Source organism: Gossypium arboreum, chromosome 9 (genome assembly GCF_025698485.1).
Source record: "Gossypium arboreum isolate Shixiya-1 chromosome 9, ASM2569848v2, whole genome shotgun sequence".
NCBI lineage: Eukaryota > Viridiplantae > Streptophyta > Magnoliopsida > Malvales > Malvaceae > Gossypium > Gossypium arboreum.
Window position 1 is genome coordinate 71,268,327 of NC_069078.1, and position 72,089 is coordinate 71,340,415.

The 72,089-nt window shown below is 31.6% G+C and overlaps 2 protein-coding genes across 3 annotated transcripts; one reads left to right on the forward strand and one right to left on the reverse strand.

Annotated features, from left to right (window-relative positions):
* The first annotated feature begins 30,932 nt into the window (after positions 1-30,932).
* LOC108454600 (putative axial regulator YABBY 2) lies at positions 30,933-37,029 on the forward strand. Of its 2 annotated transcripts, none has more exons than XM_053018762.1 (6): positions 30,933-31,301; positions 32,969-33,088; positions 33,574-33,709; positions 34,470-34,518; positions 34,614-34,689; positions 36,691-37,029. In XM_053018762.1, the coding sequence occupies exons 1-6, from the start codon at positions 31,233-31,235 to the stop codon at positions 36,802-36,804; spliced, it is 564 nt and encodes a 187-aa protein (XP_052874722.1). In that variant the 5' UTR covers positions 30,933-31,232; the 3' UTR covers positions 36,805-37,029. The 2 variants fall into 2 exon arrangements, with proteins under 2 accessions (XP_052874722.1, XP_017608603.1); XM_017753114.2 differs by having other exon boundaries at positions 30,934-31,301; positions 33,580-33,709.
* An 8,810-nt stretch (positions 37,030-45,839) lies between these two features.
* On the reverse strand, positions 45,840-56,816 carry LOC108457396 (ubiquitin carboxyl-terminal hydrolase 8). The gene is made up of 13 exons (XM_017756431.2): positions 56,314-56,816; positions 55,627-55,881; positions 54,391-54,532; positions 53,700-53,759; positions 53,521-53,616; positions 52,215-52,562; positions 51,949-52,089; positions 51,661-51,831; positions 50,881-51,138; positions 50,626-50,774; positions 48,491-49,051; positions 47,299-47,572; positions 45,840-46,480 (listed from the first exon to the last, which is right to left on the reverse strand). Exons 1-13 carry the CDS (start codon positions 56,436-56,438, stop codon positions 46,367-46,369), a joined length of 2,694 nt encoding a protein of 897 aa, XP_017611920.1. The 5' UTR covers positions 56,439-56,816; the 3' UTR covers positions 45,840-46,366.
* Positions 56,817-72,089: the final 15,273 nt, after the last annotated feature.

Genomic DNA, 72,089 nt, shown 5'->3' on the forward strand with positions numbered 1-72,089 from the left:
TATAAAGAGCCATAGCCCCTTGGTTGTTTGGAGAAACCCAAGTCGTACAAGGATACACTGATACAATCCAAATTCCAGAGCAAAGTTCCTTTGAACCTCATGAAGAAGATATAGAAACGAAACCGGAGGAAAGTGAAGAGGCCGAGATAATCAAAGTGGATCCAAAAGGGGACATTCATGTCCACTTGACGAAAAGTGAGAAGCTACAGGTTAGAAAGAGGTGGGAGCAGGCTTTGATAATCAAAGTGTTTGGAAGCACAGTGGGATCTCAATTCTTGATATTCAAGTCCACTTAGGCCAGGATTATTTCCTGGTTTGTTTACTTGCACGCAAAATTATGAAGTCATCAAACAAGGGTTGTGGTTCATTGGTGCAAGTGGAGACGACCTAATTTTCGAGCTTCACAAGCTTTCTCTTACCCATCGAATATTTCGATGTTGATGTACTCCAAAAATTTAGAAATGCCATAGGAAGCTTGTTAAGGATCGATAACTTCATGATGAATGAGGAAGGGGGCCGAGAAGTTTGTCCTCCGTGAATCCAAATAAATTTGGAGAAGCCTTTAAAGAAGTTCATCGACGTGGAAGGAAGCAAGCCATAGTCTATGAAGCTTTGTTTCGATCGGTTGAGGTATGGTCGGGCGCAAGGTAGATCTATGCTGGGAGAAAGGAAGTGGGGGTGCCGCCCACGGTGGAGATGGGAGAAACTAAGGAGCATTTTCTTGAGGAGTCAAAGAAACAAAAATCGTGCTGACACACAAACTGACAAGTCACTGGGGATAGAGGACACATGGATGCTCGTAAGGAGGAAAACGACTTGGATAACAATTGATCCAATGGATAAAAAAACAAACAAACAAGGGGAATGTAAAAAGAGGCAGTAGCAAGTGGAAAAAGGCCAAGTTTAATGGCAAGTTTAAACGTGGTGATGCCGTGATGGGCTCTGTGATTCTAGGATAAAGACAAATGGACTAACAAGCCCTTCAATCTCCAGCTAAGTGTCAGCGATACCAATGCTGTAAGTAGCAATCCTTTGGGGTCCTCCAAAAACAAAGAGTCAATTGTGGAAGGGGTATTTGGGGAAAATTTTGACACCGTAAAGGGACTAAAGACTTCGTGAAAAAGGAGGTTTGTGTAAGGCCAACGTGTTGTACTATTTGACATTCTATTATTATTATCACATTCCGTGTTTATTTATGTGTATTAATTTAATTAATAATTAAATGTCTAAAATAGTATAATAATTCTTAAATTATTTTTAGGTATTATTGTGGGTTGGAACAACAATAATATATGAAGACTAATATAAGTCTAATTGATGCAAGATGATGTTATATGTATAAGAAATCAAGTTAATGCATGAGTATTGAGCTGCATACTTTTCGTCACTTAAGGAGCTTATACTCAAGCATTTTTATGTTATTTATTATTGTTATAAGAATTACTTAGTATTTAGCTTAAATTGAATAAAATGAGCTTTTGATGTATTTCGTGACCAATTAGGTTGATTCAGGCTTGAGATAGCTTTGACAAGTTAATTAAGTGTGCAGGAAACAATTAATGCTAAGGAGTTAGTAGGTTGGATTGAATGTTGCAACATTCAGAAGTGAAAGTTGCGACATTGAAGCTGCTTTCATACTTAGATGAATTTTCAATCGACGTCTACAAGGCAAGCAATCCGGTACCAAAGTCACGACATTGAGGAAGCAAAGTCACAACATTGGGCTATAAAGTTGCAACATCCACGCCTGGAAGTAGCAACATTCGAGACAATAGCCTGAAGATGGAAGTTGATCCTAGGTGTAGCAAAGTCGTGACATTGAGAAGCAAAGTTGCGACATTCAACCCAATCCTTAAGGTTCAAGTAAACTGCCTGCAAAGTCGCAACACTGATCTGGAATGCCGCGACATTGAAGCTTGACAGACCTAAAATCTGCAAGGGTGTTTCCGTTCGTACAATCGAAATTAGCTTGTAACTAAGGGTTTAGTCAACCTAATTAGGTCAAAATACATTCAAACTATAAATATAACATGTTAACATCATATTAGGGAGCTTGATTTATGTTTAGTTTCATAGTTTTAGATAGATTTTAGGGATTCTCAACTTTGCTCTTTGTTTTTCTGTAGTTTTCTAAATAATCAATTTTTAGTTTATCTTTCAGGTATTTTACTTTATTTTATTTTCACTCGTGTTTTATTTTGGATTACCAATCACATGTTTTCATGGAATTACATTGCCACTCAATCGATCTCAGTTTTGGAGTCTTCTGATTTTCTGAGCATCTTTTACTCTTTTCTTATTGTTTGCATTATTTTAATGCTTCACAATTCGACTAGGATAATTGCGTTTAGAATGAGGCGTAACTAAACCCCTAGGAAGGTTGGTTAATCGAAGTTGATGTGATTAGTCTAAATTTAGTGTTAAAAATCAATTAATTGGATTAGATCGAATATGCTTAAACCTTAGAATTGATGACTCGAGGAAGTAATTTAGGTAGACGACATCGAAAGGTACTCTTCTTATTACCAATTTGATTTAGCCCGGTTTAGATCCATCAGGTCGAAAGATAAGTGGACTAAGTTGATTAGTTAATTTAATTATAGGTCGAAAGGTATTAATTAGGTTAATTGTTAATTAACTAATTGGTAAAACCTCTAATTTTAGATCAATCACAACTACGGATATTGATAAATCTTCTCCTTGTTATTTCTAATTGTTAATATGGTAATTTTGATATTTATGCAATTTAACATTATTGTAGTTAAATAAAAAATTGTAGTAATCAGTCGTAATATAATTAGCATATTAGTAGTTGTCTAGACTTAGATTAGCGTGTTAGTCTTTACTACTAATTTAATTTAGACATACCTCATTTAGTTACAATCCTCAGAATACTTCTGGTATTTCATTGTAAATTTACTATATTACGTTTGGACTTGTACACTTGTAGATTGCACTTTACGTATATTTAATTGCATCTTTCTAAGCCCTGGTGCAGGCACACCAAGGCACGATCAAGTTGTTGGTGTCGTTGCCAGGGAGGTTTAGGTGTTAATTTGATTTAGTAGTAAATTGTGCAGGCTAGTTAGGATAAGTCATGGTCAAGTTGTTGGCGTCGTTGCTAGGGAAGTTCAGGTGCTAATATGATTTAATAGTAAATTGTGCAGGCTAGTTAGGATAAGTAGTGAATTCGAAATGTAACACCCCGAATTTTAGAGTTAAAAGTTTTGAGTTTTGTGGCTAGGGTCAGAGAGAAAGGTGGGTTATTGTGTATAGTTTCTGTGTTATAATGTCAAAATGGGCCTGTTAGTCTGGTGATTGAGTGAGTATTAGTGTACCTCTGGGTTCTAAGTTCGAGTCCTTGTATGTATGTTTTAAGTGATATATTTTTTTTATATTGTTAAATAGTAGTTTCGTTTTAAGTTAAAAGATATAACAATTTATTTTTATTTTTATTCTTTTTTGTTTTTATTTTTTTCTTTCTGGACATTCTTTTCTTCCTCTTCTTAGGTTTCTTTTCTGTTTTTGAAAAAGATTTTTGCTGGCGAATTTCAGAGAGTTTCGCTCCTTATCATCGAGTCAGTGCCTAGACATCGTTAATCGCGAATCAGGTGTGGGTTTCGAGACTTTTCAATTATATTTGTGAATTGTAAGTTTGATTTTGGTGGAATACTGCAATCTATATACCTTTTGGAAATTGGTTGTCGATGTTCGGTAATACTGTTGAATGGCATGGAAATCTGTATATGTTGGTGTGTTTCTAAATCCCATCGATCAAGGGTCGATTTAGTGACCAGAAAATTTGATTTCCAAGCTGATTGAGGGTGGTTTCGTGACCACACTAACGTGTGCCCCTATACGGGTGGTTCACACGGCTATGTAGTTAGGAATTAGGGTTTCTAGGCAAGTTTTGGTGCCACACAGCCATGTGTCTGATTTGGGGAAATTAGTTGATTTTCACACGGCCGTGTCCCCCAGCACACGAGCGTGTGTGATTGGGAATTTAGGGATTTAGCAATTTGGTGCCACGCGGTCGTGTGGCTAATTTGGGGATTTAGGGATCCCACATGGGCGTAAGAGAGACCTTCACGCAACCGTGTCTGCCCTGTACTTTATTTTAGCACATTTGGACAGTGAGTTACACAGCCTATTCACACGGCCGTGTCCCTGGCTCAAACGGGTATGTGCCTCAGCAACACGGTCGTGTGCCTCCCTCTACACGGGCTTTTTGAACCCCACATGGCCTAGGTTTTTTCACATGGCGGCGTGGTCCTAAGTCACCAATTTTAGTTTGTGTATGTTTTTTTTATCTGAGAATGTGTCTGTATATTCCGACCCTTGGCTAGGCTTTAATGAAGGCAATTAAGTATCTGTATCTGTGGCTATATGCTCTGCTTATATGTTGGTTGTGACTGTGGTGTGAGATGACTGATTTTGAACCCGGTTAGCTGGTGTGTATGCATATGTTTGATTGTCTGTTGATGTGTTCACTATTTCTGTGGAATTGTATGCATACATACAGTTGCATAAAGTAAATAATGGGTTGGTTGTGAAGAGAAGGAAGACTGATTTTGATCTGATCTGGCAGTTTTACTGCAACTTATTCGTACAACTAATTATCGCACTGTACCGCATATACGTCTGCTTTGGTGCATACTAATCACTATACTGCGATACACCAACCTTGCTGCGTATTATTATATGAGTGGCTTAGACCACATACACAGTGTTTAGGGTTGGATTGGCCTTCGAGGTCCTAGTGGTGTGTTTGGCTGGATGAGCTTAAACAGCTTTTTTAGGGTGTGATCGGGGGACGGAGAGGTGTTTTGGCTGGACGGGTGGGTTTTTAATTCTTGACTACATTCATATACATCTGTTTGAGTATTTTATGTGTAAGTTGGTGTCCTTGGCTATTACGTGTGTTGGAACGTTGTTCCCGAGTTTGTTTTCTGATTCTGCACATCTCTGTAAGTATGTTTTGCCATTGAACTACCATATGGAGTTCTCTTCTGTAAATCTGTTGTTAATCATTTTGAACTCACACTGAGCTTGTGTAGCTCACCCCTTAGTGTTTCCCTTGCAGGTGCATTTCTAAATTCTGACACTGGACTCGGTATGCGGAGGTCACAGACAGTCATGGTGAAAAATAAATTAATAGTACTTCTTTTTAGTTTCCATTTTGTTATTCGGTTTTGAACTGTAAGGTTTTGTAAAATCTGTGGTACAAGTTCTGTTTTTGATTTTTCTCGTAAATCTTATTTTGTTCTTAAATTAAACTTAACTTTAATTTTTCTAATTGAAATCTAAAAGGTTAAATGTTCTTTGTTCGTAAAGAGATAAATATGTTTGTAATGGAATTTAAGATAACTTGTTCTGTAAAATTTTTCTACGATCACTTCGGTGATCAATGTAACCTCCGGAACTCGGTCTAAACTTCTAGGCCCGGTTTGAGGCATTACACGAAAGTTATAGATACGTCACTTTTTATTTATTTATTTTTAGTTTGATTTTATTTTATTTTCGATTAATTTAGCTATTTCGTTTTGTAGTGTATGACTCAAAATAGGAATGACCTGATCAACCCAGACGTTGAACCTAAGCAAATGTTACGTAGAGCAAGGAAAGCTTTAGTTCTGAGGGAAGAGCCACAAAATATTGATCCACATTGGGAAAATCTGCTATTCAATGAGCAACCAGAGCAAGTGCCATCACCTGAAGAGCCAGTTCAACCAATAGAGAAACTAATAGCTAAACACGATTGCATATTGCAGGATTACGCAATGCCCAACCTAGATGTTGTGCGGGGTAACATCAATAAGCTGACTATCAATGCGAACAACTTCGAAATCAAACCAGCCATAATCCATATGATCTATAGTAACATGCTGTTTCGGGGCTCAATGAATGAGGAATCAATTCAACATCTTAAGCATTTTCTTACATTATGTGATAATTTTAAATTTAACCGGGTGAATGGTGATGTTATTCGTCTTTAGTTGCTTTGACCAACCGTCAAATGTGGTAGTAATTTTAGTATATTTCCACACTTAAGGAACTTGTTTTCTAGTACTGATAATACTCTAGGATGACATATTTTTATGTATTAACTATATGTTTATTTTGAGTATGATCTTACTAATTTGAGCTATTTATGGTTTTTTATCTTATAAGGACTAAATTGAAGGCAAAATGAAATTTAGAGGCAAAAAGCGTGAATTTAAAGTTAAATTCGGCCAGCATGTGAAGTAGGAGAGAAGTGGTGCTGAAAATGCAAAGTGTGGAAGATTTTGGGAGCAAAAATGCAAAAGAAGAGATTTTATAGCACAAGACTTTATTTAATTTTTAATTATTAAATATTATTATTTAGATTTAACTTTAGCTTTTATCTTCATTTATCTTTAATTATCTTTATTTATTTGTATTTATCTTTTAGAATTTAATTAGGAATAGACTATGTTTCTTAGTACTATAAACAGGGGATGGAGTGACACAAATTTTCACTCATCTTTTCTGTAAACACTCTCTCTCCCATAAAATTTAGCCTTTTGTTCTTTCCATATTTTTTCAATAAAAATTCTATTTCCATTACACTTATTTCCTTTTCCCTAAAAATCATGAGCCACTAAACTTATCTAGCCAAAGGTTGTCGAAAGGGTTCATAAGGCTTAGAATCTGCACTTAGCTTTCTCAAACAAGTATTCATCGTTTCTCCGCATTACGCGGCTGACACTTCCATCCATGTCCCTTAAAAAGTGATCTTTTCAATGTGTGCAAGGAACGGTCGCTTTGTATCTTTTGGGAAGGTTGCACAGTCGATTCGTTAGCTTACTGTGTCAGAGGTTGGCGAGCCCAAGAGACAAAGTGGCGTGGTATTCGCCATTGAGAAGTGATGATCTAGCATAAGATGATCCCACAAAAGTGATTGTTGGCTAGAGTCAAGTTTCGCTAAATCGTAAGTTTAAAATCTTGGAGCTTGTGGTCATAGGCGTCCTCTTCCACTATAACTGGCTTATTCTATTTGAGAAAGATCACCTAAAAGCCGATGATTGAACTGAAGGCGGATCGAGGCAACCGGATGCTAGAATCTCTCCATAAGAACTCTTTTTCCTCAATCTTTATTTATTCCTATTATTTTCGAAATTTTAATCGAAACTTTTAATTCTGTTTTTATTTTATTTTTTCCAGATCAAAACTTTTAGTTCTGTTTTTTTTTCCAGGAATGCAGGTTTCTTGGGCACGATTTTGTCCAGGATTTTAAGGAACAAGCAATTGTGCAAATCCGGTCCCTAAGGATTTGACCCTACTTCCCTTATACTATTATTTTTATTATTTTCATTATTTTTTAGGGATAGGATATTTTTTGTACTCTCAACGACCGCATCAAGTACTTTTATATTTATTTATTGCATTTTCAATAGTTAGTAGTTAGGTAGTAAAAGTTAAAAAAAAAAGTATTTTTAACATATTTTGTGAGTGTTAGTGACCTATTAGGCCGACATGAGCCTTAGACAGTTCTAATCTGTTAATTTGAGTGTGTATGATGCTGAATTTAGGGCCCAATGGACGTAGAAACTTGGGACGAGTGATGAACAAGCTTCCCGAGCCACTAAAGTACAACATAAACTCAAGGGTTTATTATTTTAGTGTTGTGTTTGTTATAATATGCCCAAAGACTAATCATGAGATAATTGTAATTACATACTTATTTTACCTTGTTTATTAATATAAGGTTTTGTCATTATTATTTCAATTTTTTTTTGTATATAAATAAATTGAATTGTAATAAAGTCCTAAGAAAAATAAGATTATTCTTAAAAGGTCATTAGTCAAGTATTATTGTGAGCTTGGACAACAATAATGCATTGAAACTAAAGTGTAGTTAATTGATGACAAAGTGTTGTCATTGACATAAGGATGTCAAAACCAATACATGAGTATGTGCTAGAGAACAACATATCAAACTGACTTGAAATGAGTATGTTTCTTGGATTATTATGTAATAGTCATAACATTACTCATAGTGATAACTATTTATACGATTCTCAAACTTGAGAGCACCATTATCCTAATATTGTGAGTTGTATATTTTGATATAGTCAAACGTCTTTCGTAATAGGTTGTATTATAATTCTCGCACTTCTTCCCTAACACTTTCACACTCTTACGATTTAGTTTATAACTTGAATTAATTCCTCTCAACATACACAATCTTTTTAATTCCCTCCAATATCTAACTACCTTTTCTACTAACATTAAAAATTTCTACTTTATTTATTTCGAAAATTCTAACATATGTAATCTTGAAATAACACTACTCACATCTAAGGAGGTGTTAGGGATATTACACAAATACCTAGCTCTTTTGTGCCACTAACATATCTTATTATTCTCTTTATTATCTTTAGATGGAATTATTTTAGACTGGACTAGTACCTTGCAAAAACACCTACACTAAAATGAAAGGCAGGCCAACTAATAGTCAAATAGAGTAAACTTTCAATCATACTCCTATAGGTGGTTGAGACAATTGCAACCCCCCCATGAAACCGCGATTATCTTTTCAGTAGTTGACATAGAAGTTCTAGTAGTCTTTGCTCCTTCCAATTCAAACTTGTTCACATGATTTTTGGCATATTTTTACAAAATATCTCATCTTCCAACTGTTTGATCTGGAATCCAAGAAAAAAAATGAAAGTTCTCTTGGCATGCTCATTTCAAACTTAAGCTAAATCATCTTAACAGAACGATCCTTTGCTTGTAGAAAAGTAGAAACAAAAATGATATCATCTACATAAACTTGAGCAATAGTAGTGATACCTCTTTCCTTCTTGACAAACAAAGTTTTGTCAATTAAGCCCCTTTGATATCCTTGGTTAAAAAAAAACTTAGCCTCTCATACCATGCCCTAGGTGCCTTCTTCAACCTATATAAAGCTTTAGTGAATTTAAAGACGTAATTAGGATGCTTTGTGTCTTCAAATCCCTTGTTCTAAGCTACATACACTTTTTCGTCTAAAAATTATTTAGAAAAACACGTTTCACATACATTTGATACAATTTGAAATTTAGTTTTATTCTTTTTACAGATTTTTCAATTATAAATTAAACATTTTTTGTATTTTGAATAATTATGTATTTCAAAAATTTTAAGTCTACTTGTAAGGGTTTCATATTTTTTTGTTAGATTCTATTATTATTATTTAATAGAAGATAAATCAGCTCTTGATTAATCCCAATACCACAATTTGACATTATATAATGAATAAACAGATAAGAAAATTTCAAATCGATTCTTTTTCTATAATCATAAGCGTTTTCATTTATTTTTCAATATGAGACAAATTCTGTTAGTACCGAAGTGTTATTCAGATAAATCTCTCCTAAAAATAACGATTTCAATAAAAAAAATCTAATTTCACCTTTCAAATCACTTGATATAGATATTTTTGATTAACACATAAAACTTTAAGATGAGTGAAAAGACCCATGTGATAATATTTGTACAAGTATTGAAGAAAATGTAAAATTTTGTATAAAAGAAAAAGCATGTGACATATATATTTGATTTTCATGTAAAAAGTGGGGCACTTCCTCTTACTATTATAATCTTGAAAGTGGGTAGACTTGCATATAGATTGGCTTGAACGTGGTCCTAGCTAAAGAAAATTTTGAACTTAAGGTTTGAATTTATTGGACTTGTTTTATAATTCATATATCAATTTATAATTACACGTTTCCAAACATGGTTGTTGAGCCTGCTGATCACCCTTTTCTTCGTTAATCTCATCCTCTTTTTTCTATTTTTACTATAAACTTTGTTTTAGTTAAAATTTAAAGCTAATGTTAACTTGCACTTGAAGTTATATGGTATCTAAATCTTAAAGGAGAGATATAATTTATTTCTTAAGTAAAACTATTATCTAAAAATGAAGTATTTGCAACAAAAGAAAAAAAAAATTCCTTATTAAAGGACTAGCTTGGTACAAACAATTAATGATGTTTAGATCTTTGGACCATTCAATCTTAAGATTAAAGTTTTAGGTGTAGATCTTTGGACCACTAGGACCTCCATGAATTCACCAAATCTATCTCCAAATGTTTAAACAATTACATGATATGATAATATTTGACTTTTAAAATAAATAAATATAAATTGAAAATAATACATATTTGATCAATTAAAATTAAAATAAATTCAATATAAAATGTAACAAATAAATCTAAATAAAGACACATATTGTGAAACTTAAATTTTGATTGATCTAAAAAACCCCCAACGTTCTATGAATGGTAAAACTCAAATGAGAGTCTTGAAAATCACAAAACATTAACCTTAATGACATAACCAAGATGTCATTAGCTTAAGGGCAAAACTACCCTCAAAAAAAAAATGAAAGATTTTTTAATCCCGTCAATAATTTTAAAATTAGAAATTAATATACGATAAAAATACTTTTGACCGAAAAAAGAAAAATATTATGTTTAATTCTTTTAAAAATACTAAAATAATAAATTTATACATGATAAAATTATACTCTAATCTTTTAAAATTTTATAATTTAATTTTTACCCTTAAAAATTTCAAAATTCACCCCACATTATAGCCTATAATCGTATAAACTAATTGGTTAATATCAAAAACAACTCGATTCTTAAAAATATATAATTAAAGAAAAATCATGTTATGTGTCTTATCACTTTGTTTCGACAATACTTGTACTCTCATTTAGCAGATAACTATCCAACACTAAAAAAAATGTAAATTAAAATATAAATATAAATTTTATAAATATATATAGTTATTTCATAATCAATTCTGAAACTAATCAATTCTCATTTTTATACCTTAATTTTCTTTTGTCTCATTTTAGTTCCTAAACTATCATTCCATTATAGTTTTTTATTTAGAAAGTTAGTGATGTTAAAAAGTAAGTGACATGCCCATCCAATGAGAATGTACCATGTGACATTCTTTTACACATGGTAAATGATGGCTTGGTATCCGTTTAACACCATTAATGATGTGGCGTCAAACCAATATATAAATAACACATCACAATTTTTAACACATCATTAAATATCGGGCGAACTCAACAATTTGGTATTGGTGGGAAATTTTCTTTTCAAAGTTCTGGGGAGAAAATGCTAAAAAATTGTTTAAAAAGCTTAAATTAAATGCTTTATAACTATAAATGACTAAAAGTGATTATACACCACTTACATAAGGGGATTAAGATCATTAATCTCTTGTGTCATCTATAAAGACTAAACACTAATTTAACTTAAATTTATTATTACCAAAAATAAAAAGAAAAACCTTAGAAATTTGTCATCATCTATAACATCTGCGAAAATTTATCATCTTCTTCATAGAAATTGATAAATCATAATATATATATATATATATATATATTTTATCTCATGCTTGGCATATTTATGGATGATTTATCATTAGTTTTATTGAATTCGATGCTCCTAATCCTTTAATTTCATGTTTTATACTCAGGAGAGCATAGAAAAGCCAAAAGTGTAAGAAAAAGGCCAAAAACGGACAAAATAGGTTTATTTCAGTGCTACATACGGCCCAGACACTTTCACACGGGTAATCCACACGCCCGTGTGTCATGGCCGTATCGACTTAAAACCATATCAGAATTGCACACGGCCTGAGCACTATCACACGGGCATGGCACACGGCCGTGTCCCTGTCGAGCTCAAGTCTAATTCTATTCGGAAAAGGCTAATTTTGGACTATTTTGGGCATTCCAAAGTCTATATAAACACCCTAGAAGAGGATCAAGAGAGAGAGGAGGGGGACACAGAGTAAAAGGCAGAAAATACTCGAAAACAGCCATTGGAATCAGCTCGGAAGTAGGATTGACTTCAAGACTGAAGATCTCCATTCAAGTTCTACCGAAGTTTTTGGGTTTCTTTATGTTTTGTTGTTTTCCCAATTTTGAAATATTTTTCTCCATCATTATGAACTAAATTCCGTAAGTATCTAGCGAAGATGAAACCTAAGACGAATCTTATTATCTTTTGAATTATATGATAAATATTTGTTCTTATTCTTAATTATGAGTTTTAATCATTGCTTTAATATTTCAAGATATTAATTCAGATTTTGATGTGCTTATTCAGTGGAGCAAAAGTCCCTGTTTAAGAGTAGATCTTCCATAATTAAGCAGAGTTGATTGCAATCCTAGAGATAGGACGACATAAATCTGTCGGATTAGAGTCAAATCTAATAAGGGAATCCATAGATCGAGTTAATGCGACATTAGGGGTTTTAATTAGAAAGAGATTTCAATTAATCAACCTAGAGTCATTTGTTTTTAGTCTCGAGAGAGATATTAACATAAACTAGGGATTTCTACGGATTAAGTCAAGTGAATAAATCATCTAGTTCAGAAGTAATAAGTGAAGTCTAGGTGGATTCTTCCTTGGGAATTGTCTTCCCATCGGTTTTCCAAAAGTATTTTCCAACTTTTATTTTTGTCATGTTCTTAGTTAATTAAATAGTTAATTTTAGTTTAAAAACACCCCTTAATTCTTAGGCTAGATGATAAAAAGATAGTAAATACTAGTACTTTTAGTCCTTGTGGATACGATATTTCCGGTCTCACCATAACTATACTACTGTTCGATAGGTGCACTTGCCTTAGTCGAAATTTTTAGTTAGTTTAGCGACCATTAGAAACCTTAGCCATCTTTTCCTATTGTTGGTATCTTGCTCATCAATGTCTTATTTAGCTAAAAAGGGTGTAACACCCTACACCCAACCTAGAAGTCAATTAGATGCAAGAAGCCACATCTGTTGCTAAAGCAACTAAAACATTTGCAAAATTCTTGAATTCAAAAGAAAAATTGATTAACATATGTAATGAAGAAGTGTTAAACATGTTAAATGAACTTAAATGGGCCTGCATAGACTAAAATAAGGTCAAAGACAATCAAACATGGAGACAAGTAATGAATACTAGGTCAAATTAACAAAATGCCAGGTTATATCTTAAGATAGTGAAGCCATGTCTTGAGACATGCCTCCTCTATTTTTGAATTTTAGCTTAAAAGTTTCATGTCTTAAGACAATAGAACCATGTCTCGAAACTTGACCCTTTGTCACGAGACAATAACACCATGTGTCGAGACTTTGGCCTCCAAATTAATATCCTTAGCTTCGATTTTTTATGCCATGTTGCCATGTCTCAAAACCTTGGTGTCTATGTCTCGAGACATGCATCTGGAAATGCATATATCTTATGAAAATGATCTTTAGCTTAAGAGACATACTCTTAATGCCTTAAAACATATGCTTAGAATTGTAGAAAATTATTATTTCAACTCATACAATTGAGATTATAAATGTCCCTAAACAAGTGTATCATGCTACCCAACCAATGTGAACATATTTGACAAGTCAAAACAAGTTTAAAACATGAAAAATCATGGTCATTAACATTTTAGATAAAAAAAACTCAATAGGTAAATAAATTGTAAAACATAAAAGCATGCATAAATCAGGAAAATTGCTCCACAAAATCCAAATTAAAAGTGATCAATAGTCCTATAAGATACCAAAGCATACCATATAAGTCAAGTAAAACCAAAATACCATAATCCAACAACCATACCATCCAAAGACTCCCTAAAGACCTAGGTACATGCCTAAAGCACTAAGTTCAAAATAGGAATTACAAAATTTAAACGTGTTACAAATTCTTAGGATTGATTTTAGGGTGTTAATTTTTTTTTATTTTCCTTATTTAGACTATATAAACTTTTATATAAACACACAAACTCAAGAGAAGAAATACAATAAATTTTCTCTCTATTCTATTCTTGTATATTTTCTTTTCTCCATTTTTTATAACACGATAACATGGTATTAAAGCCACTTGGCTCGATTTAATAGTTTGTGTTTGTTGTTTTTTAACATGAACCATCAAGGTATTTTTTGAGTAAGTTTTTCAAAGCATTCATTTGGGTACACCGTCGGCACAGAAATGAGCACCACTAGATCTACGGTTGAACTACAGTTTTCTGTATTCAGCAAGGTTGAGTGTGAGCTTTACGTGCCTCTAGAGTGTTCAAATTCTTCTTTTAGGTGTTGGCATGTGGAGGCGCATGTGATGGCATTTGGTCATTATATTTTTACTCTATGTGCAGCGGTGTTTGGTCGGGTTATCGATTGGAAGTGGTTCGAGGGTGTTTTGGGTTTCTTGCCACTGTTTTGGCACTATTCACGGGGGTACTGTTCAGAACTATTTGGGTATTTTTCACAGGTACTATTTGGATACTTTTCACGATTATTGTTTGTGTATTACTCACGGATACTGTTCATGGGTACTATCCACAAGTATTGTTTTTGGGTTATTTGAAGTCTTTATTTTTTCGAATTTCGCTGCCTTTCGTTATGGCTTCCTTTCCTTCTTTTGTGGCTCAGTTAAATTTCATGCATATTTTATTTCCTTTTCATCCAAATGGTCATTGATTCAGGGGCTACAAATCGTATAACAGGTAATCCTAATCTGTTCTCTACCTTTTAGTTACAAAATTCACATTCTATTACTATTGATGATGGAATGAACTATAAAATTGTTGGTTTTGGAAGTATTAACCTAACTTCATCTATCACCTTATCATCGATATTAAATTTACCTAAACTCGTTTTTAATTTAATATCTATCAATATACTTACCCATGAGCTAAATTGCACCATCTCATTTTTTCCCAACCATTGTCTTTTATAAGATCTTGTTACGAAACACATTATTGGTAAAGGACATGTATTTGATGGTCTTTATATTTTCGACTCATGGGTTCCTTTATCCGTGGCTTTTCCTACTATTCTCTCTTTGACTGAAGCACATTGTCGATTAGCATATCCTTATATATTTTCCTCAATGTTTTTTGCACACGAAGCAAAATCGAAGCAAATATTGGTTCACTAGTTATCTAATGTTTAACTAATACGAAGAGGTATTACATGGTCAGATCATAATACAGAAAGATAACTTGTATTAGTAGATGAACTTAAACTTGCCCTTAGTCTAATCAGAAATGAGCAAACCAATTGAAAGACTAATATGTCGTCTATTAAGTCCAACTGGGAAGATGTTTTGTCTTGAGCATCGGAGTAGATAACTCCTAAAAGGTAGAGACGTAGATGTGATTGACTAGGCTAACAATACATCAGACAGGAATCAAGTAGAATAGATCCTGAATCTATTTTTGGATTTATTCACTTGTGGCATTCATAGTTGGCATATATTAATCCTGAGTGGATGATGGGCTATGTATGCGTAACTCGTATACCTTGACGTAAGTAAAAGCCTGAGTTCAAATAAATAAGGAGTCAAAAGCTGGTGCGTTGGGTATACGGCTTCTATAGTATATGTAGCATCATTCATAATAGTTAAATTCATAGTGCAAGAAATGGGTAACTGATATCCTCTCATTGGCATTACATTATAGATGAAAAGTAAACGTGGCTATGGGTCATTTGTCTTTGTGATAAATAACTTTATCACTATTTGATAGTAATTAACTTTTCATGAAGGAAGATGTTGTAACACCCTAAAAATTTCTACAATAAGATATTGTCCTTAATATAGTAAAATAAGGAAATAAAGTGACAAGAAGAGGAAAATTGAATTATGTCACTGGGAAGTATATTATGACATATTGATTCAAGAAAGGACTAAATTGTAAAAGTGGGAAAAGTTTTGTAGCCCAAGAGTAAATACTCAAAATTTGAGGGATTAAAGTGTAAATATGAAAAAAATAAAGGACTAATAGTGAAAATATTTTAAGGGTGGAATGATCTAGAAACCAAGGAAAATTGATGAATTATGACCAAATTGAATAGGTGAAGAATTATGAGGGACTAAATTATAATTTTACCAAATTAAGTGATGACTCAAGAATGGAATTTTAAAAGATCACAAAGGGAAAAATGGTCAATTGGAAGAGAGAGAAATCTAGAAAGTAATGATGATGTTAGTGATATTTTATAATTATTTAATTAGATAATTATTATTTATTTAATATTTTAATAATATATTTTATTATTTTATTTAGTCTATATATATGTGTGTGTGTGTGTATGTGTGTGGAAAAAAAAAACACACTCTCCATCATTGTCCATGCATCCCACGTTAGAAAGAAGAGAAGAGAAGAAAGAAACTTTTCATTCTTTATAATTTAGTCCTTCCACCAAAAATTCACCATTTTCACCTAGAAATCAAAAGAATTTTCGTGGTTACTAAGAGAGAAAAATAATAAGGAGACTATGGGAAGCTAGAATATCAAGTTAGATTCAAGAAATAGAAGCTGGAGGAGATAGAAAATCAAGTTAAAAGATTGGAAACAACAAGACAAGGTAAGAACATCAAGATTTCCATGTATTTTTAAGTTTGATATTATTGAAAAAGCATGGAAATGAAGCTAAAGTAGAGTTTTCTTATATATGGTTCTATTTTCTTGATATATTAGTGAAGAGAAATAAGAAAAAGTGGTAGGAAATATTGTAGAGGAAGGAAATAAGGGTGTTAAAAACTTAATAATTAACATTTTGCACTAAAACAGTTTTGGGCAGTAGCAGTAGTCTAACTTTCAAAAATATCAAAAATTGTAGAAATCGAATTATAGAATGAATAAAATATTAAATTAAATCTTATTAAGTCTAGTTTCTTATAGAGGAAACCATGTAAGCAATAGAATTGTGAATCATGAGATATAATAAATTTTGTGAGACAAGGTCAGAATGATTTTAGTTTCCCCTATTCAGACTTTGAAAAATCATAAAAAATTGGAGAAAAATAATTAGGTTCTTAAAGTTATATGTTTAAAATCCTGAATGAGTCTATTTTCAATAGAAACAAACAATAACATCATCTGAATCCTGTACAATGATATTATTAATTTTTAGTAAAGAATGGTCGGCACTGTTAGACAGCAGAATAAGGGTGACTTTAAAGAATAAACTGTACTTATTGGATTTATGGTAAGAAGATACGTAAGTATGGTTTCATGGAAAATTATCAGATCTTAATTTCGAGTTTTGTAGCTCAAGATATAAATAATTTGGTGACTATGACGCAAATGGACAGTTTTGAATATACATATAAGTAAATAGTGAAATTATTGATAATATTACTTGTAGCATGTTATATAAATTAAGGATGTGGAATGGTGAGGAGGGGGAGGAAAATATGTATGAATATTCAGCTAGCATGGCTAATTTGCATGAATTGGAATATTTTATTATTTAAAATTGCAAAATTGAATGAAATTATCAATTTAGTTCAATATCGAGGAAAAATATGTTTTAAGGATTAAATTGAAAAGTGTTGAAATTATGGAAAATTCTAATATTTTATAGAATTCATGGGTTGTTATCAATTTGTATGAGAATAAAAACTGGAAATAAGGATTAAATTGCAAGAATTTTATTTTTTTGAGCCTAAGGATGAAATCATCATTAATTAAAAGTTTAGGGGTAAAATGGTAATTTTGTTTAGAGCATTAATTGAATGTATTAGAACATGAAATAAATGAAAACGACGATCAAATTTATTTATAAAGATCTGGATGACTCGAATACGAGACTTGAACGTAGAAAAGAAAATATATCGGATTAATGAAATTATAAACATGAACAAGCAATGAGGTAAGTTAGTGTAACTTAAATTGTATTTTTAATTGCATGAAATATCGATATAATGAATTACCTGATTTATGTTTATGAAGAAATGGCAAGAGATTATCATGACATGTAGATATGAGATTATCTTTGATACATTATTATCTTTGATACATTAATACAAGGAAATTAAGTATAATTAGACGAGTAATAAATTCAAGTAAAACATGTTGAGAAAAATAAGTACGTTTAAGGGACAATATGTTTGATTTTAATTGGTTCCAAATATGAATGTTAGATGAAATAAAATATCTGATAAATAAATCGGTAACTCCGGTAATGTTCCGTAACTCTATTCCGGTGATGGATTCGGGTTAGGGGTGTTACATATGTAATGGTTACTAAGACAAAATAGGATCATATTGGGAGAATGGATTTATGACAGGGTAATTGGATAAGCACTGATCGAATAGCTTTCTTAATGGTATATAATTGGGGAGAGCTAAGTCACGATATTGTAGTTGAATGACTTTGTGACTGAATGAGTTTATAATTAATAGGTAAAAAGATGAAACTTAATTATAAATCATTTGAGCCTTAATTACATATTTCCAATCGTTCCATCCGCTAGCTCGTTGAAACCAGAAATGAATTGAATGTAAAATCAAATGGATAGAAGTGATAAAGCTAGAGAAATGGGTTACATTCAAAAATGAATGTGATTTCACACTAAGTATGGAAATGACCTAAAAATTAATTTAAGTTTTTCAAATTATTATTTAATTAAATAATTAAAGTTCAAAATAAAATTAAATTAATAGGTCATTGTGAATCCTTGAATATGGAAATTAAATTTATTTTCTCCCTAGATTCTTTTATAGTAAAGTTGCGATGACTTTAACAAAATTAGAATTTGGTTGAGAAAATATTTAATTGGATAATTAATTAATTTAAATTAATTTAATAAATGATTTTTATTTTAGGAAATAGAGAAACATGTACTGGGTTGGATTAGATTACAAAGTGCTAGGTTAAAACTTTAGGACGTACTGTTAAATATGACTTCTATTTTCAGTCAAATTTAAAAAATAATCTTTCAGTTAAACTCTGTTTACTTGTTTCAATCAAACACTGATTAGTTTAGATTATTTTATTATTATTTGATCTATGAATTTAGCCTATAAATAGGCTCTTTTACAACCTTAGAAAATACACCCATTAGAAATTAGAACTCATAACACATTTAGAGAATTTTGTGTTTATATTTTGTGGGTTCTTTGTTTTCGGGGTTTAGTTTTTATCTCCATCTTTTGTACTCTTCGTTCTTTTGCCATTATAGTAAAATTATCTTTGCGCGTGGTTTTTTATCCTCTTTGGAGGGGTTTTTCCACGTTAAATTTGTGTGTTCAATTTCTCAATTTATTCCGCTATTTTACTTATTCGCTGCTTAATCGGGTCGAAATCCTAACTAGTGGTACCAGAGCTAGTTCAATTTTCATAGATCAGCCCGTTCAGAGATGGCAACAACAAGGTTTGAAATTGAGAAGTTCGATGGTGAGACAAATTTCAATCTGTGGCAAGCTCGGATGATGGCAATTCTAGTTCAATCAGGCTTGAAAAAGGTTGTTATCGGGAAAAAGCCTGAGAATCTAAATAAAACAGAATGGGAAGAGCTTAATGAAAAGGCTTTATCTGCAATCCAGTTGTGCCTCACGAATACGGTATTGCAGGAGGTATTGATGGAGAATACCTCATCTGCCTTGTGGAAAAGGTTAGAAACTCTTTATGCGACTAAGTTTCTAGCTAACCGTTTAGTGTTGAAACAACGTCTATTTACGTTTCGCATGAACGAAGGTGAGCTTCTTAGAGATCACATCAGTCAATTTATTACTCTTTTAAATGATTTAAAGAATGTTGAGGTTCATATTGACGATGAAGATCAGGCTATGCTATTATTGCGCTCTTTACCCCCTTCATACAAATCTTTCAGGGAGACCCTGATTTATGGCAAAGACAAACTCTCGTTCGAAGATGTGAAGGGTCATTTGTTGAGTAGAGACAAACTTGAAAATGAGCTTCATTTGGATAGCAAGACAGATAGGTAAGCTTCCGTTTTGGTAGCATCAAAGAAACGAGATAAAAGGTGTCGCTATTGTAAAAATTTAGGTCACGTCAAAGCAGATTGTTATAAACTGCGAAATAAAAAAGCTGCTGAGAGTAACGAGGAAGATGTAGCTGGTGCTAATTTGGCCGATGAAAATAGGGATGATTTCGTGTTAGTGTCAACAAGTGATAACACCAAGCTCACGTCCGAGTGGATCCTAGATTCAGGATGTTCTTTCTACATGTGTCCCAATAGAGAATGGTTCTCCACATACAGTTCGATTGAAGGTGGAGTTGTGCGCATGGGAAACGATTCATCTAGTAAGGTAATTGGTATTGGTACTGTTAAAATTAAGATACACGATGGGACGATTAGGACACTCTCAGATGTCAAATATGTACCTGATTTACGAAAAAATCTCATTTCTTTAAGTATTTTAGACTTGAAAGGATGCAAAATCAACATCGAGTCGAGCGGCATTAAAGTATCTCGTGGAGCTCTCGTTTTGTTAAAAGGTAAAAGAACCGACAGTATTTATATTCTGGAAGGTTATCGATGACCGTGAAATCGGACGTCCTCGTTAATTCTGAGTTGAAGTCAACTTGTTTGGAGCGAAGGCAACTTAGTCATAGGAGGGAAAAATGTATGACTGTTTCATTGAAAAGAGGTTCTCTTTTGGATGCAGGTTTTGAAAAGTTAGGGCACTGTGTTCATGAAAATCAGACCCGGGTTAGTTTTGATTTGGTAGTGTACAAGTCGAAGGCTAGAAGTCTTCCAGTTTCTAAGCACAAATTCGACTCAGTTAATTCCCTGCATAGTTCAAGATAGGCTCGTGGCGGGCTTTGGCAAAGATGGCGTTGTGGAAATATAAGTCAAGGTGGAGATTTGTTAAATATGACTCCTATTTTCAGTCAAATTTGAAAAATAATCTTTCAGTTAAACTCTGTTTACTTGTTTCAATCAAACACTGATTAGTTTAGATTATTTTATTATTATTTGATCTATGAATTTAGCCTATAAATAGGCTCTTTTACAACCTTAGAAAATACACCCATTAGAAATTAGAACTCATAACACATTTAGAGAATTTTGTGTTTACGTATTGTGGGTTCTTTGCTTTCGGGTTTTCAGGGTTTAGTTTTTATCTCCATCTTTTGTACTCTTCGTTCTTTTGCCATTATAGTAAAATTATCTTTGCCCGTGGTTTTTTATCCTCTTTGGAAGGGTTTTTCCACGTTAAATTTGTGTGTTCAATTTCTCAATTTATTCTGCTATTTTCTTGTTCGTTACTTAATCGGGTTAAAATCCTAACATGTACATATAATTGAACTCAATATAAGAGAGGCCCAAAACCCCTCGAACTATATATGATGAAACAGAAACCCTAGTATCTTTAACAAATGTGTGTCGACCTTCTCTTTAAGTAGAACTAAGGGACTAGTTTTTCTATCAAATAAGTATTATTTGTATTCTACTAATTCAAACAGGATTCTTCTAAACAGGATTCTTCTACCTCTCTCTATAAATAGATGACGTTGGTATGGCTAAAATAACAAAATTTTTCAATATTTTTATTTTACCCAAAAACAGTGAGAACTTATTTTCTAAGTATAAATTTTATCTTCCAAGAATAACAATTCTATCAGTTTCTATTAATATAGAGATTTACTTTCCAACTGAAAATAAGAAAACTGTTTTTGGTTTTGTGTTTGATTCTTGATTGTTCGAGCCCACACTCAAAGCGATTCTTGGTACGAGAATAGCAAAAAAAATTATTCGATCGAAAGCCAGGAATGTCTAGGATCCATATCACACAAAGCACAAGTACATTTCAGGAAAAGTTTATTGCTATAATGGGTGTAATATATTAGGCCACTTTATGAAGTAAAACTAAAAATGCATGGTCATGCTCAAATATTTGATATATCACACTTATTTATTTAACATAGTCTACATAGAATATCAATAAATATGATATTGGATTTTACAAGTGTGGCTATATTATGACTTGTTTTCAATCTAGATATAAAGGATAAAAGAATATGATGCATGAAAAGTTTATCACCTAAAGGGTATGTCGAATCACAACTTCATGTAACTTGGGTACCAATGATGCATTACTAGATGCCAATTATTGTTTGTAACTTTAGAAATGTTTTAATATTACTACCAACGTTATAAGAACCTACAGGTTCATACCATATGGTTGAAGCAAACAGACTTCACGCCAATAGAATGGGTGTATACCCTCCTACGTACAACTATGTCAGATTCTTATCATTGGCGGAAAAATATCACCTGGTGGATAATTTCGTCTGGTGGACAGTATTGCCAATGGGACAGCATTGCCTAAAGGACAATGTTACTTGGCGAATATGATTCGCAATTAGCGGATACGATTCACAACTTCTTTCTAGAGTTAATATTAATGGAAGTTAGTATTCTTTTGGAAAGAATATAATTTCAATATCTTCCATGATTTTCTCCGAAAAGTAAAAGGGATTTATTCCATTTAAATATGCATGATATTATTAAAAAAAGGAATACAATCCCTGATTATGTAGAGGTGAGTAAGAAAATCAAACTAGGTCTAGCAGCCAAAAGTTTGGATACTCTCTGAGACACTTTTTTATGGTTAGAATTGACATTGCGCAAAGGATTTCAACTAACAACGCTATTCGTCATTTTCAGTTTTAAAAGTTATATCTTCAACCGGATTCGTTCCTCGTACATAGATCCATGGTTGACAATCACCAGTATAAATTTTTTGTTGCGCCACGAGGAATACCTGCAATCCAATAATATGCATATTCATGACATAGATGAAGGTTTGGGTTGATAGCTTGCATATTAAGGTACATTTTTGGGTTGTACTATTTACCACAAGGCCTTGTGTCATACACAGGTTATTGACACAGTCGTGTGCAATTTGATTTTTGGTTACTTTCAAATCACACGGTCACAGTCAGTTACATGGTCCAACCACACGGTCGTGTGACATTTGTTGAAACTTTACAATTTGAGCCACATGGTCGTGTGAGTCAATGCCACACTGTTTCAGCCTGGTTACACGATTATGTGACTCTCCTGTTTTACACTTTTTCCCATTCTTTTTCGAAATGTTTCAATTCTTTCCTTGATTGTTTTCGGTTTCATTGTAGAGTTTTTGTAAGCTCCATTTAAGTTCGAAATCATATGCAAAACATGTTTGTTTGAATAATTTAAATATGATGAATGTTTTGTTGAATTTTTAATTAAATTCCCATGTTTTTGTTTTGTTTGTTACTGTAGCATCTCGTAATCTGATTCAAATGACGAATATGAGTGAAGGGTGTTACACACTAATCAACCTCTAAATTAACATATTGCTCTCATTCTTGAAAATCTCTCTATTTAACTTCCCAAAATAGCTTATTTAAGAAATCTAGCTAAAAATTAAACTTCCTCAAAATTAAGGCGTTACAAAAGGTTCCAAATTGAAGCCTTTTCTCCACCACGATTTAGATTTCAAAAGAAAAGCCCCAACAGTGTAAAATCCCACATTTAACTTCAAAGAATTGCAACTTCATAAAACAACATCCATGTATTCTCCTCTCCCAAAGGCTCATTAGAGAACCAACTTTGAAACAACCCCAAATAAGCCTCTTATCTCATTTTTAATCTTTTTGTTTTTAGGTTTTTTAAAAATTTTCCTTTCCTTTCTATTTTCATTAGCTCTCTACTTTTAATTATTTGTTGATTTTGTAGTCTTTATTTCTTTTTTGTAGGTTCGAGCTTGCAATTTCCTCGAGTCCTTTTTGTTTTGACTACTTTTTGTTGTTATTGTTTCCTTTTTTGTTTTGTTGTTGCGGTTTATTTCTAGTTTATTGAGAAAAGGTTATTTTCCTAGGAAAAAGTCTCCTGTTAAGGTTCAATAGAGGATTGTTGGTTAGGTATAAGGTCAATAATGAGGAGTATGGTGATGACAAAAGACTATGGTGAGGCTTTAAGAGGTTGGAGGTGGCCAAATGGGGCTTGGATGGGTGGGTGGTGTTAGAAAAATCAGTTTGAAAATAACGAAATAGTGCATGGTAGAATTTTTTTAAAAAATTTTCAAACCGACAGTTGTGATGTTTATAGAAGCTATTTACCTGGGTTTTGTATGAGATGAACTAAATTGTTTCCAACTTTCAACCACTTGATCTTCTTCACTATCCTCAACCTTGGTTTGTTAGAGTGTGGGCTCTATCATCAAATCGACGAAAACTTTAATGTGAAACTTTTAAGATATAGAAACCAAAAGATGAATTCTTGTCAAAAGATAGAATATATTTGTGAAAATAACTTTTCTATATTTTGACAGAATATCGATATGTATGAGGCATATCTTTGACCTAACCCTTAATCTCTATTTATATATAATGTAACAAGACTTTTAAACGAACAAGTGTTAACTGAATAATAATATTTAAATAGGAAAATAAAACTCCTACTTAGAGTATATCATAGGGGTGATGACAACCCTATTTTGAGACTAGGGTTCGCCACCCCTTACTATTAGATTGGGTTTGTTGGTCGTCATGTATCAAGTCAATTATATGTGCTATTTGGTCTTTAAACCAACTCATAAAATTTATCCAAGCCTATTAAATATATTTTTCTATGCCCAAAATATTATCTATACTTTTAATTAATTAAACTAATTAAATTATTTTTTGAACCCAATTCTAATTCCGTCAGAGTCATGACAACTTTACCATACTAAAATCTATGAGATGCGTCCATGAAACTATGAGGACTTAATTAACTTAATTTGTACTTCAAATTTCAATTATTTTGTTTCAAATTAAATAATAATTCAAAGATATAAATAAATTTCTAAGTAACTTCTTGTTCATGGCGAGGAATGTCATTCACGACAGATAGTGATTCATGCGACTTATCTCTCTAATTCGTCGTTTCACATTTTTCCATTTCATCAAAATTAAATGCAAACCATCAAAATTATATCAAGCTAACGGAGGGACCGATTAAACATATAAAATTAGGGATCAAATATTTTGTAATTAAGTTCTGACTCTTCATCTATTAATTACAATATTATTTAGTCATTAAGTCATTCCACTAAAGTATCATGACTAAGTTCTCCTATTATATGCCATTACAAAAGCTAATTTACTAAGTGCTCGTCCAATGACCTTATCATATGTGTGTCACCCTCATAAGATAACCTTAATCTCATTGGGATAAATTTGTTCTTCCACTCTGATCTTATTTTATCTCATAGTAACTATTACATCTTCCTTCATGAAAAGTCAATTACTAACAAATAATAATTAAATCATTTATCTCGAAGACAAATGACTCATTGTCACATTACTTTTCATCTATCACGTAATATCAATGAGACAATATCATTTACCCTTTATTAAGCTATGAATTTCATTATTGTAAGTGAAACTATGTCATGCAAAATGTTGGATCTGGTGCCTTAACTGTAGTATTTTCGTTTACGTACACTTATAATTTTTTCGAACAGATTGGTTAATAAAATAATTCATGAATTACATTAATATATTTTGTATAATTTCCTCATGTGGTTTTTGCATGTAAAGTAAAATAGAAGAAAATATTGGCTCATTGGTTGTCTAATGTTTAAGCTAATATTATGCAATATATATTATGTGGCAGGAGCGTAATACGAAAAAACAACTTATATTAGTAGATGAACCTAAACATGTCCTTAGTCTAATCAAAAATGAGTTGGTTGAAAGACTAATATATTGTCTATCAAGTCCAACTGGGGAGATGTTTTGTCTTAGGCGTCAAAACGGATGACTCCCAGAAGATAAAGACATAGATATAACTAACTAAAATGCTATGAAGACATCTTAATCTAGAAATGTCTAGATCCTATCCAAAAAATTGTCACAAGTTAACTAATCTTTTCAATTTGAAAACTGACATTTCTATTGAATTGACTTTAATACAATTCACATATTCTGTGCATATATCATTCCTCGTTTCCTCGAAAAGATTCATCCTCATATACTGGCTTTGATTGAATCTTAGTTTGATTTGCTTGACCTTTGACCTTGTTGTTGGGCCTTGAGGTGATGTAAACCTATCACATCCGTGGGCTTGGAATTGGACCTTAAGACTCGTATCATTGCATCAAGACCCAAAAAGAATAGATCCTAAATCTATTTATGAATTTATTCACGTGTAACATTCAAAGTGTGGCATACCTTAATCCTAAATGGATGATAGACTATGTATGCATGACTCGTATACTTTGATGTAAGTAAAAGCCTGAGTTTAAATAGATAAGAAATCAAAAGTTGGTGTGTTGGGTATGCGACTTCTGCAATATGTACCGTCATTCACAACAATGGAATTCATAGCTAGAGATATGGGTAAATGATATTCTCTCATTGGCATTAAATGATAGATGAAAAGTAAACATGGCAATGGGTCGTTCGACTTTGTGATGAATGACTTGATTATTATTTGATAGTAATTGACTTTTTATGAAGAAAGATGTAATTGTTACTATGAGATAAAATAGAATCATATTGGGAGGGATGAATGTCCCTCCTAACAATATTGCCTTCAAAGTTGGAACTTGGATTTTTTTTATTATAGCCAGTTACTTGGTGAATATTTTAACAATATTTTTAGGTTTAATTAATATCTTTTTATAAAGGAGCATGTAGTTTGGAATAACAGAAAATATTATAGAACGTTAAGAATCACTTTATATATCGCTCCGCTAGATTTCTTGTAAAGGTAAGTCTCCACAAAGCGATTTAATTTTGCTAACCAATAACTTAAGAATATTATTCTTTTAACAAGGGATAGGAGCAAAGGAATTTATTAATCTCAGATAGTAGGCAATGTTTGAAAATTTTAACACAATCTTTTTACTGTTTCACTTATAGTTTGATTGACATAGGAGAAGTAGGACCTTGGGTTGGCTCTGCTTTTAGCCTTTCCAAGAATTAACATTTTTAATTTAACCTTATTAGCTTTTAATTAAATGGAATATTTTATATTTTTAGCTTTTTAAAAATATAATAATTTACTTTTTACCTTCCCACATTTTGTTACTTTATTTTGATCTCTTTAACAATTTTTTTTTACCGTGGATTGCCATATTATTCATATATATGTTAAAAGCAATTTGAAGAAGAAATTAATCCTACGTATCACAGTTAGATTATCGCTATTTATCAATCTAATAATCAGACATCAGTAATTAGATTTCTCTAGCTAAACATATTTAGGTTAAGGAAAATTCTTAAGTAGTTGCTTAGAATATGTTAGTCAAAGGTTTCACCCTCTGCTATTATGCGAAATCTCATTATTAAGGAAAATGCTTAATTAGTTGCTTTGAATATATTAGTCTAAAGTCTCACCTCCTACAACATGTGTACAAGTATAAGAACTAGAAGAAGATGAAATCTATTTCTGTCCATATTATGTGGCTAAGCAATAGCAGGATCCAATATGATTAGATGTTGGAAATATATATATATATATATATATATATATATATATTAAATTTTAATTTATTTTTAAAAAATTGATGTATAATTATAAACATGAACTTTGATTTTGAATAATGGTATAAATGAAATTTAAATTTGATTTAATTCTCACAAATTATTAATACAATTATTGATGTAGCATTATTTTATGTTTATATATTACAATACAATTTAATCAAAATTAAAATTTTAAATAATATCATATTGCACATTAAATTAAAATTCATATATAATTTTGAGATTTATCTTTAAATCTTAAACAAATTCATCACTTAATTAATTCCTTAAAATTAGGCTGCATGTTAAAAAAATTAGTTTTAAAAATATTCTTTACGTTTTTTGTCCAATGCTGTGAAAATGGTAAACTAAGTTGTCAATAAATATATTTACCACATTGTTAATTAATATATTCATTTTGTTCATTTTATTTATATTTACAAATTTTGAAAAGTGTCGTAAGAATATTTAAACCTGTATAAAATAAATATTTATAAAAAATTTAATCACTATTTTATATAAATTAAGATTATAATTTGAGGTTAAACCCATTACTTACATTTTTCATATTTGAGGGTTAAAATTTTGTACTTAATATGTATAACATTCGTATATACACTTCATATTATAATTACTTAATCTAAAATATTATTTATATGCTTGATTAAGTTAGTGACACAAGTTTATTGGGACCAATTTGGTTAGGAAAATTATGAAAATGACATTCCATATTTAAAATAAGTTATATTATTATAATGCACTCTAGTCTTTTATTTAAAAAAACTAATAAATAATTTGTGTAGGATGAAATTTGAACTCATGTCATTTGCATTGTTAAAACATTAATTTTACCACTTAACCAAAGCTTTATTTTAATATATTTATAGTATTTTAATTTTTATGCATATTATATTACCTCTATAAATTGCATATTTATACTATTATTTTAACTTTTGATTGAGTTGGTGTTATGAATCAATGATATAAAAACTCAATTAGGAAAATTACAAAATATTATTTTGTATTTAAAATAAGTAATGTTATTCTATGATACTTTAATCTTTTTATTTTAAAAGAAATAATAAATCATTTGTATATGGTGGGATTTTACAAACTTAAAACTTTGTCACTAAATCAAAACTTCATCTCAAAATATCTAATACATTTTAATTTTATTATGCATATTTTATTAACTCATCAATTGTATACATTAATAATGCTATTGATTGAGTCGATGTCACAAATTAACTTGATATCAATTAAAGATTAATGACAACATTATCATAAACAATTATAGTGTATTCAAATATTCTTAATCTTATATATTTACGTATTTAAATTTTATTTTACTCAAAATTTAATCTATTTTTTATTTTAATATTATAAATATTTTTAATTTTAAACTATGCATTTCACTATGTAGATAATTTTTAAATTTGTAATATGTATAATATACTTTTTAAGATTACATGATGTTTAGTTTGTTGTACACATTTTCCAAAACAAAAACATTTGCCATTCAAAATAATTTCAAACTTATCAGCAAATTTGATTATAACCCACCAACTGCATATTTAATGAAGTAATGATGTTATCAAAATATATATACATTCAACTTCCTCATCTCTCCTTTCCCAAATCACCTTCACATCTCTTTTAACCCAGTTTATAAGAAAAAAAAAAAAAAAAAGAGTAATCTTAAAATATTAATCAATTAATATTATAGAAAAAAGTAAAGTTGAATAAGATGATGATAAAAGCTGATGTGTTGAGCCAATCTAGGGAGGTTAGTGAAGAGATTTTATGGGGGGATTTAATCTCAAATCCCTAAAACATTCGAAAGCATAAACAAGAGTGGGGGCTCCTCCTCGTCCGCTACACAAACCCAGGTATGAATGGATGGTTAACTTAAATGACTTGAGAGTTGAGTAACTCCCACCCACTCATTCCCACAATCATAACACCCATTCCCCCCCCCCCCCCCCCCTTCTTCCCTTTCTCTCTCCCCTCCTATCTTTTCATATCCCAATCCTATTTTATATTCTATCCATAAATTTACTTGAATTAATCCTTTTATTATTAAAATAATTAAATCAAATCAAATTTTAATAAAGTTAATTTAAAAATATTAGTTATTTTTAATAAAGTTATATTTTAAATTTTTTATAATTTTATAAATAAAAATTTTTGTTTGGAATTAAACTGTAAATGAAAAAATATAAATTTTATGTCATTTTTAATACAGTAAATGTTATTTATATTCTAATTTAGCCTTATTTGAAATTTTTAATAATACAAGGATTAAATTCTTCCACTTAATAATATGAGGACTTCTAAAGTGCTTTCACTTATATCTATTTATATTATTATTAAGTATTTTGGTTAAGTTGATGTTACCTATTAATTGGGTTCTAAATTAGTTGTAAGGTAACAAAAATACATTTATTTTCTGAAGTAAATTATATTTTATGGTTGTTTTATCATTTTATATATTTTACATAGAAAATAGCAAAAACATACACATGATAAAATTTGAAGCTACACCTTCAAAGTTTTCAACATTTAAACTTTATTATTCAACCAAAATCACATTTACTATTTATACCAAATTTTAATAAATATATTTGTTACATAATTTTATTTTTCTCCCACATGTGTGTCTACCGTAATCTAATTTTTTGATAAACCGTTAGCACAAGCGAGTTGAGGGCGTGACAAATCTCACATTTATTTATATAATTATTTACTTTATTTTTTACTATACCCTATAATACACTTATCACACCCTCAATCTGCTTGCAAAGTCTAAAAATTTTCACTGGCAATGTGTCAAATAATTTTTCATATAAAATTTTGATATAATTGTATTTTTTCTATCGTATATTCTATTACTATATTAAAATGTTTCATTAAATTTGTGTCACCCTTAATCAAATCACCAACTCATTAATGAATTTACTAAAAGTGCCTCATTTTTAATTTATTATTATATTTAAATGTTTTTATTGAGTTGGTGTGGCCTCAACTAAATTACCAATTCAATAATGAATTTACCAAAAACCCTCTTTTTAATAATCAATAGATATTATTTTATCTTTTCATATACAATCTAAAAAATACTTGTGTATAATATGGTTTGAACCTAAAATATTATTATGATTTTTAATTTTATCATTTTACCTAAATTATTTTTTATTATTGTATAAATTATTTTAAATTCATTACATATATTTTTATCGGAATTACAATATAATAACAAATAGTATATATCCAAACAACAATCAAACCAAAATAACACCTCATTGATATTTCTTGATGTCATCTTTATTTTATATAATTGTATTCAGATGCCTCATTTAGCATTTTAACTTTTAAATTTTATACGACTTAATAAGGTATGTTTATAGAAGAAGATCATGACGCATTTACAAGTTGGCTAAAAAAAAAATTGGAAGGAAAACTATATTTATTTGATAAAAAAGTAGTTGAAATAATAATAACGTAAGTAATTTAATTATGTAAAAAAGTTAGAATAATTAATTAATTAATAATGTAAGATGTGGGTCTAGGAATTCTTTTTTTAAATATGATAGTTCAAATTTAAATGATTTTTAATATAATTCAAATACCACATTTTAATTTTAAAAAATGCTAATAATGAAAAGGGTAATAAAAAAAACACTTCCCTACCCACTATCACTTCGTCCACCCCCACTTCACTACACTCTTTCTCTCTCTCCCGACCAGACTAGTCCTATCAGATTTTTATACATTTCTATATAAATTCATCTACATAAATTATAAGCCAAAAGAAAAGCCAACAAATTTCTTGTTCTTTGTCCTCCTACTTCTCTCCATCAATTCTTCAACCTTTCATCATTTCTTTATTTTGTTGTTGTTGGTTCTAGGGGAATATATATTTAAAAAGAGAGAGAAAAAAAAAAGTTGAAACAAAAATGTCACTGGATTTGGCATCTGAACGTGTTTGTTATGTTCACTGCAACTTCTGCAACACCATTTTAGCGGTACACCACTCTAATTCTGATTTTCTTTTTCTCTGTTTATATAGCTTTTCTTTTTTTTTGTTTTTGGGAAAAGAGAGTTGAATTGCCCATGACTGGCTTGTTTTCAATGCCTACCCTTTTGGTTTTGCTGAATTGGGTTCTTTTCTTGAAGAACAGTGTGTGGGAATTCACCTGAAAATATTTAACACTTAAAATATGCCCTTTTACCCCTCCAATTTTCTTCTTCTTAATTTTATGGCCAAAAACAAAAAAACACGCAAAAATAATACACTTTACCTATCATAATCCACGGATCATGTGATTTCTTGATTTGACTTGGAAAAAGTAGCTTAAAATTCTTCTTCTTATGTCATATTTTATGAGAAATTTTAGCCTGGTTGGGGATTTTATGATTTGAAACTCTTGAAAAGATTGATCCCTCATAAACAAGCAAATGAAGTGAGTTTCAACAGTTCAAAAGGGCAAACAAAATATCCTCCAAAGGGACTTGTTCTGGTGGTAAAAGCTTTTTCAGGCTATGACTAGGGCTACAGGTAAGCACTATTTAGGGTTCTTCCAGGTCAAGGTACAAGTCAACAATGGAGGAGATTCTTTCCTTTTCCTACCTTCCAAAGTCAATATTATTCATGGTATTTCATGTCTGATTTACCGCTCCTCTCCTCTCCAAATTCAAGCCTACAAGTTGCTTTAGGTTTTTTCAATTACAAATCCTCTTAGATCTTCTTCATTTTATCAGCTAAACAGCTACTGCATCAACAATCTTTCTTCTTTTAAGATCTTTACTCTTATGGGTGCTTTTTGTGATGGACATGTATTCGATATAAATATCAAAAAGAAAGAGGTGGAGAGAGAGGTGGTCATGGATAATAAGCAGCAAGCAATAAAACCCAAGTGCTGCTTTTCTTTTTCAACCATCTTTTCCTCATAACATGCTCCGAAAACAAACAAAACCACATTTACAGGATCCCAAACACTGCACATAGATCAGTAAATCAATCACCATTCATGATAAATGTTTTTTTTAATCTTTTTCTTTATTCAATGGCCATATTTGATAGCTCATGACTTTTATGGTTTCCGTTCCAGTCACGTCGTTTTCATCTCTCTCTTTCACTCTGGGTTTTCTTTTTTTCCTTTTTCTATCTTTTATCATCTAGCTTGCGGTGTCAGCCAAAAAAGTGAGGCGCACCGAAAGGAAAATACATAATAATATTGGGGGAGAAATGAGAAGTCCTTTGTACTTGTAGTTATTGCCCATGTGAGCTAATCAAATCACTCACCTCTTTCAACTTTGATGTCTTATTAGTATAAACTTGGCACCTGCTATCATTTCTATCTCCTCCCCCATATAAATAGAACCCTCAATGAAAACTGAAAGCCATACGTAGTTTTTATGACAAAGGATTACTTCATGTTCATGACTCCCCCCCTCTTTCTCTCATTTGCAAGTGTTTGGATACTCAGAAAATGGCAGATCCGGGGACCATAGAAGGAAAATGTCATGGTCTCTGGGGATATTAGGCTTGGAACTTTGATTTCTTCGCTTAGGGTTTGATAATATTGTAATATATGAAACAAACATAACACACCCATATATATATACAGGTTGTTGCTTTTAATCAGTTCTCACTACTTTATTAAGCTTCCAAAATGGTAACATTTTGCAGGTTAGTGTTCCATACAACAGCTTGTTCAAATTTGTGACTGTTAGATGCGGGCATTGTGCCAATCTGCTGTCTGTAAATATGGGAACTTCACAGCAAACAGTTCCCATTCAAGATGCTCAGGTATAAATATAATCAAGGTTCTATTGCCCCCCTCTTATCACTTCCTGAATATTAAACTCAATACTAAAAGATTATGGAAAAGAAGGGTAAGCATTTAAGACAAGGAATGCATATTTTTTCATTAACCAAAGATTCCAAAGCATACTATTATTTTATGGGTTCCTAACCCTTTTAGCTGATATTAATAATATTATACTCTGGTGTGTTCTCAAAATACTATATGAAACAATAAATCTGTTGTTTCAGTTGATTTGACCTCTTTCCTCTTATACTCTGATATTATTATACATACTAACCCTTTTAGTTTCTTTTGTTGGGTGTTTTTCGTTACAATTAATATATGTACCTTGGTCTTTGGATGTGTTTTTTAAACCAAGGCCAAAGTGGAGCTTCAATGCTCTTCTCAATGCTATCAAAAGCTTTGTGGGCCAAATCAGAAAGGGACTGTTTGGAGGATTCACTTGTTTACTTTGTTTTGAGTGGAGTTGCAGAAACAGCAGATCATAAACATTGATGAAGATCCTTCAAATAAGGAATGTGGGTCGTCTTCCAAATGCAACAAGCAGTTTTCTGGATTTGACTCTGCACAAAATGAAGCACCCAGAATGCCTCCTATTCGCCGTTAGTCTCTCTCCCTCTCATATATAGTATTTATATTTGATGGACTATCAAATTCTATGCTCTCTTAGTTCACTGATAATACATCAAATTTTAACTCATATATATTGTACTTATACATATCTACGCAAATGCATTGAGCTAAGTTCCTTATGCAAAAGCCCAATGCATAGTTGATACCATAAGGTTAAATGTAGAACCAAATGCCTAGCTTTTGTATGACGGATATGGAAAACTTGGAACCAAAAGGATAAAAAGGGGCTCCCTCGCAACTGGCAAAAGTAAAAAAATCAACACATTAAGCAACTTATCTGAGCTCTCCTTTCCAATCATAGCCCCTACAAGATGGTGACCTTACATAACAAGTTTAACTCCTCATTAATTATTAACAGTTTCCTACACCATAGCCTCTATACCATATCAAAGTTGCCCCTACAGCATACGTTAAATTGTTATATATTAATTATCACAAACAATTCGTATGCTTACGTCTGCATGAAAATGGACCACCATTTGAGCACCCAGGTTGGAACCCTATACTGTCAAGTTTCACATGCCACAAATGCTGATTGCCTATGCCAATTGAAAAAATTTCCTTCCTATGTTTTAGCATCTACTATATATCTGCCTACATTCTCTATATATGATCACATAAGTATGGAAAAAACATTGCATAGAGATGTGAAGCCTTAGATCCAGAGTTTTGTTAAATTTAAGCTTGCTTATAATTAAATGTTTGATGAAGTATGATGAAATAATGCAGCCCCTGAGAAGAGACAACGTGTTCCTTCTGCATATAACAGGTTTATAAAGTAAGTTGAACCAAACACATGGTTACTTGATTATGGATGATGGATGGTAAACCATCTTTCACACGTTCTCTTTACTTGGATAATGCTATATTTAGGGAGGAAATCCAAAGGATTAAGGCAAGTAATCCAGACATCAGCCACAGGGAAGCTTTCAGCACTGCTGCAAAAAATGTAAGTTTTTTGGATACATACAATATATACTCATTGCTTATTTAATGCAATTAACCATAACTCCATTATAAGAGATCTTTTCTTCTTCTTCTTGTTGTTTTAAGTTGATGGGTCGAACTTACTCTTTTTTAAGAAGAAATAAATTTGATAAAAAAATATCTACTTCCTCCTAAAGTTTGAAAAAGACCCACTTATCTCCTAAATTTTGATAAAAATGCATTTACTTATTAAACAAATTTTAAATAAAATTAAAATTTACTTTTTATTAATTACTTATTTTTAATTTGTTCTTGTTATCTTCAATCTTTATTTTCAATAATTTTAAATTAAAAATAATAAAAAATAATTAATTATGAAATATTTTGATTATTATTAAATTAAATTATAATTTTTTGTAATCATATGTTAAACATGATATATTTTTCAATTAATATATACAAGTTTTTCTTGAGGTTACAAATACATTCACATTGTAATTACAAAGAATAGATCGGATAGACTTAATCATTATAAAATACGATTAGATTAATAACCAAAATATGATGCAGGCTTATATCAAAACAATTTAATTTATAAATTGTTTTATATTATAATATAATCATATTTTAAATATAATGTATTTTCAATTAATATATTAAATAAATTTTTTAAGTTAGAAATACATTGTGATTAATAAAAATAGATTGGAATAACTATAACGACAGTTAATCATTACAAAGCATAATTAATTTAATAACAAAATATATCTAAACTTAGACTAGAATAAATTTATACAAGACCCAAATATAATAAAAATAAATTAAAATAAATATGAATTAAAACCTATACATGATTTATACAAAAATAAACTTGAAATTGAGATCTTGATTTAACCTTACCCATTAATGTAAGACTTCATTGCCCATATTTTATTTTTATCTTCTCTTTTACTCTTTTTTTTAAAATAATTTCTTATGCAAATACATGTTACAACCTTTTAAATTTTAATTATATATTAATTTTGAGATTTTTTATATTTTAGTATTTTTTCCATTAAAACTTTTTGAATAATGATAACTAATTATTTTACATAGAATTCATCTTAAGGTTAACATATAACTAAATTAAATATAAAATTAAAATACTTAATTTAAATTGAAGTCAAATATAATTTTTATAAAAAATTTAAATATATTTAATATTATAATACTTCAATATGTAATTAATTTTTATTTTTATACAATCAATTTATGCCTACTTCTACCACAACTCTTCTCAAGATTTAATTGAACCCGTGTCCTCTTAATTAACTTGTAATTAAAACTATAAAAATAAAAAATAGAAAATATATAGATAAATAATGACAATATTTTTATTATTTTATCTTTTCATTTAAAACTTGCTTAGCAAATAGATCTAACAGTTTATATGATTTTCTTCAAATATGAGGCATAAGGGCATTCCAAAATCATAGGGATATGTGTAATTTACAGTAAATTAGGATTAAGTTATTTTTAATACCCAAAACATTATGATTTTTAATTTTAATTTTACCATTTTAACTAAACTCATATTTGATTATTATAATTTTTTAAAATTATTATATACATTTTTATTCAAGTCGTGAGTGTGTTATAATCTATGATATAGGTATAAATAAAAATATATTCAAAAATACTTAAACATTATCCATTTATCCAATGAATAATACACACCTTTCGTAATGAAATTACGTCCCTAATGCCAGGCTATTAATTTGGTTATATCCACAATTTGTGTTGAGAACTAATGATTTGTTCTCCACATGTTAAAGGAAACAAGAAATGTAGGACTTTTGCCATGCCTTGACAATATCTTCCACATCTTATCTTTATATTGACAAGTGAAGAAACAATTTAGTCCCTATTATTTGGGTTTGACTTCTTATATGAATATGTATTTATCTTGGAAGATTATAAGTGTACTTTAGAAGACTTGCACTAATATGATAGTATGCAAATAACAACATAAATGCTTTTGCAGTGGGCACATTTTCCTCACATTCACTTTGGGCTAAAACTGGAGGGAAACAAGCAAGCAAAACTGGACCAGTCATTTGCAGACCAGGGTGCTCAAAAGTCTAACCCCTACTACTGAATACACAGTGGCAATTTGTGACTACAAGTCAATCATCATATGTTTATTTACAAAACAAAGTTGAGGTTTTGATTAATAGTCTCGTAAACCATATTACTAGGAAGGCTGTCCTCTCCTGACCTTGCTATTTGCGTGTTCTGCACTTTTCACAACTAATTTCCTTCTATTCTAGCGCTTGCATTTATGCATGTTGAATTCAGCTCATAACTTTATTCCAGGGAATAATATGTTGCAATTTCTTTTGGTTCATTATGCGACAGGGGTGATAGATACTAAGGCCCCCTAATATGGGAACATTTTAGTAAATTGTTAAATTACACTTTGACCCCCAAATAATAATATTTTAATTTAATTTTTTAAAAATTATAAATATATATAAACTAATGCAATATTGATGAAATTGTATTTTAATTGTCATAAAAATACATAAATGTTTAAGCAAAAACCCACTAAGGCCCCTTTATATAGTTAAGCATGGACCCTCTGCAAGGTGTGCCTCTATTCTCTTCTCTCCGTCTGGGTCATCTCTCTCTCTTCATGGGAAACCCATCTCTCTAGAGAAGCACTAAGCTTCCTTACCACACTCCAGCCACCATATCATCGGCTCTCCCCCTATCCTAAATAGGGTAAATCAATCAACTCCGCCACTAACCAGTAGGTTATAACAAATAAATTCTGCCAAAATCTCCCCTTTCTGTTTTTCTCTTAATTCTTTTCAATTCTATAGTCCACGACAGGCACTTTGATTCATTCACTACTTAGCCAATATGACATTTTGTTCATGATTTAATGCTTGCTTTAGACGTTTGTGCGGTTAAATATCTTTTTATAAAGAAAAATAGCAATAAAAATACACATTATAGGATTTGAACTCAAAACATTGAGAGGGGATCCTTTTGAGGACCTAGGGGACCTTCTCGCCTGCCAAATTTTAGGAAATTTTGATTTTTTGTTGGGTTGAAATTTTTAGAATATCTTAATTAAGTCCCCTCAAATATTTGAGAATTTTCCTTCTACTTTTTTAATTTTTTTGAATATTTTAATTAAATTTTCTTAAAAATTTTAAAAATTCTCATTAATCTCACAAAAGATTAATTGAACCCCTAATTCTTTTATAAAAATTTTCATTAAACTCTTTAAAATTTTTAAAAATTTTATTAAACTCTCTTCTCAAAATTTAATCTCAAAATCTACCGCTACAAACATCTATAAATTTAAACACTTTATAATTTAACATTCAATCAAAACCTCGTCTATTAATAATATTTATTATTACACATATAAGAGAGTTTAGAAATTTCATGATAAAAGCTTTCTCAAGGTTGTTTCACATAATCTTATCAATAGGTTAGATATAATAATTAATATTGATATATAAGCATTGTTTAGCATGTGTCCATCTGTCGTGTTCAGATGTCAAATCAAACTCAGATGACTAAATATTAAGGGTTCGTTTACTTACATATAAAAAGTTTTGCGAAAAATATTTTCTATATCTTTTTTTGTATTTGTTTCATAGAAAACAGTTTACTCAACAGAAAATGACTTACAAGTAATTGTAAAATAAGCCATTTTCCCGTAAAATGACTTACGCTTTTATTTTTGAAAAAGAGCTCCTCTATAGGTAATTTTATTTTATATAAAAATTAACTTAAATCAAGCTTAATATTATTATATTGTTAATAAATTTAATTTTATTTTAAAAATATTTAAAATTATTGAAATATTAGTATAAAATATTATTAAACATACATAATTAATTATTTATATTTAGTATTAAACATACATAATTAATTATTTATATTTAGTCATATAATAAATTATATTAATAAATTATTTAATATTTCAATTTTACCTTAATAACAAATTTTTAAAATTATAATGTTAAATAATATTCTTCACATATTATTGAAAATATTCAATATTATAATTTTAATAATAAATGTTTTGTAGTATAAAGGTTAAAATATGTAATAAGTCCATGTACTTTTCACAAATTTACAATTTAGTCTCTGTACTTTTACTTTCAAAAACTTAGTCCTCTATTTTTCAGATTTGAAAATCAAGTCCAATCGTTGACATTTTGAAATTTTTGTCAATTTTTTATATCACATTTAAAAAATACTCACTTGATAGTCATGTAACTAAAAATGACATTGTCTTGAACTGAATTTAACAAAATATTTTTAATATATGCAAAAAATTGTAAAATATAAATTTATAAATATAAAATAAACTCAGTTAAATAATGAAAAGATAAAAAATTAATGTATGTTTGTTTTATTGAAAACAACTTTTATAAAATATTTTAAGAAAATCAAATAATTGAAAATATTTTACAGATTAATAAAAACATCAGAAAATATTATTTTTAAAAACATTAAGTCATTTTTTAAAAATCACTTTCAAGAAACTATTTTCAATGGAACAAACGAAGTCTAAATGTCATTTATAAAGATGATTAAAGTATTTTGTTGGGCTTTCTTCACATAATTTGATGGCACAAAAACCATGCAGAAAGAGTTACACAAATACACGACGAACACACACAAACACACCACCTTGGAGTTCAAAAAAAGTAACATTTATAAGGTTTTGGATTGACCAACCCAATCATACCCTTGTCATACAGAGAACGCTTGGCATTCCAATTTCAGTTCAAACCTCTCTTCAACTCTGCTTTTATTTCTCTACATTTTTGCTTAGATTTTTGTCACCCCTTTTTAAGCTCGATAAAAAGTTGGATTCATGTTTGAGGATGACGACTTAATTTAAAGGTCTGATTTAGTTGGTAGAATATTGATAGGGAGTTTTAAAAAGAAAAAGTTTTGACAAATCACAAATACAATAATTGATATATATACATACAGAATTAATTATATTTTTTTTTATAAATGTACACAATCAATTAAAATAAGAGTTTTATGTATAGATTTGAACTATAATATATAGTTACATCAAATCAAAATTCATACATTAGATCACAGATTGAACTAAAGTTGATGTATAATTTTGATATTTATCTCAAATATTGAACACTTGATTACATAGTTCACAATGAATGAATAATCTTTAAATAATCAAACTCAGAATAACAATCATGTATGTATTTTGATTAATTTTAATTTTAATATTATATAAATACACATGACAAAGACATAGTAGTTCATATTTTGGGTTTATTGTTAATTGTAATAATTGTTTACCACAGATGTTGAATGCGCATGCATTATGTTGTGCATAATTTTTTAGAATATAGATTCAAGGATCCCACCAGATATATACCTCCAATAATAGATTTGAGTCATAATAAAGTGGGGTTTAATTGCATAATAAATATGATATCACGCATGCCACTAAATTAACCTAAATTATTCTTAAATGAGGTCATTCACAAAACTCATTTTACTATTTGGGCAAAAAGAGAAAGTGAAGGATTTGAGGGTGTAAATGGAAGTGTTTACAACCCAGTTGGAATAATATATATGTATATGTATGCTGCCTGGTTTTCTTTTTATGTTTTATATTTTTCTGATACTCTTATTGTTACTGTGATACGGAGTACGAAAAAGATGAGCGGATTGTGTTGTCATGTCGGGTATAAATCAGAGGCTGTACATTTTTATACATTAAAATTTTAATTCAAACAGTAATATTTTTTATGTAAAATATTAAATTTGAATATTATGATTAAAAAATTTAATTCGACTCTACACAAATTCCATCCTAAGATTTAGGAAAGAGAGTGAGATGTTGGTGGTTTCCGTAGCAGACAGCAGCAGTAGCAGGTAGGAAGAAAAAAGCGGATGAGTCAAGTCAATAGTGACATAACCTTATTTTCTCGGTTGCCAGAACATCAGTTTTTTTTTTTTATATAAATAATCTAAAAATATTCATTAATTACTAAATTAATCATAAAGATATTTTATATAAGAAAATGACTCGTTTGTAACAATATCGGTTGGTGCTATTAATACACTGGCAGTACCACCCCTTTTCCCTTAATCATCACTCAATTATCAGATTTAAAAAAAAAATCTCGTATATATTTTTTAAAATACCCGTGAAAAATATAGGTATTCGCAGTAGATAAAAAAAAGGAAAAAAAAATTTAATGGGTGCTGCTGGTGTGCCAGGTGGCACCGATCAAATTTTTTTGAAAAAACCAGGTGAAACAAAAGAAAAAAAAATAATTGTAATTAAAAAAAACCAAAAAAAAAATAAAGAAGGGAGCCCGTGACCGATGCTTGTTTCATAGGTGGCTCTTGTCTTCTTGGCTTATTGATGCCACCACCAGTGGATTGAAAAATTCAAAAAATGAAAATTGAACACAAATATTATTTAGTTTCCGTCTTTTCCTCTCTCATCCCTCTATTTTTCTCTTATATCTCTTTCTTTTCCACTCTCATCTCATCTAAGATTATTTGGGTTTAGTTGTCCTTTTCTAAATTTTTCAATCCACTAATGGTGGCATTAGCAAGCCAAGAAGACAAGAGCCACTTATGAAGTAAGCATCAATCAAGGACTTCCTCCTTTATTTTATTTTTTTTTAGTTTTTTTCTATTTCAACTGTTTCTTTTCAACTTTTTTTTCTTTCACTTTTTTTAAAAAAAATTCTCACAGTTGTCACTTGATGCATCGATGACCAATAAAAACATATTTTTTTCATATTTTTCATTGACAAAATATTTTTTTTTAAAGTTGGACCGACTACTTGCCAGACCGGCGACATCTATTTAAAAATATTTTTTCTTTTTTTTCTCCACCATGAATATTTATATTTTTCACAGGGATTTCAAAAAATACATACAAATACCACCTGACACAATAACGACACTGAAATAATTTTTTTTATATAATTTTTCCTAAAAGAAAAACCCAACATCATGCATTATCTCCATTTCTAATATCAGTATAAAATATATCTTAAAATGGATGTCCAAATTCTAAATTAGAAAAAGAAAAAAAACTATATATCAGATAGTAACAGTAGATATTTTTACTCCGGTTTAAATAATTAATTTATAAAAATAAATTTAATTATATTAAATAATTAATATTAATATAATATAATTATCATAAATTATATAAGATATGTTGAGATAAAATATATATATGATATCACATAATAAATTAAAAAACAAATAAAATATTACACAAATTTATGAACTATAATTATTAATTTCTTAAATTCGTATTAAAAATCACATACAAATCATGATTTGTACAAATTTGGTTTCCTTTAAAACAAAAGGGTTGTACAAATTTGGTTTGAGAAATCAGACACGCTGCACTCCCACTCCACTTTCTAAACTGCTAATTAAAGCTTTCCAAAATTTATAATTATATTTTTTTAAAGGTAAAATATAGAAATAGTGACTTATGTGTGGTTTAGGTCACTTAACTTTAATTTGTTGTAAAATGATCACTAATTAATATTATCGATTTATAATATTTCGGATATTAATTGTTAAAAGTCCCTATTTTTTTTTTTTTTTTTTTGTGAGCAGTTTAATTCTTTTTCTTTTTAACTCTCATTTTACAAATTTAATTCATCTAAAAATTAAAATATAGACACGTGAAAAAGTATATATTCATATTGTACACTCTTCTTACCTTTTACAAATTTCCATTATTTGGTACTTTCTTTTGTCCTAAGTCTCATCTTTTACAAAGTAATTCAACCTTTTCAATTAGCTGTAAGTTTTTTACTCATTTGGGATGAGCATGTAGACAATCGAAGTCCCAGAAACTTGGAAAGTGATGAGTAGTCACCACTCGGTTGTGGGTTTACTAGTTCAATTAGTATATGTATTATTATCAATCTAAGAGGATATGGGTTCAAGTGCGCTGAAGTGCATTATCCTCTTATTTATAGGTTGGGGAAGTACTATGAATAATTTTAGACATTGTGTAAAAATAAAAACAAATATGATTATAACTTATAATGAATTTATTAAAAAAAGAGTAAAATTCACTATATATTTAGAATTTATTTTTAATTCATTTAAAATATTAAGGTTTAGATGAAATCAATTTTGTTAGTGTGTCGATCTTAAATTTCAAAATTTTGATAAAAAATAAGAGATACTTCTTTGATTCCACATAATACATAAAATTAGAAACTCAATGAACCACTAAAAAGAGGAAATTATTTGGTACACTGTAATTGGAGTTTTTAGACTCCACAAGTAAGATTAGGGGATTGACAAATGTATCAAATTATTTCGTGGATTGGATTTCACTTGACTGTCTATGGCTCCATTGCGTGCGCCCGGGGTAGAAGTTTTGTATAAATGTATCGCCATGCTATTATGTATTTTAATTTAAGTTCTTTTCGTTCTAAGAGGTGGAATAGAATATCCCGGTTGAAGCATAATGATCATATGCCTATAATGCATTGTATGTCCCATAATAGGTCCCATTCTTCTACCCTTTCCGGGGAGTTGATGACTATTCATAGCTATTACCTTGACACCAAAGAAGAGTTCGACTAATGCTTTATTTCTGTCCTAGTTGATCCTGTTTTGACATTAGAAGTATATTGATTTTTCACCAATAACCGAATACTTTTGTCTGTAACTACTACATATTTGATTCCATCCATAAATCTATTTTCTTCCCTATGATTTCAAGTCTCAATAAGAATGCTAGTTCTTACTATTCATATGTTATGATATGAATATACCACACCCATTCGTTATAAGAATATAGTAAAATTTTAAAAATAAATATTTTTAAAAGAGACATATGTCAATATTTTAAGGTTGATTGTGAAATAAAAAATACACTATTAATGTACCAAATACTCACCCCTAAAAAATAGGTTCCAATTGGAATAAAAAAATAGAAGTGTTTTTTTCATTTTGTTTTCTTGAAAATAAAAACATTAAATAAAATTGAAATTTTAATTTTAATTTTTAATTTTAATTTTTAATTTTGAAAATGAAAATAAAACATGTTAAAGAAAAAAATTTAAAAGTTCTTTTCATTTATTTTCACTATTTTTGTTTTTGTAAAATTGAAAATTTGAAATTAAGGCTGGTAAATTTTAAATAAATTGATGATGGTTCAACTAAAAATATTCTTTTGTTTAGACAGTTTTAAATATCAAATTTGTTATGGAATTTATTTCTCATGATTTTATTATAGAAAAATAGATGTTTTTATATTGTTATTATTGAATATAAATTTTAATTCTATTTATTAAATATTTTTAATTTTAAAAATAGAAAAATCATTCAAAAACACACTCACGTTGAGGAATCAAAGATTGATATTGCAAAAGTCGACAAGCTCGTAGTGGTCAGCCAAAAATATAAAGAGTAACATTAATTAGAGTTTTAATTAGGGATGGTGAAATGCCAACAACCCCATCCATTTCCAACACTGGGGGTGTGAAGACACATTTTGTGTTAGTTTGAATATAATTATTTTACCTTATGTTATATACTTGTTTTGCAAGCTATTCGAGAAGCGCAAGCTTGTGAGTGACACTTCGTTATTCATTGCCCAGGATGTGTTTAAGCTCTACCTCCATTGATCATTCGCTTCAAAATACGCTACCCACTCCTCCGGGCACCCACATCTCTACATACGAACATTCTTGGGATCCATTTAAGCAAGATTGGATAGAGTAGTATAGGCCCCACCATACGCACTCTACGACTAGATCTCCTATTAACCTCCAAACCTATGAGGGAGGGCCTAAGCAGACCTATCTACCATTCTACCCTCTTTCTTTACGTACATCGCTAGACAAGGGTGAACTGCTCCCCTTCTCTTCCCTTGTTCATCTTCGCATCAACACTTTATATATTTAAATGAGATATTTATAATTTATTCTTCCGTGTCAAATAGAGGTGCTATCCTGCCCTGTCAAAATGGCTCATTTTACCGCTTAATAATAATAATAATAATAATAATAATAATAATAATAATAATAAAATATTTTCTTTAAATTTAATTATAAATATTAAATAGTAAAACGAGCCGATTGAAAAATCTAAAATCTAGACTCAAGCTTGATCCAAAAACAGGATCGATCGATGGGTCAAATGTACAATGAAAAGGGATGAGATAGAATGGTTATGGATATATAAAAAATCCATGGAAATGATAGCGATCCATTTCAGAGTATGGTTGAACAATATCAACTCCCTTCATTGCAAATTATATATTACTTTCCTCCTATCAAAACAAAAAGATGGAAGGAAATCGTGTGGTGGCTGTTTGTCCATCTTATTTTTGATGCAAAAACCAGAAACCAAATCTCACCCACATTATTAAATGATGCCCCCCTTCGGGTCTTGTTTTGATCAAATTATTTTATGACAGGGTTACCCTACATGCATATCCATTTTAAGGTTATAAAAAAAAGGAATCAATATCACGTCTTTGGATTTTTTGTACTGAATAAAACATCATTACAACGATGATGGATCACATAATTTCATTAACAGGTGGGTAGCGTTAAGAATAAAGAACAAAAAAATTATTTAAAGCAATGCTAGTAGATAAACAAGGGATGATACGAGCTTAAGTTGTTTATTTAAATCCATGTAGGGAATAGAGGCATCAAAGCTTGAAACTTTGGTTTTTATGGGAGAAAAGGCAATTGGGCTAAAGTGGGTGAAATATGAGAACCACAAGGGCTGGGATAGGGACCCGACATGACGTGACCAAAATGTGAACCAAGGGATAGTGGTCCTGGAATTTAACCGGGCTCATTTCATGGCTGCCATGGTACTATCGGAGAAAGTCTGGTCACATCTTACACCAAAATGGGAAAAGAACTGTGGCCCACCATTACTGGTAGAACTCTGAAATAAAAAACACATAGCAGCTTCCTTCTTATCCTACATTATAAACAAAAACAGATTTTTTTTTCCCTGAGAATTTAACTCATTCTGTCTTCACATCAAAATTCAAGGCAATCCCTATGTAAATCTGAATTTGAGCATGTATGCATGCAGGCATAAAGATGTCATTTAGATTATAAGTGAAGCATACAGGCAATGGGTTATGAAATCACATTTTGGACAAAATGGAAATTCATGAATTAGCTATCAATCAATTAATTCAGTGTTCAATCAACAATTGTACATTAATAACGGTAAACAAAAACTACACTTTCATGGATTAAAACCAACAACATTTGTTAAACCTTTCACAATATTATAGAAGAAAAAAATAATAAAAAAATAAGAAAAGGAGGAAAAAGAAGATAAGGCTAGACACTTCATTTCACAAATGATTATAGGTATAAAAGGGGGTAAAAAAGGAAAAAGAAAAGATCCCCTTCTTCGATCACTCTCACCTCTCATTCCTTTCTTGCTACTATATTACAATCATCAATGGCATCAACTCTAAGATTATTATTCCCCTTCCTCTGTAACACTGGCTGCTATCAACTTAGGCTTAAACAGTGCCAAACATGAAAGCATGCTACTCTTTTGAGATTGAGTTGATAATTGTAAGGCAGCATGAACTTTGATATACTCACCAACAAATGATACATGGCTTGAAATTGTTTACTCAGTAAATGATGTCTCGGATGTTTTTATTCTACAACTCTTCTATAGAAAAGAAGATAAGCAGCAGATGTCTTTATCTTCTCCAGGCTGATGGGAAAAACATGACTATCATCGAACTCATACCATTGTCCACCCCCATGCTACATCACAAAAACAAAATTTAGATTAATCTAGCAATGCCAACATGCAATCACAAATCTTTAGAATGAGAAGGGGAATTTATATTTCTTAGATTTGAGTCCTAGAAGGGTGACCACATAAATTAAATGAGCTAATCCCTGGGTTTGAATACTTCTATATTTCATGCTAAACAAATTGATCAGTAGCATCATCACAATATATTGGTATTTATACATGTGCATCCTCTTCTGATACAAGCCTGCATCATACAATCCAATGTCAAAATTTTGGACAACATTTAGGGGGACTGGGGGAGAGTCTGGGGCTTGAGAAGTGCAAGAAGCACGTTCTGAAGCTTGAAAGATGTTGTACTCAGTATTAACTTCACGAATGAGGTACTCCATTAATATGTGCCGAATTGAGATAACTACAAAGAAGTAAATAAGCTAAGCTCAAGAATGCTAAACTAATTAGTTTAATTGTCCACCTAAAATTTTGCTATCAGATCATAAGGTTAAAATATTAAGGCACTATGCCTTTGGTACAGAGCAATATCCATGCGCTATTTCAAAAGGTTCCCCTACCCTGACCAATGTTGAGACTGACCACCATGGTTCCAAATTTACTGAACCAGGTTTGACGTTTACAGCAACTCTAGGGGTGTTAGTGTGAGTGTGTTTTGGTCTTTCCACATGAACAAACCTACAGTTCATGATGGCACATACTAATATGATAATATGAAATTAATTTATTAATTAAAAAAGCCAATAAAAAGCTTTTTGCCCTTTTTTTATTCTATGGAAAAAAAAATCAGATTCCAGCTTATTTCATCACTTACATGGACAAATGCAGTATAGTGACCACCTCCCATACTTCCATAGTGGTTACTGACAGCATAAAGCATGTAACGATTAGATAACTCGCCATTCCTAGAGCCAATATAATTTGACAAATCAAGATTGTCAATGGGGAAGTCAACATATGTCTCCAGCTTGTTTTTCAAGAATCGATTATAAGAAAATCGTTTTAAATGAATAACCACAATCTCAGGCAGCCTCCAAAGATCCAACTTTTTACTGGCTTGACGGTGCTCTTTGCAGCGTGGACAGTACCTAAAATCACATTAAACAAGACCAGACATTAGATAGACAATGACCACCAAAGCATCCACGCGAAGGGTTAATATACCATTTGGTACCTAAGTTTGGCTTCAACATTTGGTACCCAGACCAAAAAGCATCATATGGCCCGATGAATGTTTGACCTGTGTACTAGTACAAAATACACAGGTGCTTAATTGAAAGGAAAAAAGCTTAGATACCAAATTGAATATTGAAGCCACACTCAGGTATTTAACTGAGATAAAAAACTCAAGTATCAAAATGGAAAACTCGGCCTCCGGTACCAAATTGGGACAAGAAAACTCAAGTACTAAATTGAACATTAAAGCCAAACTCAAGTGCCAAATAGAATATTAACCCTTTCTAATATACATGCATGCATTGATATATATAGTAGGCTAATGTTTTAAGTACTCATATAAACAACTTATCGAAGCTTGGAGAGATTGTGTCAATTCAAGAAACAAATAGATTTTAAAAACTGTATCTCACGCATTAAAAACAGAATGACATTTTTTTTCTTTTAATCTGCAAAAAAATGCAGTGACTGGTTAAGCAAGCCTGCTAGAGGTCTATAGCTTTGAAAAACAGATGCGGAGCATAGAGTCTAAGCCGATATATATTAAATCCTAAATCAAGGGACCTCTTAACAAATAGAATAGTAATGATGAGCTATTAGTTCATACAAGGACATTGCATCTTCCAAATAGGAAACACCTATAGACAAAGTTTTCTATCACAAGGCAAAGCAAAGACAAGGAAACATTGCTAGGATCAAAATAATCAGCAAAATAATATTCAACTTGCTGATAAAAGTTAATCCTCCCAAATAAGGAACACATTCTAGTTACTTTAAGATTCAAAATACTTCTTAAGCAAAGTTACAAATGTGAAAATTTAGACACTAACCACATATCTTCTGGTCCAAGTGGCTCCTCCATTAAGAATGCTTGAAGACATTTATAAAGAGAAACAGATTCCTGAGGTCGCTTAGCAAAAAAGCAGGACTTAAAAATCTGCGGTAAAGAGCCAAGAAGCTGTGTATCATACTGTTTAACATATTTTTCTGGCCAAGGAACGAGCACATGTAACCTTCTAGACATGCCAGCAGCTGGTATTGCTTCAGCCATAAGTATCTGGGATTCCTTGACTATTCCCTTGTCATCTGTTATGTAAAGTTGTAATTCAGCCTCTGAGAGTGCAGAAACCCCATTTGCATCGCGAGGCTTTTCAATGCCGTTTGAAGTCGGAGATGATGCATCATGCTCTTTCAGAGAAATGGCTTCAACTGCAGTACTCTCAGAGGTATCATGGTCTTCTAAGACATCTTCAGCCTGTGTCTGAAATGAATTTAGTAATTTGAGATATAGACCATGGATGTCAGACCCAGTGACAACATTAGAAAGCCTTGCTACAAGAGGAATTCCAAATGTTTTCCAACTTGAAGTCAGTTTCCCAAGCATATACTGCCTGAAAATATGAAATTCAAAAACCTTAGGTTATGAGGATACACCAACCAAACTAACTGATATTCTTTAAACAAACCCAAAGTATTTGTTGTGCAGCAGTAAGTGCGTGAACAACAAAGATAATTTTTTGAGTCGAAAGAAAACAAGTAACATTTAATTAAAATATTTCTAGCCAATCATAGGGGTTATCAGCAAGTAGAGAAAGGAAAAGGAAAACGAACAAGAAGAAACAGGAAAAACAGTACAATCCACGTGAGAGTTTTATATCTTTAGAAGGTAAAACACCATGTGAGAGCCTTAATGCTCAACATGTTAAACCCGTCTTTCTTTTCCAAGTAACATTGATAGGTAAAAACTAGAGCTTACAAAATATTTCATTTGATATATATACATACATATATGTATATGTATACATATATCATCAGTTTCTGTTATTAAGTTCAAGCATTGATTGAGTTTGACCTTAGTTGTTAGGATCCATCAAGCAATCTCAAAATGTGTGTCCTTACGAAGCAAGCAGCAAGATTTACATAATACGAAATGAATTGTATTCTATCAAATCTACAATAAATGATTGATAAACAACTTTATAAAGCCATTAAACTTGATAATACCATAAAGAGATGCAAGAATTCTGAGTAGCCATACAAAGATGCAACTATAGGATAACTTTACTAACATGTTTTGGCTCAAACATGCGCCTTCAGTAACAGGCACTCGTAAATACAAAATATAGACTAGGAATAGCAAAATTTGGTAGTAACATATAACCCATACTACTTATTTTCAATTTACATGAACTAGAATATTCTTTTAGCAAAGTAAAACAAGAGATGCAAACATATAAAAGTCAAATCTAAATCCTGAAGAGGGTGGGAATGGGATGTTGAGCAGTGATGTCAAGGCGAGCGCCTAGGTGCTAAGGCACCGCGCAAATGGCCATTACCACCTCAGCCACCTCAAGGTGAGGCAACTTCAATTACGCGAGCTCCTGGTGCGCTTTTCGGGCACCTTTGTTGCAAACCCAGACGCAAAAGAAGCATGCCTCACTAAAGAGCCATTCCATTCCCCCTTTTTGTTTTTCATTTTGACTTTTAAAAGAAAAGTATACTTTTTTAATTAATTATGGACCTAATTTTATTATATAAAAACCTAGTTAACTCTTAAAAGTTAAAACTTTTAAGAGAAGATGAAGGAAATTTAGAGCTAGTTTCTGATGATATATTTAATTTCATTCTTATGGTGTTTTATTTTACAATACATTTAAGTAAATTATTAAACTTAAACTATAGAACAATGTTTTGAATTTATAAATTGAACTATATTAAAATTTATCTTTCTTTTACTAATTAATACTTATCAATTATATGTATTAGTTACATATGTTTTTATATACATTTTACTTATATATTTATATTTATATGCTTGTGCCTCGGTTTACTTGGGTGAGCGCTTTTTTTGTGCCTTGCACCTCAGGCTATATAGAGGTCTTAGCGCCTCAAGTGCACCTAGCGCTCTTGACAACATTGATGTTGAGTGCTGAAAACAGTCAAGCTAGGAATTAAACGAACTTACTCCTCCATCTGCTGATGCATAAACACAACTAAAGGAGCTTTCTCAATGTCTTTATTTAATCGATAAGCAACCAGCGTGTCATCGTCTCTAATCAAGGATAACGAATCAGAAAGCTCTTCAAGATAACGTATAATTCGGTGGTTGTATATCTGCAATATAAGATAATGCTTACAGATTAATTAAACATTCATAAGCATAAAAACGATATTAGTAAATAATCCAACAAATGCAGATGTTGTAAAGAACGTAATATACCTCTGCCACCAGAAGGTTCTCATCAGCCCCCAAAGAACAAGCAATACTGAGAGCCTGTATAAGGTCTTCAAGTTTCCCACTCTTTGGGACAGTAATTGTAAATGGGGCTGGTTGAAAGGTTCCATCAGTACTGATGACAGTTACAGTCATTGTTCGCGAAGTTGTTGATGGTAGAGGTAGTGACAGGTACATGAATGGATCAAACGTTACAGAAACCTTTTTGCATTGTGGACAAACTAAAGTTGATTTATACTGACCCTGCAATGAATATGATCTTGACTAATTAAGTGGAATAACAAACATGCAAACAAATAAAGCAAACACCAGCTACTTTTATACTGGAATACATAGTGTGTTACTTAAGATTGTAAATAAATTAGATCCAACTTGCCTGAGGTATTTGATTAAGTAAACAAAATTAACTATGGTATAAATGAATAATTGATTCAACCTACAAGCAACATTACTATAATTCTATAAGAAAACATTAAAGCAAAAATGAATAGTGAATCTTCCAAAATGCTATCACCATGTCCCCCTCCTCCAAAAGAAAAGGAATTTTATACTATCCATTACTTCCCCCCCCCCCCCCGGGCGGGTGGGGACCAATGCTATCTCCAACTTACATAAGTAATGAATATCTTTAGAAGTTCGACGTTCAAAAGAATGGAAATTAAATAACGACCAACGGAAAATGAAAGTGATTACTATGTGAACAATGCTGATGAAACCTTTCAATGAGTACTCAGAACAAAGTCAAATCAGGGGGGAAAAAATTACTTGGCACACATCAACGATGATAGAATCATTGCGAGCGATGTGATTTTGCCAATACTCATCAGCTACTTCTTCATCTTGGCGACCTTCGCTGTCCTTCATTTCAACATAAGGCTTACTTTTCACACGGTTGAGATCCTCATGAAGTCCATCCAACAAAAATGCAAGAAGTTCCTAAGATAAAAGGCACATCAAATTAATAAAGAAAAACATGGAATATGATCACATTACAATCACCCACCAAAGGGAAAACAAAACTCAACTATTGAGATCAAGAAAACGTTCACCGACTTGAGAATCATGCTGATTGAAGCCACTAAACTGAGGAGCAAAACGAGCAAGCTTTGACTTAAATGTTCTCGGTGCCACAGGGGTTGCTCCAGGGGCCCATAACTTCCTCAACAGATCCCCGAAGGCTGAAGCAATCTCACCCTGAAAAACTCGCATGCTTTATGGATGCATACAACTAAGAACAGTTCAAACTTCACACTATTCTGAAACCTATAATAAATGTAATGAAACATGAAAGCAGAGGGATTGATGTAAATATAACGTACTTTCATTCCCAAAGGATTGTCGGGATTTATTTCTCTAGTATAATCTCCAAGAAAATAATCAACCACCTTTGGTGTATGAGCCAAGCACTGAATGGCACTGTTCATGAAACAAGTGTTCCCAAGATTTTGTAATCCAGTTAATCCCAAAGAACCAGCTTCTCCAGATCGTCCACAGAATATTGAAGCACTTGTGCTGCCAAAATTGGAATTTGTAGTCCCATTGCAACCATTTGACAAGACTGGAGCATCAGAAGAGCAATTTGCTCGATGTCCTAACATTTCATCTTTTCTCCCCTCCCTACATTTCATGGAATCTGACAACCCATAGACTTGCAACTCCAGGAGAATCTACAGATAAACAAACGTAACAAAACGTTATTGGCATGCATCAAAACTACAACAAATGATTTGTCATTGATCTGATCAACAAGACAGCAGAAGAGAGCAGTATATTAACATGAAGATGAAAATCAGTTTGCCCATAGAGTCAATACTGGTTGACACTCTGCCACACATTGCTTCCTACTCACAGCTGGCATCATCTTCAGATTCATCCCCTTATTTTAAAATTTGAGTCATAGTAAAAATTACCTCAAGTATACAAAATACCCTTTTAAGGTTACATAAGATTATTTATTGCCACAGAATTTGACCTTTTGGGGGCTCAAATTTGGTGAGACATAATTGCTAGAAATTTTAGTATAATAAAGCAATCAATGAAAAAACAATAGTATATGGTAGGAATAATTGATACATGACAAGTGGCTTAAATTGTACCATAAAAAGAATCAATCAAATGGGAAAAGGAAAGCATTAGGACATCCCTTGTAAGGGAAAAGAAAGATGAAACTCTCTTGAAGGAAATTCAAATGTCAAGATTTGTCTCAGAAGGCACAATTAATCTCATGTAATCTTACTTCATAAAAAAAATCTCATGTAATCTTTAATCACATCAATAAAGGATTCTTCCAATTTTCTTTAGTGACTAGCCAAACACTGGAGCATGAAACATACAACAGATTCAACGTTTATGAATTAGTATTTAGTTTTATTTATAACAATCATATTAGAAATGAATTTCATCAAAATGTTATACTAAACATGAAGACAGTGTCAGATTCTATAACTTGAATAGTTAGGCCAATTATGAACTTATTAAGAACAATGCTTGCAGACAAGCACAATAGTTAAAAGAGTGGGTTTTAAAAAACTAAGGATGACATCTTGGAGGGAGAGTGAACAGAATCAAACAAACGTGTAGATGTAAACCAATATCTCATTTAAAACCCAAAAAGATACCTCTTACCTCCTGATCTGATTGGCGTTGAGAATCTTTGAGAAATCTATCTCTCTCATTCACAAAATATAGAGCTGTCTGCCCGGAAAAGTCCCAAATGCGTAACTGTGCAATAGATGAACATAGATAGCCATCTCATTGAAAAGTAACTAAAAAGAAAAATCCTCCCTAAAGAAAAGGAAAATTACCTGCTCAGAATCTATACTAAAGATTTTGCATGCTCTTCTGAAAAGTTCCACTGCATTGTCCTGTAAAAAGTGAAATATAAAGTTGGCACACAGAACCAAGGGCATTCAATAATAAGGATGAGGGCTAATGATTCAGAAATGCAAGAACATGTAAAATTTAACCAAATAACAACTAATGAGAAAACATCTTTTAGTACAGGTGAGAAAACTGTAAACTATAGCATGATTCGAGAACACTTTAATTGTAAGAACATCAAAAATCCCAAGATGCAAGCAAAAATGTTATGAATCAAAAATCAATTTATATGGAGTCGATTTGTCTGTCAATAATAAAGTTTCAAACTAAGTCGTTACATTACCACAAAGGACTCAAATCAGAAATGCATTTAGTCCTCTAACTGGAAAATTTATATAAATAACACAAGTGGTCCTATGAAAATAGAACTAATTATTTTTTAAACATTTTTTATAACAAACATGGAATGAATAAACTAAGTCCATCTCCAGAGTGAAAAATGAACATAGACCTTTAATCTTATGCTATCAATATCATGCTCGATATCCACTTTACAAATAAGATTGGGGGAAACATTAAAACTAAAAATTAGACTTATACAAATCTATGGCCAGACTAGAGTGATATATCTTCACAGACCAAATGTGGAAAAATGGGTTACTTAAATGAACTTACCTTTTTGCTAATTTTTACTGCCAACGAATTCGTTTCCCTTGGAATAGAAAGTCTTAGATGTAAGGGATACACATCCGCCATGTCATCTTCAGCAGCTGAAAAGCTTTTTCCACCTTTTGCTGCAACTTTAGCATCGCTATGCCTACAAGGAACAGCACAAAGTAGAACTTGAGAGATATTAAAAAACTCTTTTTAGTTTCTAAGGGCCACATAGAATTGATTCATCAAGCGCTAGAACAGAATTCCAGGTATCAAATCTTAGTAAGTCAAATACACATTGCTTTTCATTCTAAAATTCATTCGACCAGTGGCAAATAACAGGAGAATGAAAAGCAAAGCAGAAATGGAAGAATAAGCCATGTAAATATCCCAAAGTAAAGGATCCAAAAAAAAATGGAAATGATGCATAAAAGCTTATTATAAATTGACTGTTGTTGCAAATAGAATAAACAGATCATTCTTAATATAGGAGGTCATACTCTTCTAAAACTAAGATTAACAAGTTTAATTTTGCTACAATGAAGGAGCAATCTTAGAAAAGATGTGGACTATGCGTAGTTACAGTTTTCATCTGAAATAAACTTGTCATAAATTTTCAGTCCATATTAGTGGGCTTCCCTAATTAATATAGACTACAGTGACATAAAAGTTCAGAAAGCAGATCTTAAGCTAAATCAGTTTTAAAAGGTCACACATAGTTTTCCATGTCAAGAAAGCAGGAATTGTACTAGAATATATACTGAGGTGTGATGCAAAGATCCCAAAGTAGGATAATTCCCCATGTCAAGAATTGTTGACCTAGTTTTCCGTAGACTTACTGTGCTTATGTTTCAAGGAGCAATGGAGACATTCCCACGATATTAAAGAGGAAGCAAATAGCTCACTTAATGAAGAAACTATACTTAACAGAGAACTTAAGGATCTTTTTAAAGGCAGAGTGGGATCAAAAACTAGAATATGCTAAAATTATCACTTTTCTCTAATCCGAACATTTGAAGCAGATCCACACTTCACTTTGATTCAATTGCCTCATACAAGTCCCATTCTTTCCTCTTTATTCCTATCAATCCAATTAATATCCATTGCTTAAACTCTTAGATGCAATGCACCCAAGGCAGGAACCAAAAGGCATGCAAAGAACAGTAGATAAGTAGAACCACCTATTCAAACTATTTAACATCAAAGGCTACAGTATCTGATCTGATTATACTGAAAAATCAATCTTAAAACACTCACCACTTAAGAGCCTGCAACCACATTTCACCAGGAACCAATGCATAGTCCCTTCCTGAAACACCAACCTCTCCATTTTCACCATTGTGCAAAGACCTCTCCTCTTCCTTCCTTAAATTGAAAGCAAGATCTGAGTTGAAAATGTTGTTGATTAACTTCATGGGACCCGCATACGAGGTTCCTGATGTAGCTGTATACAAAATCCCCTTCTTCGAATCAGATTCGCTTGAAGTTGAATCCTGTGCATCCTTCCACCACCTTTAAGAGAAAAGTATAAATATGAATCAACTCTTAACCAATGTAGAGCGTAGACATTACCAAAAAAAAAAAAGAAGGTCAAAATCTTAAAATACAACACTAAAAATTTCTAAAGGTAGATATCTCACTTCAAACAGTTCGTAAAAAAGAAATCCAAGCAAATCCTTATAAATTTTAACGAAAACCCAATTGAAGCAAATCTAAATGAAGGATCGAAAACATTATCTTTTTGGTTACTAAGAACGTTACCCGTAAAGAACACCATAAAAAGTAAATGTTTATCAACATTCCAAATCACATTACCAGAGATTGACTACTACATTAATACCCAATACCCAACAATAGAAAAACCCTTTTTTATTGTGATTGGATCAATTTTTAAGTTGGGTTATTTTAGATTTCAATAAATGTTTTGCTGGAAAGGAAACTGACCTGAAGGGCACAAAGTAAACTCGCTGGTCATCATTGTTGCTGATGTTGTTGTTGTTGTTGCCCTCGTCGTCTGAGTCGACTCGGTAAGTGGAATCTGAGGAATCCTCAGAAGGGAGACCCACCATTTCCGGAAGAGAAAGAACGAAAGAAAAGAAAAGAAAAGAAAAGGAAGAACGAACGAGAGCTTAAAAATGAAGAGAGAAAAGGGTGCTCATCATTATTGCTTTTCGCTATATATTTTGAGAGAACAGAGAGGGAAAAAAAATGCCGGATTTCGCAAAATAAAGGAAGAAATAAACAAAACAAAGTGGAGTTTTTTTTTTTTTCTCCCTTCTTGTGAAGAAAATCCAGGAGGGGAAAACATATATTTTTGGGTTTACTTTTTCCATTATTTATGGATTGATGTTGGAAAATAAAGATTTCGGACAAAAAGAGAGACGAATGAATTGAAAAAATAATAAATAAATAAATAATAATAAATCAAGGCCTAGATTCATTTCAGTAAGTTTGATCGGATTGGTGATGGAATAAGTTGTTATTAAATTTTATTTACGGTATAAATTACAATATTAATTTAATTTAATTTTAATATTAAATTCTAATATATTTCTATTAATATGATTATTTTATTTGATCTTTTGGATTAAGTTTTTAAAATCGAACTAATGATTGAATCAGTTACACTATCAATTTATCGTTTTGATCAATTCTATTAAAAATTATAAAAACAAAAAAAATTAATTTATCAATCGGATCAATAGATTTTTAACTTAATTCAATCGGTTAACATTTGTTTATGGATTATCCGACTCAACTTCTTATTTCAAATCAAATTCTAATTTCACGATTCCAATATTAGATTCCAAAAATTATAGGTTGGAATTCATATTCCTGTAAAATTAAAAAGCTTACATTAATCTATCTTTAGTCTTTGCCGCTTAAAACAAATTTAATTTTTTCATAAAAAAATCATATCAAAAAAATTCAACAAAAAATAGTAATTTAAATGTTAGTTTGTTGGATTATTTAAAATTTTGCTAATTTTTCGCAGCTTCACATCTCAAATGAAACATGAAACTCGCTTTGCAAGGGAGTTGTACAATTTGCTATATTGATTGGTATTATTTTCATCCAAATATCTTAGACTTATTCATACATCTAAGCAGTAAATTAGTGATCAGATCATGCTGAATATCAATGAAGCAAGATATCTTTTTGAAGACTTTACGAATGGTCGTATGTCCTTAATTAAAGAGATCCAATTTCTTTAAAAATCTACAAGTCAAAAACAAATTTACATTCCTTGTTCAATCTAACATAAATCATTTCTCACATTTCTTGTTCAATCTATAAACTGTAAACTTCAAGTTATTGGTCGACGATTTTGTCTTTTCCTTTTTTTTTCAAGGAATTTGGGTTGACATTAGCTACGAATTAATATAAACATACAAAATCATCAATATACAAACAAATTCACACTCAATTGCTAATTTAACCAACTTTCACATTTTATTCAATTTAATCCCTAAAATTGGGACTAATATAACTTTCGATTCTATCCTCAATTTTTCATGTCAATTTCACTATAGTCCTTATTGGACCTCATATTTCTCACTTTTACCATAAATTTTAAATTTTTACATTTTAGTCCCTATTAAACAAAACCATCAATTGACTTTACAATTTAATCTTTTTTCAACTCCAAACTTAAAATGTATCAAGTTAACATCTAAAACTTCAAATATCCAACAATGGCAACATCCTAAATCTTTAACAGTTTTGAAAATCAATACATGGGTCGGCTAGCTTAAGCTCCTAGGATTCCAAAAAAATAAAAATTACAAGAAAATGTGTAACACCCCTAACCTATATCCATCGTGGGAATAGGGTTACGAAGCATTACCATAAAACAGTAATATAAAAATATACATTTCCAATTATTTCATTAATCATAGCAAAGCCCATTCATACACATGCATGACGTCCCTTAATCGAGCCTTCGAGGCCTTAGAAACACTTTAGAAACAGTTTGGGACTAAATCGAAAATATTTAAATATTTAAGGAAAAAGTTGGAAAAAACTTAAATTGCAAGGGTCACACGGCCATGTGACTCACACGACTGAGACACACACCTGTGTCTCAAGTCGTGTAACATTTGAAATAGGGACATACGATCGTGTCCCAGCCTGTGTCCATGCCCGTGTAACTCTCTGACTTAGGTCACACGACCAAGCCACACACCCGTATGCCAAGCCATGTAACTCTCGAAATGGTCTTACACGCCTGTGTGCCAAACCATGTGCTAGGCCGTGTAACTACCTGACTTGCAACCCTTTAAAACCTACAAGGGACAGACGACCGTGTCGCATGGCCGTGTGTCACACACAATTGATACACCTATGTCTTAGGCTATGTGGACAAGAAATAGACTAAAAACAAGCTATTTCCACCACCTCTTTCACGCTTGTACCTAAACACATTTTGCACATATGAACAAGGCATCATAAACATACCAAAACATACATAATATGACCAATTAGCCATACAAGGCACCTAAAAAGCAAGCATTCAACTTAACTACACATGTGCATAATTGGTCACCTTACTACCATTACAAAACATATCATACTTGACTTATACCATGTCAATTTAACTTACCATTTGAACCATTGTTCTAATTCATTTCAAACACATATACCTAACTTATACATATTTGACCATAACTCATCCATACATATCTAGCTTAATTCCATACCAAGTTATACCAAAATTAACCATATTGCAAACATGCCAAACTTACCATTTTGGTCATAGAACCATGCATCAACTTGACCATATTAACACCAACCATCAGAATACCATAAGTACATTAACCATAATGACACTTATACATATCAACACAACAACTAGATCATTTATACACAAATCCACCTATACATGCCATTATAACCTTGTTTAAAACATCAAAATCTACCGATATAATCTCTGGATAGTGTGATTGATCTCCAACAAGCTTCCAAACCAATCGAGCTTCCAATAATCTGAAAAGTAAGGGAAAATAACTACGTAAGCAATAAATGCTTAGCAAGCTCGTATAAACTATAAACATAACATACCATTTTAATAATGAACTTTATGGGGTAATTATAAAACCTATACCAATTCCACAAAGTTTATCAACTTTATAACCATCAACTCATAAATGAGTAAGTTCATCAATATCACAAATATTTTTCATTCCTAACATACTAGGATTTATAAAACATATTACTCAATCATTAACCTTTTCATAATACTATGAACCACTCCATTTACTTTCTTACCATTCCATTTACTTACTTTCCTTTTCATTTACTTAGCATAAAATTAATTAACGACATCAATTTACTAATTAGTATATTTGTTCATAAACTAGGTCAATTCATCCATAACATACGCAAGTTTCTCACATATAAGTACATCATTCAACTCATCAATCCCTTTTTCATTATATTACATTACAACTTTGAACTTATCGTTTTGTCACCTTTTCTTACATGTTTTGTAATACCCCAAAACCCAACCTAGAAGTTTAGACTGAATCTCAAAGGTTACATTGATCATTGAAGTGATCGTGGGAAAATTTTACAAAACAAACATTTTTGTTTTAACGAATCGAAAACATTTAATCATTTAGATTTCAATCAAAAAAATTACAGTTAGGTTTAATATATGATCAAAGTAAGATTTACGAGAAAAATCCAAAACAGAACTTATACCACAGTTTTTATAAAGCCTTACAGTTCGAAACAGTATATCAAAATTGGAACTGAAAAGAAGAACTGTTAACTTATTTTTAACCAGGAATGTCCAAGACTTACGCATACCGAGTCTAGCATCAGAATTCAGAAATGTACCTGAAAGGGTAAACACTAAGGGGGTGAGCTACACGAAATCAGTGTGAGTTCGACATACAACTAATAACAGAATTACGAAAAATAATGCTTTAGCAAAACATACTTATAGATATACACAGAATCAAAAAGTACCCTTGGAACCAACGTCCCAACAGAACGTAACAATTCAAGCACACCATGTCATACACAGACACTTAGTCACAAGTGTTATTCAATTAGACAAAACACAGTCAAATAATCTTACACCCAGTCACTCAAACAGATGCGTATGAATGCAGTCAAGTGATAAAACCCACCCTTCTAGCCAAACACACCACAAAAGACCTCGAAAGGCCCATCCAACCCTACACACCATGTATATAGACTAAGCCACTTAGATAATAACACGCAGCAAAGCTAGCGTATATGCAATCTGATGTAATGCGGTAAATCATTGTCTGAGACATATTGCAGTTTAAACTATCATATCAAATAATAATATGCAGTAAAGTTGACGTATATGCGGTACAATGTGGTAAACCATTGTACAGATAGGTTACAGTTTAACTGTCAGATCAGAACAGTCTTCTTTCTCTTCACAACCAAATCCTAAAAGTTTTATGCAAATATATGTATGCAAACAAATGTACAGAATTAGAATACAATATTTCCAAACAGTCATTTGAACCCAGAAACTCACATCAAGTCAATCAGTTATAGAATTCCCATCCAGTCACAGAATGTGCACTACACACAAACACTCACAGACCAATCACTCAGAATTAGAAATGCATACATTCATTTACCCAAATTCAGTATCAATTGCAAAGTAATCTCAAGCAACAATCAAACAATCTGCTTAAATAAAGGTATATCTATATAACACACACTAGTCTAGGCCAAATCAAAGTCCCAATCACCCTTGCTAAGACCTCGCTAATAGTTGGAACACACAGAATCACAATCAAGCTTTAATTGACACAAAACAACATTATGTGAGATAAGGCTACACGGCCGTGTGGAAATGCCTAGGTTATGTGGGGGGCACATGCCCGTGTGAAAGGAGGCACACGCATGTGTAACCTAGGGACATGGCCATGTGATCCGTCCATTTGTGCTAAAATAGAGCACAGGGTAGACACATTTGTGTGAGGGTCTCACACGCCCGTGTACTCACCAGACACGACCGTGTGTCCAAAACACATGCTCGTGTAGGATCCCTAAATCCCTAAATTAGCCACACGGCCATGTGGCCAGGTCATATGACACCAAATCACTAAACCCTAATTCCCAAACGCACACGCTTGTGTGCCTAGGAGACAAGGCCGTGTGAAAATTGACTAATTATCCCAAATCAACCACACGACTGTGTGGCATCCAGATTAGCTCGTAAACCCTAAATTTTAAACTATAAACATAACATACCATTTTAATAATGAACTTTATGGGGTAATTATAAAACCTATACCAATTCCACAAAGTTTATCAACTTTATAACCATCAACTCATAAATGAGTAAGTTCATCAATATCACAAATATTTTCATTCCTAACATACTAGGATTTATAAAACATATTACTCAATCATTAACCTTTTCATAATACTATGAACCACTCCATTTACTTTCTTACCATTCCATTTACTTACTTTCCTTTTCATTTACTTAGCATAAAATTAATTAACGACATCAATTTACTAATTAGTATATTTGTTCATAAACTAGGTCAATTCATCCATAACATAGCAAGTTTCTCACATATAAGTACATCATTCAACTCATCAATCCCTTTTCATTATATTACATTACAACTTTGAACTTATCGTTTTGTCACCTTTTCTTACATGTTTTGTAATACCCCAAAACCCAACCTAGAAGTTTAGACTGAATCTCAAAGGTTACATTGATCATTGAAGTGATCGTGGGAAAATTTTACAAAACAAACATTTTTGTTTTAACGAATCGAAAACATTTAATCATTTAGATTTCAATCAAAAAATTACAGTTAGGTTTAATATATGATCAAAGTAAGATTTACGAAAAATCCAAAAGAACTTATACCACAGCTTTTATAAAGCCTTACGATTCAAACAAGATATCAAAATTGGAACCGAAAAGAAGAACGTTAACTTATTTTTAACCAGAATGTCCAAGACTTACGATACCGAGTCTAGCATCGAATTGAAATGTACCGAAAGGGTAAACACTAAGGGGTGAGCTACACGAAATCGTGTGAGTTCGACATACAACTAATAACGAATTACGAAAAATAATGCTTTAGCAAAACATACTTATAGATATACACGAATCAAAAGTACCCTTGGAACCAACGTCCCAACGAGACGTAACAATTCAAGCACACCATGTCATACAGACACTTAGTCACAAGTGTTATTCAATTAGACAAAACACAGTCAAATAATCTTACACCCATCACTCAAACAGATGCGTATGAATGCAGTCAAGTGATAAAACCCACCCTTCTAGCCAAACACACCACAAAAGACCTCGAAAGGCCCATCCAACCCTACACACCATGTATATAGACTAAGCCACTTAGATAATAACACGCAGCAAAGCTAGCGTATATGCAGTACAGTGTAATGCGGTAAACTGTTGTACAGACATATTGCAGTTTAAACTATCATATCAAATAATAATATGCAGTAAAGTTGACGTATATGCGGTACAATGTGGTAAACCATTGTACAGATAGGTTACGCTTAACTGCCGATCGAAACGTCTTCTTTCTCTTCACAACCAAATCCTAAAAGTTTTATGCAAATATATGTATGCAAACAAATGTACAGAATTAGAATACAATATTTCCAAACAGTCATTTGAACCCAGAAACTCACATCAAGTCAATCAGTTATAGAATTCCCATCCAGTCACAGAATGTGCACTACACACAAACACTCACAGACCAATCACTCAGAATTAGAAATGCATACATTCATTTACCCAAATTCAGTATCAATTGCAAAGTAATCTCAAGCAACAATCAAACAATCTGCTTAAATAAAGGTATATCTATATAACACACACTAGTCTAGGCCAAATCAAAGTCCCAATCACCCTTGCTAAGACCTCGCTAATAGTTGGAACACACAGAATCACAATCAAGCTTTAATTGACACAAAACAACATTATGTGAGATAAGGCTACACGGCCGTGTGGAAATGCCTAGGTTATGTGGGGGGCACATGCCCGTGTGAAAGGAGGCACACGCATGTGTAACCTAGGGACATGGCCATGTGATCCGTCCATTTGTGCTAAAATAGAGCATGGGTAGACACATTTGTGTGAGGTCTCACACGCCTGAGTGTACTCACCTGAACCGACGTGTGTCCAAAACACATGCTCGTGTAGGATCCCTAAATCCCTAAATTAGCCACACGGCCATGTGGCCAGGTCATATGACACCAAATCACTAAACCCTAATTCCCAAACGCACACGCTTGTGTGCCTAGGAGACAAGGCCGTGTGAAAATTGACTAATTATCCCAAATCAACCACACGACTGTGTGGCATCCAGATTAGCTCGTAAACCCTAAATTTTGACTGCATACGGCCGTGTGGTCCTCCTGTGTAGGGGTAAACACCCATGTGGCCACTCAAGTGGTCACAAAGCCACACCAAAATTGGCCGAAAACTAGATTTTGCGATGTCAAAATGAACGCCAAACCTTAACAACCCAAAAGTATATCAAAGTCACACCCAATTTCCAGCCATCACCACATTAATTGACCTTTCAAAAGGTTTATTTCCCAAACACACAAACAATGTCAAATTCCACAGAACATGTCGAAAATTCGACAATGAATGGGTGTAACAAACCAATTTTCAATGATGTCGGGAAAAATGGTTCAAAACCACTAAATCCGACAAGTAAGCTCATAAATTTTATTATTTAGTATTTATGAGTCAATTGTGATTTTAAGAAGACATTTAAATTAGTGAATTGTGTTTTAGAAGAATTTAATATGTTAAGTGACTTTGAAAATGAGGTATCGAGATCTTGGATTTATAAACTGAGTCGTAAATATTTTTATAAATATTTATGGATTTTCATTGAGTTAGTGTTAAATTTTCGTTAGAAAATTTTAACGTTTTGATGGTTAATTAATTAAAAAGGACTAAATTGAAAAAGGTGCAAAATTTGCTAAAGTGATTAAATAACTTAAGTGTTTAATAAAAGAGGACTAAAAGGGAAAGCTAGCTCAAAATGAAAGGCTTGGACGGAAAAAGCAGAAAAAAAATCAAAGGATTAGTTTGAATAAGGGGAAAAATTGGCAAAGAAATAAAATTAAATAGTTAAAATTGGACTAAACTAAATCTCTAGACATTTCCTCACTTTTCTTCAGCCAAAAACTCCATATGAGAAGGTTTTAAGATGATTTTATTTATTTTACTTCATGTAATTTCAATTCTTGCTATTTTCTTGTATTTTTTGTGTTTTTAAGACTTTTACAATTAGGTCTAACTACTTATTTCATTAGTTTTTTCTTCTATGGGTAATTTTGAAAGTTACCATTGATGAGTTCTGGATATTTATGATGAATTATCATGGAATTTAAGCTTTAATTTTGTTATATGATGATTTTATTAAGTAATTTTGATAGATATAGATACTAGGACCAAATTGTGAAAAGGTTAAGAATTAGGGTTTGGTGTTGAAATTCTTAATATAAAAGGTTGTATGGTAACCTAAAATAATTATATGAAGTGTTAATTGTGAAAAATTAGCTTAATTGATGGGTAAATTGATGAGGGACTAAATTGTAAAAATTGTAAAAGTTGGGGAAAATGTGTAATTTTAAAAATTGAAGGGCATAAATTTTGAAGTGAATTAGAATTGAGTTAGATGCTGAATAATTTTATATTATAGATCAAGAACCTAAAGAAAATCGTGAAAAAAAAATTAGCTGAGTAGTCCCCGAATTACTACAAATTCTACAATTTAGCTAGGTAAGTTCGTATGGTTAAATTTTAATGTTTACATATTTAATTGATGAGTGATATTTATGTTTATTGATAAAAATAAAATTATTACTAAAGTTAAGAAAAATGAAATGAAAATACAAAGTAATCGGAACACAGGATTGAGTACAGTTGTTCAATGCAAGAAAAGAATTGACGGCAAAATTACCCAAGTAAACCGAGTTTCAGCATTTGTTGCGAACTTCTATGTTTTCTTTCAGTTTAGCTCTCATGAGCTTCAGTTAACTCATATGAGTTTTCGTTTAACCCTAATGAGTTTTTGTTTAGCTCTTACGAGCTTTAGTTTAACCTTCATGGGTTTCCGTTTAGCTCTTTTGAGCTTCCGTTCAACCCTTATGGGTTTCAGTTTAGCACTTATGTGCTTTCGTGCAACCTTTGGGCTTTTATTTACGATGTACTCAAATTCGTAAGTCATTATTTGATTGACAAGAAGTGGCAAGTGCTATATGGAATTAATGTGGATGAATTTACGTTATTATTGATTTTGAGCTCAAATAAGTGATTCCATCGATTAAAGTTGTGTCTGGCAGGAAATGTGAAATGAATGATTTACTTAAATGAATTGTTATAGTATGTTTGGTAAGATTTATATTTTAAGCCAACGAATTTACTAAGCTTCATTAAGCTTACTTGTGTTGTTTTATGTTCTTTGTAGATTTTTAAGAAGTGTGGAGGATTGGATCAACACATCGGGTCATATTATCCATATTTCTCTGGTAGATTTTGTTGTACATTCTATGGTTTATATGGCATGTATAGGGATAGATTGAAAAGGGCTAAACTTGAAGTATAAATTTGAATAACAATTATATATATGTGTGTGTTTGTATGTATGTGACTAGGAGTAGGTTTTGTTAAATCAATGAAGAAGTTAGTTTGGAAATTTTAGGCAATTGAGTTTCTTTGTTTAACATTTTATGTTTAAAACATGATTTTTTGGCTTGTATTGTTGCTTAGTTGGGATATATTGGTGTATTTCAATGTTGTATGCAGGTTGATATTAAAAAGAGTGAGAAAAATGGCCTTGAAATGGCCTATTTTTGTCCACATGGGCAAAGACACAGGCTTGTGTCTCAACCGTGTGTGACACACGGCCTGGCACATAGGCATGTGGTCTGGCTATGTGTCCCCTGCATTTTAAAATTTCAAAATAGAATGCCCAGGTTTTTGTACACGGCCTAGCACACGAGCGTGTGGTTGGCCGTGTGACACAAGTTAGAGAGTTACACGGGTAAGGACATGGGCTGGGACACGGCCGTGTGCCTCACATAGAATACCCACACGGCTTAAGACATGGGCGTGTCTGTAACACCCCTTACCAGTATTCAATGCTAGAACAGGGTACGAGGTGTTACCGAACTCATCACACGAACAAACATACAATTTCATGTTACAAATTTCCATCCAAATTAGAACTTTTTGCATTCAACCACAATGTCCCTATTACTAGCCTACGAGACCCAAAACATGCTTTGGAAGTAGTTCGGGATTAAATCGTGAACTTTAAAAAATTTTACCAAACTTAGGAAATTTTTCAATAAACAGGGGTCGCACGCCCGTATGAATATGGGACACGCCCGTGTGGGAGGGCCGTGTGGTCACACATGCTCTTGTCCTGACCCTGTGTAACTTTTTATTTGTCAACTAAGAACAAATTGATGATACACAGCCAAGTCACACACCCTTGTGCTAGGTCTTGTGGTCGAATTAAAATTTATAATTTTTCATAAAATAGGTGCAGACTTCACAAGCCCGTGTCTGGGGCTATGTCGTCCACACGGCTGAGACACACTTCTGTATGCTCAATTCTAAGCATTCTGTTTCTCAAAATTAAGGTGCAGGGGACACACGGCCTAAGCACATGCCCGTGGGGCAAGCCGTGTGTCACATACGGCCTAGACACATGCCCATGTGCCTACCTGTGTGAACAAAAATAAGGTTATTTACCAAGCCATTTTGCCACCCCTTTGATGCACACACCTACACAATACAACATAGCACCAATTCAAGCATTTACATACAACCAAATCAGCCACAACCAAGACATCAACACATCATTCATATGCTACCATCTATCATACACAAACATCACATACTTATCAACTCAACTCAAGTCCCACATCCATAAAAGATATCATCATATAGATTACTTATACCAATAGTAGCCAATTTCAAGTGGCCTTATACAAAATGATTTTTCAACCAATAATAGCCAACAGATTTGGCCAAATCAATTATGACACATAACAAAATGACCAAGTCCCTTGTACATGCAATAACTCAAAATGTTGAAATCATTGGTACCAAAATAATTGTTGATAGTGTGAGTGGATCTCCACACATTTAACATACAATTAACATAATGAAATTTGACATGGAGTTTATTAAAATCTTATAGTCATAACTTACTCAACCACCACCTTACCAAGGTTTTATCACATATCGAGCTCATTACGTATGAGTTTTACGTATACACGTACCAACTTGCAACATAACCATAGTCTTTCACAACTTTGACATTCTCGTTGAACACTTGGAATATTAACGGATACTCAAAAATCTTGCACATAAGTGTCATATATGTAGCCAAAGTCGCCTTACATCTCATAGTACATATAGGCTTATTTTTGAACTATTCATGGGCCTGCTCACACAAGCTGTCAGATTAGGTCGTAGCTACACGTCTTGCTCCACAAGTGTCATGTATTAGTAACATATGCCATGTAAATCTGGTTTAGACTCTAGTCGAATAGTGGTTTGGGACCACATATCGAGTCGAAAAATATTTAAATATTATTTTCATGCTTATGATATGTGAATGAGCATGTTTGAAAATCTCGTATGGAAATTTGAATGTTTGTGTGCTTAATTTTGAAAAATAACCTAATCGCGTAAAATGTAAAAGTTTTCGCTTTATGTTAAAAGTGCCTATTTGATTTGGCTTTATGATTGTGAGGTCATTATGATGTTATTTGACCATTGAATGAATGAAACGACATAAAATGGCATTAGTTGGTGGAATTTTAATGAATTATAATAAGGTTAAATTGGTAAAAAGCATATTAATGTAATATTAGTTAAAACCAAAGTTAAAAATTATCATATTTCTATCATCCTTGGTTGAAAATTCAAGAAAAAAAAAGAGAAAAGAATAGATAGGGTTCAGAACTTGCAAGCCTTGATTTAGGTATATTTTTGCTTCGATTTTTGATAATTTCTACGTTTTTGTAATCGTTGCTTCATATACTATCAAGCCCATGCCTCAATTTTTATTTTGATGATGTTTTAAAATGTGCCATGGATAAATTCATGAGCTTTATGTTGTTATATGATGAAATATGAAAGTTTGATGTTGGGTTTATATGTTTTGTCTTTGGATTTTGATGATTTTGAGTAAAATGGGCTAAATTAAATTTGTAAATTGAGGGACTAAAATGTAAAATAAATGAAATATGTGGACTTTGTATGGGTGATATAAATATTCGCCAAACATGAGTATATGCAAATTATATGTATTTTATGATTTTGTGAATTAGGGACTAAAGTGTCAAAATGTGAAAATGTGAAGGCTAGTTTGCAAATTACCCTAAATATGTGTTTATAGATTGTTCTGAATGAATTTATGATTGAATAAGTTAAATTTGAATTTATTTAGATCAAGAATTAAAGAAAACAAAGTTAGATCGGGGAAAGTCAAAAGTTGTTGAGTAACCGATTTCATTCATCAGAATTCGTACGAGTTAGTCAATATACAATAAACGTGTTTGAATTGATTTATTGTTCATATGATATCGAATTCTGATGAATGAATATTCAAGTTTAATATGTGCTATTCGAGAAAGTATCGACAAAGTTTAGCGTCGAAAAGCCCCATACGAACCCTAGGAATAGTTAGGATACATATGTCATGACATAGGATTTCGTGTAAGACCATTGCGGACGTTGGCATCGATTTACATTTTACGTGTAAGACCATGTCAGGACATCGCATCGTTCGATTTATCATTCATATGCTACCATCTATCATACACAAACATCACATACTTATCAACTCAACTCAAGTCCCACATCCATAAAAGATATCATCATATAGATTACTTATACCAATAGTAGCCAATTTCAAGTGGCCTTATACAAAATGATTTTTCAACCAATAATAGCCAACAGATTTGGCCAAATCAATTATGACACATAACAAAATGACCAAGTCCCTTGTACATGCAATAACTCAAAATGTTGAAATCATTGGTACCAAAATAATTGTTGATAGTGTGAGTGGATCTCCGACGATCTCCGATCCTCGAGCTAGCTTGGTGACACTATAAGACAAGAGAAAGGAAGGGAGTAAGTTATAAAGCTTAGTAAGTTCCTATGCAAATAATAAGCATCATAACCACACATTTAACATACAATTAACATAATGAAATTTGACATGGAGTTTATTAAAATCTTATAGTCATAACTTACTCAACCACCACCTTACCAAGGTTTTATCACATATCGAGCTCATTACGTATGAGTTTTACGTACATACCTGTACCAACTTGCAACATAACCATAGTCTTTCACAACTTTGACATTCTCGTTGAACACTTGGAATATTAACGGATACTCAAAAATCTTGCACATAAGTGTCATATATGTAGCCAAAGCTGCCTTACATCTCATAGTACATATAGGCTTATTTTTGAACTATTCATGGGCCTGCTCACACAAGCTGTCAGTTAGGTCGTAGCTACACAGTGCTGCTCACACAAGCTGTCATGTATTAGTAACATATGCCATGTAACAGTCTGGTTTAGACTCTAGTCGGAATAGTGGTTTCGGGACCACATATCAGAGTCAGAAAAATATTTAAATATTATTTTTCATGCTTATGATATGTGAATGAGCATGTTTGAAAATCTCGTATGGAAATTTGAATGTTTGTGTGCTTAATTTTGAAAAATAACCTAATCGCGTAAAATGTAAAAGTTTTCTGCTTTATGTTAAAAGTGCCTATTTGATTTGGCTTTATGATTGTGAGGTCATTATGATGTTATTTGACCATTGAATGAATGAAACGACATAAAATGGCATTAGTTGGTGGAATTTTAATGAATTATAATAAGGTTAAATTGGTAAAAAGCATATTAATGTAATATTAGTTAAAACCAAAGTTAAAAATTATCATATTTCTATCATCCTTGGTTGAAAATTCAAGAAAAAAAAAGAGAAAAGAATAGATAGGGTTCAGAACTTGCAAGCCTTGATTTAGGTATATTTTTGCTTCGATTTTTGATAATTTCTACGTTTTTGTAATCGTTGCTTCATATACTATCAAGCCCATGCCTCAATTTTTTATTTTGATGATGTTTTAAAAATGTGCCATGGATAAATTCATGAGCTTTATGTTGTTATATGATGAAATATGAAAGTTTGATGTTGGGTTTATATGTTTTGTCTTTGGATTTTGATGATTTTGAGTAAAATGGGCTAAATTCTGAAATTTGTAAATTGAGGGACTAAAATGTAAAATAAATGAAATATGTGGACTTTGTATGGGTGATATAAATATTCGGCCAAACATGAGTATATGCAAATTATATGTATTTTATGATTTTGTGAATTAGGGACTAAAGTGTCAAAATGTGAAAATGTGAAGGCTAGTTTGCAAATTACCCTAAATATGTGTTTATAGATTGTTCTGAATGAATTTATGATTGAATAAGTTAAATTTGAATTTATTTAGATCAAGAATTAAAGAAAACAAAGTTAGATCGGGGAAAGTCAAAAGTTGTTGAGTAACCGATTTCATTCATCAGAATTCGTACGAGTTAGTCAATATACAATAAACGTGTTTGAATTGATTTATTGTTCATATGATATCGAATTCTGATGAATGAATATTCAAGTTTAATATGTGCTATTCGAGAAAGTATCGACAAAGTTTAGACGTCTGAAAAGCCCCATACGAACCCTAGGAATAGTTAGGATACATATGTCATGACATAGGATTTCGTGTAAGACCATGTCTGGGACGTTGGCATCGATTTCTGTTTTACGTGTAAGACCATGTCTGGGACATCTGCATCGTATCTGATTTCGTATAAGACTTTCTCTAAGACAGTGGCATTGATGTTTGATTACATGTAAGACCATGTCTGGGACATTGGCATTGTATATGTTCTCTGAGCTATCCGCGTATCCTTACGTTTCCAAATGGTTCAACCGGCATTCCGAGAAAATGAATGAATAAGTGAATATATTTCCGATTCAGGTACGTTTGAATTATTTACTATATTTGAAAATGAAGGGTAAGTATATGTGCAAATGATGATCTATGATCCAAGTATATGAATATGAGGTTTGTGTTGGTAATTGACTCTAAAGTATAAGTAATTTGATAATGTTTATATGCTTTAAATGATAAGTTTATTTGTGTATGGCTTACTAAGCTTTTGAAAGCTTACTTGTGTGTGTTTGCATTGTTTTATAGATATCGAAGCTACTGTGAGCTAAGGGATCGTCGAGGATCGTCACCATACTATCAAACCTTATTTTGGTACTTTTGAAAATATATATATTGAAGTATGGCATGTATAGGCTAAAAGTGTTTAAATTATGTTTTGTGATGTATATATATTTAGCCATGTGATATGGCTTAGTATGGACGTGTTTATGATATGGTTTTGTGAATTATAAGGCAATATGATATATTTGGTGTGTTTATGTATGAATATAAGAAATTGTAGGATTGGTAAGCTATTGGCATGGGTTAGCTATGGTAATTGATAAGTTTTGATCATGAAATTGAAACATATGTTTGATATGATCTTATTTTAGATTTGTTATGATTTGGTTGATGAATTGAGATTGAAATTTGGTTGGCATTGATAAATCATGAATGGCTTATGTT

Coding starts and splice junctions, on each gene's coding strand:
- LOC108454600 (XM_053018762.1), top strand. CDS start 31,233: ATGTCACTGGATTTGGCATCTGAACGTGTTTGTTATGTTCACTGCAAC. Junction 33,710..34,469: donor CAGAATGCCTCCTATTCGCC/GTTAGTCTCTCT, acceptor GAAATAATGCAG/CCCCTGAGAAGAGACAACGT. Junction 34,690..36,690: donor TCAGCACTGCTGCAAAAAAT/GTAAGTTTTTTG, acceptor ATGCTTTTGCAG/TGGGCACATTTTCCTCACAT.
- LOC108457396 (XM_017756431.2), bottom strand. CDS start 56,438: ATGGTGGGTCTCCCTTCTGAGGATTCCTCAGATTCCACTTACCGAGTC. Junction 53,617..53,699: donor TTAGTATAGATTCTGAGCAG/GTAATTTTCCTT, acceptor TCTATTGCACAG/TTACGCATTTGGGACTTTTC. Junction 52,563..53,520: donor AACGCCAATCAGATCAGGAG/GTAAGAGGTATC, acceptor GTTTATCTGTAG/ATTCTCCTGGAGTTGCAAGT.